This window comes from Anas acuta, chromosome Z (assembly GCF_963932015.1).
Source record: "Anas acuta chromosome Z, bAnaAcu1.1, whole genome shotgun sequence".
In the NCBI taxonomy this organism is placed as follows: Eukaryota; Metazoa; Chordata; class Aves; order Anseriformes; family Anatidae; genus Anas; species Anas acuta.
Window position 1 is genome coordinate 45,309,650 of NC_089017.1, and position 72,089 is coordinate 45,381,738.

The following is a 72,089-nucleotide window of genomic DNA, read 5'->3' on the forward strand; positions in this document are numbered from 1 at the left end:
CTATAAATATATAAATAAATAAGTAGATAAATAAATAAAATCCAAGAAGAAGAAAAGAACTATTAACATATCTGTGGCCTTCAAAAGATCCGAATGCTTAAATCAAAGGAAAACCTACAGAAATTTTTCCCTGGAAACATTTCTGGGGGATGAAAAAAGGAAGGGAAAGAATGATTAAGAGTTGAAATACTCCCTGCAGGTGAGATCTTGGGGAATCTTCAATTTTTTAATTAGAATTTTTCATTTTGTTTAGCCAACCAAATCTAAAAAAAACAATTTTACTTACAAGACCTCCATGGCCAGAGTAAAACTTTCTGCCCAAATAATTCCAGTATTTTCATGTTTCTTTTGACCAAAACTTACTCTCTGAGCATTTACAAATAATTTAAGAAAAACATTCAACAGGATTTAACTATATTCCCTCCCAAACTACAATAGAACTTTTTTACAATTAATTGGTAGTGGCTCCAAGATCCAGAAAATGGAATAGATCTGAGTAATTTCCAAGGTATTGTTTCGGAGGCAACATTTCCTGAGGAAAACAATCTCCAAGATGCAACAGAATCTTAGGCATAAATTATGGCATTGTTGACATTAAAAGAAGCTACATGTACTTTTTTTCATTACCATTGCTGAGCTTTCCTTTTCAAATTCATGGCTGATTTCAGATTTTAGGGGATGGTTAGCATTTATTTGCCAGATGGTAAAGAACTTTTCTCCCTAATGTTGGCTGGTGGAGGTCACTTATTTCTTATAGAACTAGACCCTATGGTGCCCCTGACATCTCCATCATGTGGAGATGTGATTTGTGATCTGAATACTGACTGGATGTCTGAAGCACATTGAGGAACATGTCTCCAAAGGCTTTGGTTCTGTAGCTGTGGAGATCCTTGGGAAGCACATTTTTGCATTCCAGATCTCCCCATTTTATATTTTTCAGCAGCCAAGGCCTGGGGATAAAGTAGTACGTTAACTTAAAACAAGCAAACAAACAAACAAACAAACAAAAAAACCTGTATTTGCAATAATGAAACCAACTCTGGGAAAAAAAAAAAAAAAAAAAAAAGATTGTTAAGTTGCTTGGCAATTAACTGAAGATCTGTTCTGATAGCTGCCACATCTTCCCCCATTTGTCTTTTATTTATGGAGAGACAGAGAGAGAGACTTATGTATACCTACAATTTTTGTTTTAACCATCAGACATGTTAAGTCCCCTACACTTGCAAAAGAACAAATTGGGATGATGAGATGAAGGGCTAGAAAATACAGATGGCAGTTGAATCTCCTATTAGCAAATGTCAGGTAGTGCTATGAACTTACTTGTTTTGGCTGTATATTTCCTGGCAGAGAACACACAGAGCTGGCTTTTGCATAGCAAATCTTTAAGAGAGGTCAAAGTGACCTTCAAACAAGCAGGATACAAGTATTTCTTTAAAGTAGATCCATGATGGGTTTTCTTGTCAGAATAATAGCAACAGCACATTAACTCTATTCAAGCTGATAGCCTGCAGTCTGCCTCATTACTATGACTCAAACATTGTTTGAAGATGTAAACCAAAGAAAATGAATGGTTATGTTTCACCAGGTGTCAAAGGCCCCAAAAGTAACTGCAGTTTGCCACTTTATGCTGGCAAAAGTTGTTCTAATAAACTAGAATGAGTTAGGATCATGTCTGTACATTAGAAAAAAAATGAAATATAAAGTCCATGTGATGCCTTCTACTTTCCTCGTACACTCCAACATGTTCAAAGTCATCAAGCCTCTAAGCTGAACCTGTACTGGAATAAGTGGAAGAGCAGTAATTCTACATTTGTCTTAATATTTGTTTGCTCGGATATGAAAGCATTAAGAGTACCTCTCAGGTCAGAAATAACAAGGGAGAACACTTATTGTCCCACCTAGTGCAGTCTCAATCAATCCAATGTGACACTTTAGGGACAAGTCATTCTTGCTGTGCCAAAACACTGTATGACAGCACTAGTCTGGTTTAACAGAAGACAAATGCAACAAAACCCAGGTCTCCTGCCAATCTGCAGAAACTGTCTTTCCCTGGGAGCCAGTGGAGCCAGGAAAGGTTGTGTCATAGTGTAGAACTGTTCTACATGGCTCTAGAAGTTTAAAAAAAAAAAAAAAAAAAAAAAAAAAAAGCAAAGCTTTCAAATTAGAAAGTTAATTTTACCCTCTTTATATGTATAAATTTTTGCATAATTGTCCTACTTTCTGATGGGGTAGAGTTCATTTACTTCCTAGTAGCTGGTATGGTGCTGTGTTTTGGATTCTGGAAGAAAATAATACTAATAACACACCAATGTTTTAGTTGTTGCAAAGCAGTGCTTACACTGAGTCAAGGACTTTCTAGTTTCTCAAGCTGCTGTGCCTGCAAGGAGGCTGGGGGTGCACAGGAAGCTGCGAGGGGACAGAAAACTGGCCAAAGGGATATCCCACACCCTGTGGTGTCATGCTGAACAATAAAACTGGGAGGATTGGTGGGGGGTGGGGGGCTGCCACTGCTTGGAGATGGAACGGGCGTCGATCAGCCTGTGATGAACAACTGTATCGTGCATCACTTGTTTTCTATATTCTATTATTCATTTATTTAGTCATTCATTTAATTGTTCATTTATTCATTCCTTTTCTGTCCTGTTAATCTGTCTTTATTTCAACCCACAGGTTTTACCTTTTTTTTTTTTTTTATTCTCTCCCTCATCCCACTGAGGGGAAGTGAATGGATGACTGTGTGTGCTTAGCTGTCAGCTGGGTTAAATCACAACAATATTATTATGAGTAGTTTGTAAAATATGAAATCAAAGCAGTAAAACCATAAGCAACCAGACTTTGGTTGATGAAAGGACATTTTCTGCTGTGTTTTGCCCAAGTTTTTATAGCTCGTCCAGCTTCATTTAGAGGGGCATGATAAGACAGTACAGTATCTATCAGCTACCACAGGTTATGTCAGTGGTGAATAGATTAGTGGGATTAATTGTAAAGGAAGCATCAGCAAATTGGTCTTTAGGCTATGTTTGTATTAGTAAATAAAGAGAATCAAAGAAGAGGCTCAAGCACTGCCCTGCAGTGTGTTTAACCCCTAGCACACCCATGGGCATCACTCTGGCATATGCCGTGCTGTGCTCTGCATCATGATGCCTGGCAGCGACACAAGTGAGGACCAAAATCAAGAAATGATTTGGATGTGACTACTGTGATTAGGGCCAGGGAAAGTCTTGAGAAGTTATCTGAGGATTGAGAAGTGAACAGGCTTGTATAGAATGACCACAGATGATGGGACCCAACAGCTCCAGTGAAATTTCATGTTATACACCCTATGTTGCAGCAAAATGGTTGCTGTGCTCTTCACACCAGGCTCCCAAATGGGGATCTCTGAATACTTCTATCCTTCTCCTACTACCACTGAAAGCCTTCCCTCCTGCCTTCTTTCTGACAGTTGTTCTGTCTGGAGTCTGCACATGCAAAGGGGAGGTGTGTCACTAAACTTCAGTGGCAGTAAGAGCGGGAAATATATACTTTTCCTCTGTTTCTCCTAGACTGTCCCTTTTTTCTCCCTTCCAAACCCATTTGACCCTTTTTCATGGTCTCTCCCAGCTTTCTCATCTTTTTCTTGCACCATAAATTCTCTGTCAAGTCACCAAATTCAGACTGCTTGCCTGTGCTTTAGTACCGGTCCTGCGTTTAGCTTTTTTTCTTTATCCCATGACACATTTTATTCATTCTGATATCTTCTGAATGCCTGTTGGTACATTTTCCTTCAATAGTCCTGTCTGATGGACGTGTTTCCACAAGCATTTATATAGTGATAATTTAGTGGGCCCGGACAATATTTTCATCTGCTTACTAAGCAAGTAACTGACACTTCAAGGCAAGTCTATAATGATTGCCATGTATGGCAGCCTAGGGAACTGGTACAACTGAAAATCAAGAGATAGATTTCAGTACAACAGACAGGCTATAATAATTCCCCCACACACAACAAAATGAGTAGAGCAGGGTTGCCTCCTGGAGTTCATCCTGCAAAATCTCATTGAAAACCGTAACCATTTCCTTACCAGATCCTCCAGTAACAAGGCTGCCTCCCAGCCCACCTGTGAATCTCCACGGAGTTCAACCCTGCAGTAATCTGAGACCCAAGGGAAATCAGACACAACAAGGTCTGGGGTTTGGATTTGTTCTTTCACTTAGATGCTTTCTGACTATCTTGTCAGATTACAGAGAAAGAATGAATGGAAAGCATCCAGCTATTTGGTACACAGGGGTGAAAAAAACTAGTATTTCAAGTGTGGGAAACTTGATAGTAGAAGGCCAAAGGGGTGAACATGAGAAAAGAAACAGCAGGAAGCCAAGGAGGTATTTGTTTTCCAAAGAGAGGAGAGAAAAAATGATACTACACAAGAATATGTGGTCATACGGGTACAGATATCTCTCTGTAGACTGTGTTAGAGTTGCAGGAAATAAATACCTAACAGCTTCTTAGTCACCAAGGAATAAGAACTAGAATATAGACTGGTAAATATTTGTATTTGTTGTTGTTGTCTGTTTTGTTTGTTTGTTTGTTTGTTTTTAAGAAAATAATGGAAGAACTACTTGAAAGCCCATTTTCTTATTCAATCTCCAAAGAGTTTTAGAGGATTTTGTCAGCAGCTCTCTTGTGATATAAGATCCAAACAGCCATGGTGAGTCTGGCTAAAGATCCCTCTAGCTATGCATCATATTTCTGACCCTGTCAGAAGCTGATTCCATAAGAAATAACATAGGAACAGCTCAGCACACAGCAAAACTTCTCATGCTGAGGCCTCCCATTTTCTAGCAGAGGTAGTTTAGAGGTACAGTTGCATCTATATCCTTGTGATTAATGACATTTTGTACTTCTCCATTAAACTCTTTTTGAATTTATTTATACTTCTGATTTACCAGGATTTGGTTCCTCAAAGAATACTAGTTCTGACTCTGCAGCCAATATGCAGAGCAATGACCTTGACTAAAGCTTTTTTTTTTTTTCTTTTTTTTTTCCCACAACATGTTTGTGTGAGCACAAAACTTTATGACACATTTTTATTTCAACCCTAAAAAAATCTATAAGAACAGTTTTTCCTAAAGTAATGAAGTTTTCCACAGTAGTCCCTGTGATTTTAACATGCCGAAGACCACAGTCTGCATCTCTTACCTCTTGAGCACAAATAGAAATCTTGCTTTAAGAGAAGGGACTGGACTGGCAAACCTGGAATATGGCTGTCCCATTGACTCTCAATCTGGTCTGGAAAGTATGTTTGTTACTTTTGGTATTGATGCCAACATAAGAATCTCTTCAAGAGGAGAGCATTTTTCCCTTCAGAAAATGAACTTAATCAGATACAGAATGTGTCTGCATAGATTCATTTCTGCTTACCTCCATGTGTGGCATTAAGTTCAATGGGAAGAAACAGGCTTCTGAAACAGAAGCATTCACACATTCAATTACTCAGAAATAACTATTGTATTTCCAATTCACATCCTACATCAACACTCACTTGTAGACAACACAGCCTGTAGTAAACAGAAAAGGAAATGTCTGCCAACATATTTGCCGTGAGAGAGTATTTCCAAGAAGAACAATATTTCAATTAAAGTAGATGTATTAGTAACCTCATCACAGAATACTGAACAGCTGAGGTTAAAAGGGACCTCTGGAGAACATCTGGTGCAGCCACCCCGCTTAAGCAGGGATACCTACAGCAGTTTGTCCTGGACCATGTCCAGGTTTCTTTTGAAGATCTCCAAGGAGGGAGACTCCACCACCCCTCTGGGAAACCTGTGTCTGTGCTCAGTCACTCACACACCATAGAATTGCTTCCTGGTGCTTAGAGAGAATCTCTTGTGTTCCAGTTTGTGCCCATTGACTCTTGTCCTGGCACTGGGCACCACTGAAAAAAGCTTGGCTCTATCCTCTTTGCACCCTCTCTGCAGGTATTTATATGCACTGATAATATCTCCTCTGAGCCTCCTCTTCTCCAGGCTGACAAGTCCCAGCTCCCTCAGCCTTTTCACAAAGGACACATGCTCCAGTTCCCTCAATCATCTTCATGGCTGTTTGTTGGACTATGCATTATGTCCATGTCTGTCTTGTAGTGGGGATCCCAGAAGTGGGCTCAGGTATGGCCTCACCAATACTGAGTAGAGGAGGAGGATCACCTCTTTGCAATTTGCTACCTAAAGCTTCAGTGGAGTCAGTAAATACAAAAAGCACAAAGTACAAAGTTCAGCTATTAGCTAGACTGAAACCTTCTCCAGTGTACCTCCCTCCATCTGCTTTACATGCTTTCCCTGCTTTTTTTTTTTTAATAATGAATGAAAAGAATAGCATTTTTCCTATTTCTATTAAAAAGGAAAAAGAATATTAAATGAAATATCAACTAAACAAAAAGTCGCAGTTCGTCTGTAGCCTAAAATACACGAGTGGTGTTCTGCATTCATACGTTCTCTACACACATCTAAGCTGAGTGAGATCCTCTCTCAACACTGTTAAAAAGCACTTCTTTACAATTACCAGCAGCCTGCAAAATATTCTCAATAAATCATGTAATGCCCTATGAATCACTTCAAGAGTTATTCTCTCTCATACTTGTTATGTGAAGACTACACATAGATTTTAAATATCATAATCTAATTAGAATTTAGGAAGATATTTTTCTCTTGCCCCTTTTTTCGGGAGAAGTTTTTATATAAAACTGTGGTTTTATAAAGAGTCTGCCATGTACATGAGAACATAGTTCTGATGGCTGCTTAGACAAAATAGAACTTGAGACACATTACTATTACACACACACACACACACAAAAGACTTCACACTTACTCCCACCCTTATTTATAAAGAATTATACAAGAGTAATTCATAAAACACCAAAATTCAGGTTTTCTGTTAATGCTTATAAATAAATAAATAAATAAATAAATAAATAAATATTATAATAATATATATATTATAATAATATAATATATAATATATATTAATATATATTAATAATATAATATATATAATATATATTAATATATATTAATAATATAATATATATAATATTATATATATATATATATTATATAACATATAACATATATATATATATATATAACATATAACAGATATATATATATATATATGTTAAAATAGAGTTTGGTTCAAAAACCAATTTGACAAAGGTCTAAGTGCATCTACTCTGGAAAGCCTCAGGTTGTATCTTGTTCACTTGGCAGGTTTGAAGCGTGGGAGCCAAACACCAGCAGGAAATTGGTAAATATTACAAAAACTACCCCAAAATAAAGTTTTTAAATCAAACATTTACTAGACTAGAGTCTTGTATGTCTCCTGTAAATGTACAGTGTATGTACTGTGGTGGCTACTGCATGAACAACACTGCCCTCCTCTGTAGGAAATCAACATCTCCATAGCTGCTAACCTGTCTCTTAAGGCCTTCTGAGCAACAGTTCCTTTCAATATTTGAAGAACTCTTCAAACATATTACAAAAATAAATAAATTAATAATAATAATGGAGAAAAACAACCTGAGGTGTCAAGCACGTATCTCTGAGTGTCAGATCAACCTTCCTGAGTGATGTTAAATGGCAAAGGAGGAGGGCAAAAGGTGGAGGGCCAAAAAAGCAAGCAGCATTGACCAAGTTGTTCTTCAGAGTAAAGGCAGAATGAAGCTTTGTCAAAGGTTAGAGGAGCTAACATGTCCCCAATGGGACCCAGTGTGAGGGTGACAGGCCTTCCACAGCAGTGAGGCTTCCTTAAAATGAATGTAAGCCTATAAAACCAGGTGAATAGAATTAAAAGAAGAAGAGGAGGTGAGGTAAGGGAGCATCAGTTAACCAGAGTAGGCTGAGGGGAGATTAATAGAAAGACAGATTAGGATGGCTGAAATGATACAAATCAGGAAATGAGAGTTAAAAGTACAGCTGAACAAATCTGTTAGATGCTTAGAAATTATTTTTTTCTTGTGCTCTGGTGCTTGTTAAAGCTGCCTGCAGATAAATGTTTGACATGGTAGTCAAAACAGCCACGAATTATAGAAGTGTCCTTGTTAAGAACAATAACAGCAACAGATAAAACCCAGATAAACAACAAAATCAGCAGTTCATTTTCTTTGGAGACTGCATAACTGGTGCAAGGCATCTGGGAGTAACAAAGAAAGTATGTCCACATTATGTTTACATATATCACATCTTACCTTGTCTCCATTTTAAAGTTTTCATCAGCTGTGCCTGAAAAGTAGCACCTACACCCACCCATGATAAGCTGTTGTAAAACCTTCTCCACTTGGCATCAGATGGAGCAGAGAAGACATGTGTATGTCATGAGACAGAGCCTAGAGAAGAGGAGGCTCAGGGGTGACCTTATTGCTCTGTATAAGTACATTAAAGGAGGCTGTAGCGAGGTGGGGGTTGGCCTGTTCTCCCATGTGTCTGGTGACAGGACGAGGGGGAATGGGCTAAAGTTACGCCAGGGGAGTTTTAGGTTAGATGTTAGGAAGAATTTCTTTACTGAAAGGGTTGTGAGGCATTGGAACGGGCTGCCCAGGGAGGTGGTGGAGTCACCATCCCTGGAAGTCTTCAAAAGACGTTTAGATGTAGAGCTTAGGGATATGGTTTAGTGGGGACTGTTAGTTTTAGGTCAGAGGTTGGACTCGATGATCTTGAGGTCTCTTCCAACCTAGAAAATTCTGTGATTCTGTGTGATTCTGTGATGTCAGCTTTCCCTTCCAGCAGGTGGGAAGAAGCCCCCAGGTATACATGGCTGCATTGGCTACAGTCACTGGCATCTTTTGTGTTTTGCTCTGCTGTCTTGGCACTGATATCCCTGGAGTGGATAATTACAGGATTGCTTTCACAGTAGCTCATCTCTCTCGGAGGAGTACACAGAAGAGAATACACAGTGATGGATTGCACATCCAAAATTTAAAATGCCAGCTGCCTTCAGTCCAACACCTCTCATGTGTGACTCAATACTTGAGGAAAAACAGACCTCTGAAGACTGAGAGATATTTTGCCTTGATCCAAAACCAAAGCCAAATAGATTTTGTGAACGTGTGTGAAATGTGTGAAACCTTGTCAACCTCAGTGTTCTTATCCAACAAATTCACGTAGAAGCACAGAATTAGGGATGTCATATAAATAATGCTAAATACATGCAAAGAATGAAGGAAGTGAACATAAGCATTTGCTCCATGGGAACTTGCCATCACCAACACACTGGTATAGTCAAACTGAAAGGGATTGATGTCGCTTGTACAAGTGATCTAGCTTGCTCTGCAGACAGCTTCCCAGCCCATTAGAGGAATGTCAAACCTTTGGGTTATTTTAATTGTAACCTCTCACAGATAGTATGTCTTCACTGAATGAAGTAAGATAAAGAAGGAAAATCTTCAGTGCTTTAGGGTACTAAGACTCAACGGGATGACTGTGAAAAAATACATGCACAGATATACCTTCTCTTTGTTGTGATACTTTTGCAAACAACAATCACTTTTATGTAGCTGCCTAGGCAGAGTGTGCAAAACCATGTGGTGTCTCTGATTGCTTACTAAAGTTCCCAGAGGACTTTTGTGTTTTCTGCCTCTAAGCTGCTTTCCTGCAATGATTACTGCACTGAGGATGTGTTCAATATATAATTACATTATTTACTAGTGACTTTCCTCACACTATACGAGCCTAAGTAAATTAAAAAGTATGCACTGAAACTATGTTATTATAACTGTTTTATTCATACCAAGATATTAGGAATTTGCTAGAATTTGCAATACAGTAGCAAATTTCTGATTAGGTGCTTTGAATTGATTCAAAAAAAATCAGCAAAGATAGGCCTTTCTTTTGAAAAGTAAATTTATAGGCAATCAGGCAACTCTGCAGTTAGAAGGATTCTGTGTTGTCAGAGGCAAGAAGTTCTGCTCAACTTCAGCCTGAGAACGTGTCAACACTGACCAGAGAGATCTGCTCTCACAAAACAGTGTTTACTCAGCCCTTCTCTTTAATACCATATGAGTTCTGTTAGCACTAACTAGAAGGGTGACTTTGATCACAGCCTGAAATGCTAGCAAAGGAAGTAGTTTGTTTACAAACTCATGTTTTCATCCAACAAAAACAGGAGAGAGAGGCTTCTGCACCAAGAAAATAGAGAGCAAATTGTAGGTAATATAAACAGGCAGCAGTGAAGGGTACCTAAAATTAGCAAAGCAAATGAAAATCATGCATTCACACACATGACTCTATGTAAGTATTCTATTGACTTTGCTAGTACTGCTTCACATACATAGCTATTCCTTATTCTGTTTCCATGCATCAGTCTAAACTTTGAATACATATCTTCAATTGCTTTTCACCCAGCATTAGACAATCATCTAAAAATAATGAACAAAAGCAAAATCCTTCATGCAATGTCTTCCAGTGTTAGTTTGGATAGTTACAGTGGCAAGAGAAGATACTCTGATACTACATATAGGTCCTGTCATCAAGAGTAGCTAGACTTTGCACCACCCATGACTCCATGCTTCCACCCACCTCTCCTTTACACACACACAGTCTCCAAAACACAGCTCCAATTTCATGTTTTCCCTCACCCTTATCATTATGTCATCATAAGTGAGGTTTATGAACTTCATTCCTTTCTCAGCTTTGTTCTACATACTTCGTCACTGTTTAGGTCTTCCTCATCTTCCTAAGGCTAAAGTGCAGTTCCCATCATGGATAGATTCCTATACAGCTAATGAGAAACTCCTAAATCCACCCAAAGTCACATGTGACATCTACAGGTCATGTTTCTTTTGTTTCTTGTTTGTACATAAGAATCCAGAAAACATGAAGTTTTTCAAAGTTATTTGCTTGCTTATTTGTCTGTCATTCATAGTAAGAGAACCCGTCCTCACAGATTCACAGGATTTGTGGTATCTAAACTTTTCAGAGCAGAACAGCACTACCACAACACCCTCTCTTCAGTAACAATTTTAATTTCTTAGACTTAGCAATTTATCACCAGATTTTGTATGTCTGGTACTAGTGTGTTGAAGGGAGATGGAATGTCCAAGAAACTAAACTCTGCAAAGTAGTTTGCAGGAGATACAAAGACTGCATCTACGTGGCAGAGAGAGACCCATCGAAAGATCATGGAATCATAGAATCTCCTGAGTTGGAAGAGGCCCTCAAGGATCATTGAGTCCAACTCCTGGCTCCACACCAACCAAAAACCAGCCTGTGTGTCTGAGAGTGTTGTCCGAATGCTTACTGATCTCTGACATGCTCAATGCCGTGGCTACTGCCTTGGGGAGACTCTTTCAATGCAACCATCCTCTCAGTGAAGAAAACTTGCCCAGTATCAAATCTGTACCTCTCCTGATGCAGATTCAGCCAATTGTTCACCCATCGTATTATGTCCTTGGCTAGCTGTCTGATGGGCATTTTGTCCAGAATGATCCTGTGAGAGACAGTACCAAAAACTTCGCTGAAAGCCAAGAGTATGACTATTGGCTTCCCCTGGTCAACCAAGCAAGTAACCTTGTAATAAAAGGAAATTTAATACTAATAATAATCCCCTTAAACAGGACTTTCCCTTTATGGACCCATATTGGCAGTGACCCATGACTACATTGTCTTTCAGTAACTCTCAGTATAACCTTCTCCATAAAAAGAGGAACTGAAGTGAGACTGACAGGCCTTTAATTACCAGTGTCTTCTTTCTTACCCTTCTTGAAAACTGGAAAAACATTTACTGCCTTCCAGTCGATTGGGACCTCTCCAGATTCCCAAGACCATGGAAAAATAACTGAGAGAGGTCTTGTGATTATGTCACCCAGCTCCTAGAGTACCCAGGGATGAATCCCTTCTGTAGAATTTGTGGGATAACTGCTTGACCTATATAAGCAGATTTTCTAAACGTGCTACTCTGCAGTATATCTATTTTTACTGCTTCTTGGATGGCATAACTACCCTTCAAAATCCCATGACTAATCATAATACATTTCTTTACACAAAATACAACTTCCTGCACTTTCCCTAGAACATGTGTTAAAAATCACCTCTTGTTTGCAACGGTTGTTCCTGCAATTGTAAGAATTAAATCATGAAACAACTTTAAATGCATGGTCTGTTGTAAAAGCAGACCAAACAGCTCTCTGCTTAATACTTGAGAATAAAAATAAATTATTAGAGTGCATCTCATTACAGTTGAGTGATGTGCTTTACAGACTGTCTCACATTGGTATATTTAATTAAGCCTATATCTTACATGTATTCATTTTCTCACCAGCAGACTTATTAAATCCAATTTTAGTATAAAAATAAGGCAATATCTATTTGTTTTTATTACTGAGCTGAAAATAAATAAATTCCTTCCAGTGTCCTCTTAGATGAGAAAAGTGTTTTCTTCCATTAGGAAATGGTCCTAAAAAGTCACAGTAGAATTGACTCAGCTGCACAAGATGTAGAGCATGCAAATATAGATAGAAATAAGCTTTTTCCAGTGAAAACTTAAACCTCAGAAAATCTGTGATGGAATACAACAGAAAGTTGAAGGAGAAATTTGACTCCGTGGCTCAATGCACAGTTCACAACAAGCTTCTACACTAGTTAATTTTAAGCTTGATCTTTAACAAATACATGCTATTTTCTTTGATCTGCCAAAAATAGATTAAAATAAATTTCAGTCTAAATTCATCATTACTAGCACTAGGTTTAAAATTAAAATTAAATAATTCACTTGCACTCCCATCATAGTGTATATTTTATGGAAAGTATGTTTTTGTGATTAAAAACTATGACATCAAACTGAATTCTATTTCTTTTTGCACTGAAAAGAGCCAGCTTAACCTTAGAAAACTAACTCACCTGCTCTCCCCTTAATGATATGAGGTACTTCTCTATTTTACAGACAAGTTCATGGATACATTCACTCATACTTGTAGAATGCGAAGACACTTGGAAATCACTTTTTCAACAAGAAATATTTAAAATTGCCTGTAACCTTTTTAAATCTACATGTACTTTGATTCCAGTGTATGAAAAATGGCTGCATTAGTTCAGAAGCAGCAGCTGAGTGTTTTTGGGTCTGTCATTTGTCTACAGCACTGTGTATTCACAATTTAATTACCAGGTCATAGTCTGGCTACTTTACAAAGTCAACTGGCTAGAATATCTAAAGCTTTGACAGAATTCTACACAATGAGATGATAAATCAAAACAACTGGCACTTTTTCCTTTTAGGAACTGCAGCTCTATACACCATTACTTTTACGTGAATAGTTTTTTTCCTTAATTGTATAACTATGGATGGAACAGAGCCATAAAGTCAAAGCCAAATGGCTCCAAGATTCATGATGTCAAAATGTGAGGTTTTGATAGATTACAGGCAGACTTAATTGTGGCTGTTAAGATCCACATCAGAAAATTAACTAAGTTTGAAGCTATGCTATTCTGGTTTTCAAATCTTTTAACAACTTTTGATGGGTTACAGAATGTTCTCATTTTTCTATTTGTTCCAATGTCTGTTAAGGGGAAGAAGAAAAGAAAGTTGCTTTTGTTGCTGTTGTTGTTGTTTTTAATCACTTGGTCAAATATTAAATGTAATTGTAAACTAGACCCATAGATTTCCAGCTTTGACAGTTCAGAGATATATTGTTATTTTCCATATATAAAGTTTAAATTAAGTTATTTTGGGAAAAAAAAGACTATTTTTACAAATATGCTGAATGATTTTTACTAAAATACCAGTTTTCACAGGTTTCTATTTGTACAATTTCTTCAGAAACCTACTACTTGAAAATCACTCACTGAAAGAACATATGCTGTATGCAAGGATTAACATAAAAGGCAACTTGTCAACTTCATTAAACATACATACTCAATCAGAATTATGCTAAAGCTCTCTAGTGCAAGACTTGCATGGATGCATTCATGTTCTTCTAAAGCTGGTCAAATTCAGCAATAGCAGACACACCCAAGGTATTTTTAGAGGGATTCAGGATTTACACTGTATTCCCATCTGCTACCTCAATTACACTGTACTACCTCCTGCATTCAGTGCATTGAATAAATCATCTAAAAGACATCTAAAAGATGATTAAGCTGTTCTACCTTCTTTGTTTTAGCCATTCTGCATCCCTCACTGAACATTCTTACTTCTCTGGTACATCCTGATTTCTATCACATCCTTTCAGACTTCATTCCTTTCTTTGCCCTCTTTTGCCATTGCTCTCTAACTTGCCCAAGCTGAGCAGGTGTCTAAAAATGAAGATTGAATTTGGAAGGCATTTCTGAAAACCTGTTGTCAAAGAAGAATCACAGAATCACACAGAATCACAGAATATCTCGGTTGGAAGAGACCTCAAGATCATCGAGTCCAACCTCTAACCTAACGCTAACAGTCCCCACTAAACCATATCCCTAAGCTCTACATCTAAACGTCTTTTGAAGACTTCCAGGGATGGTGACTCCACCACCTCCCTGGGCAGCCTATTCCAGTGCCTAACAACCCTTTCAGTAAAGAAGTTCTTCCTAACATCTAACCTAAAACTCCTCTGGCGCAACTTAAGCCCATTCCCCCTCGTCCTGTCACCAGGCACGTGGGAGAACAGGCCAACCCCCACCTCACTACAGCCTCCTTTAAGGTATCTGTAGAGAGCGATAAGGTCGCCCCTGAGCCTCCTTTTCTCCAGGCTGAACAAGCCCAGTTCCTTCAGCCGCTCCTCATAGGACTTGTTCTCCAGACCCCTCACCAGCTTCGTCGCCCTTCTCTGGACCCGCTCAAGCACCTCCATGTCCTTCTTGTAGCGAGGGGCCCAAAACTGAACACAGTACTTGAAACAGAAGAACATCCTGGAAAGTGTATAGAATCATAGAATCATAGAATCATAGAATATCCTGAGTTGGAAGGGACCCTTAAGGATCATCAAGTCCAACTCTTGACACCGCACAGGTCTACCCAAAAGTTCAGACTATGTGACTAAGTGCACAGTCCAATCTCTTCTTAAATTCAGACAGGCTCGGTGCAGTGACCACTTCCCTGGGGAGCCTGTTCCAGTGTGCAACCACCCTCTCTGTGAAAAACCCCCTCCTGATGTCAAGCCTAAATTTCCCCTGCCTCAGCTTAACCCCGTTCCCGCGGGTTCTGTCGCTGGTGTTAATGGAGAAAAGGTCTCCTGCCTCTCGACACCCCCTTACGAGGAAGTTGTAGACTGCGATGAGGTCTCCCCTCAGCCTCCTCTTCTCCAGGCTGAACAGGCCCAGTGCCCTCAGCCGTTCCTCGTACGTCTTCCCCTCCAGGCCTTTCACCATCTTCGTAGCCCTCCTCTGGACACTCTGCAACAGTTTCATGTCCTTTTTATACTGTGGTGCCCAGAACTGCACACAGTACTCATAGGTTCAAAAGTGGTTAGTTTCTCATTTCAGATAAACTGACCGTCCACCTAAATAAATTGTATCTGCTGTTTCTGCAGGCCCTACATATCCTACTCTTCTCCAGAGATAATTAGAGTAAATTTGAAGAAGGTAGCTGGATGAAATTTACCCAGAGTAGTTTCAACAGATGGGTGGGGAGTTCTACAACCAAGGTATTTCTAACAGAATGGTGCAGTTCTGAATGATGAATGTGATGAAAAGACTGATGTTGAGCCCAGAGCAGTAAGTGTTCAACTCAGTCTAGCTGCAGCCCAAACAGTGTGTGAGAGCAGCCCCAGGTAATTTCAGCTGACTGTGAGTAAAGAGAGCTTATTCTGCTAGGAATATTATGTAATATAGATTATTTTCTGCTTAAAATGAGTAAGTAGTAATTATTTGCTCTTACTCATCACTGCATAACTTCAGTGAAATCAAATCATTTGCAACTGGACTGAATTTGACCCCAGCACCTATTTGGAGCATACACCTCATTTTGACTTTTGCAGTCTCCTGAGTCATGTATATTCATGACCTACTTAGCAGGTCAACTTAACGAGGTATGAGTGGAAAGGGAGCACAAGCCGCCACACTTTTGCAACCTGTACATTGACACAATTAACAACTGTTTTAAAAAAGCAGTGCCAAAAGCTTCACCACAGAATAACAACCGGCTTGAAAGTATCCAGAGACTAAGTATCTTTCCCTGTTTTTCCTTCTGTGGTCATCTGTACTAACTAGAATAAATTTAGTGCAGGTAAACCTATCTCTGCTGCTTTCCCATGTGCTCTTTGTTTCACACTTTTGTAACCAGGTAGGCACTGGTTCCTCTTTTTGAGGGTGACACTTTCCACTAGTGAGAAAAGTGCACAGCTTCTTTTCACAAAGCATTCCACTTATTCCACTTGGACTTCTGCTGGATAACTGCTATGCAGGCTGCAGGCATTTCGAAATAGATGGGGTGTCCTGCTTCTGCAAAGAGTGGATATTCTAATTATGGGAACATAATCTCTAGGTATATCAGGAAAAAGAGATAAATAAGAGACGTAAAAATATTTCACTCTCTCCTAAACACTCAGCTTGTCTCAGTCTGCTTAGACGATCAGACCCAGACTGGAAGGCAAATTAAAGGCTTGCACCAGAACTCTGAGAAGCTTCATTTCCAAGCTTTGGCTTCCCAGATTTTCAGTCACACAGTCTCATCAGACTTTCATAATTAATATAATTAATTCATTCTGCCATTCTGCTCCAGGCAACCTCTCAGCCCACATTATTTTATTTTTATTTATTTATTTTTTGGTGAGGTTTACTTGTTGTGGAATTGGACCAAACAGGAAGAGCACATTTATTTTCCTAAACCCATTGATAATAACAAACACCCCAAACAGCTGCTACAAATGGAAAAGCTCAAGAATGGCCAGTAGGAGTAATGTGATACAGTGTCTAAGTGACCACACAGTGGTATTTTAACAGGATGGCTGTGGACATAGCAGTTTTGGTTTTGTTTTGTTGTTGTTTTTTCCCTAAAGAATACTAATCAGAATTAAAAAAAAAGAAAAAAGAAAAAAAAGAATAAATATATAAATATTAAACTTCACTCTTATGTACTAAAATTTCATTTGCAGGAAGAAACAAAAAATCTTTCACTAACTATTAGTACTGACATCACAATAAAGAATTTCAGCCCTCTACTTGCCATCAGGAGCTAGATCTCATTTTTTAAACAAAAAGCTATTTTAAACAAAACTATTTTTCAGCCCCAGGAAAAAGTGAAAAAAAAAAAAAAAAGTGAAAAAAAAAAAAAAGTTAAAAATATCATGTTCTTCCTGTAGAGAAGATCCTTGTGCTGATTTTTTCCTGAAGACTGATCCATCTCTTACTAGCATGTACAGATCCTCTCAATTTCAGCCTGAATTTATCACAGGTCTGCTCATTAGTATTCTCCATAGCATCAATTAAAATGCCGTCACCATGCAACCTACAAGTGACTTAAATGAATCACTACCTTAACTTTACTAAGCAGTATATTTAAACACTTAGCATTGACGGGGTTACACAAAAGCAGCTAGTGTTGCTGCTTGGTAGGGTGTCAGGCAAATAGCAGAGCTAATGCATAGTCCCTCAGATTTTTTAAGATTCAGCCTTAATTCTGCCCCAGGTAGATCTCCTTCAGTTTAATTCAAGCTGTAAAGATTTGGCTTTTTTTTTTTTTTTTTTTTTTTTTTTTTTTTTTTTTTTGTGGTATAACAGATAAGTATGTATTTTGACATGCATAGAAGCACTAAAGGTTTTTAATCAGGATGTCTTTGTCAGGGTCATGGAAAAGCTACTATGCAGTGCTGAGAAGCAGTGCTGCAATTAGCCTCAAGTGACTGAACTGACCACATGCTGATAGTGAAGGAGATTACAATATCATTATAAAGATGTGCAGTGAAAACCAGTGCCACCAATGTCATAGCAGAGCATGCAGTCATTGTTACTCTTCAGCATACCTAAAAGATGCAGACCATCTCTCACAGCCTGACCTTCTGCAACCTGCTTGGTACAGTGCCATAACTTTGACTGCAGTGAGGCAGGAGCTATAATAGCAGCAGGTCATACCACGTTATGTTCTTTCTACAGTGTGATTATCAACGTATATTTCCTGATGAGACAATTACAACTTCTTTGAGGCAAGTTATCTCCAAAACATCATGATAATGCTGGAAAAGTCCATGGTCATGGAAAAATTGTTTTCAACACTGCTTGCTACAAAATCTATAGTAAACAAAAACATTGGAACAGCAGTTCCAACATATGTGGAGATCATGTACAGCAACTCTGATTTCCTTATATAGCTCTCTTCCCTTTCTTCTGGGTGTATCCCCGCACCATTTGCAACAATCATTGACATCCTTCATCTTCAAATGGGGGAACTTCCTGTTTTGTTTTGTTTTTTTTTTTAATTTATTTTTTATTTCCTTATGACACCCATTCACAAAGCAGCAGCAACTACTTCTGCTCTGTATTTACAGTGATAACAAGCAGCTGAGAATTGGCGTTACATGTCTCAATGTGTTCTGACATGTGCTTCTCATAGATTTACCACAGTATGTCAATATCCTACCTGTTGAGCTTTCTCTCCCATCCCATCCCATCCCATCCCATCCCATCCCATCCCATCCCATCCCATCCCATCCCATCCTATTCGAGCAGACTGTGAAAAGCTGAATGTTATCTTTAACTCGCTCCAAAATTCCTTCATGTCAGCTGCAGCTCAGACTTGGAAAAGTGTTTTCACTCAAATAGGAAGTAATTTTTTATTTGTTTATTTTTAGCTTTCTAGTACATACTGCAGATATTTTTCCTTTCCCTGACCTCTTAGGGAAGAAGCTGCACTCTTGCTCTTTGTGTGAGGATGTTATTTTCTTAAATATGCAAGAGAGAGAAAAAAAAACAAAACAAAACAAAACAAAACAAAACAGAAATTCAGCACACATAAACCCACTGATAATTTCATGTCCTCTCTACTTTTTATCATGTAGGATACCATAACTCTACAATTACCTTAAAGGAGGCTATAGCGAGGTGGGGATGGGTCTCTTCTCCCAAATACTAGTTGATAAAACAACAGCAAATGGCTTTAAGTTGCAGAAGGGGAGGTTTACGTTGGATATTAGGAAAAATTTATTCACTGAAAGGATTGTTACATATTGGAACAGACTGCCTAGTTGAGTCACTGCTCCAACCCTGTAGATCTTCAAAAAATATGTAAATGTAGTGCTTAGTGACATGGTTTAATGGTGGACTTGGCAATGACAGGTTAAAGGTTGGACCTGATGATCTTAGAGGTCTTTTTCAATCTAAATGATTCTATGATATTGTTGCGGTGAATAAGAGGGCAGCATTTAACATATTATACACTGCAAGCTGAAAAGACATTAAGAGCAAAGATACCTGCACTGAATAATGAGTTCACAGAATCATCTAGTTTGGAACACACCTTCAAGATCATCAAATCCAACCATCAGCCTGACCTACTCCCATCACTAGACCCTGTCCCTTAATGCTATAACAACGTGACTCTTAAATGCCTCCAGGGATGGGAAATCCACCACTTATCTAGCAGCCCCTTCCAGTGCTTGGCCACCCTCTCTGTAAAGAAATTCTTCCACATATACAATCTAAACTTCCCCTGGAGCAACTTGAGTCCTTTTCCTTGGGTCTTACCAATTGTCACCTGGGAAAAGAGACTGATACTCATCTTGCAACAAACTTCTTTCAGGTAGTTGTAGAGAGCAATGAGGTCCTCCCTCAGCCTCCTTTTTGCCAAACTAAACAGCTGCAGCTCCCTCAGTCTTCTGTCTTGTGTTCTAGTCCCTTCACCAGCTTCATTGCTCTTCTCTGCTCATGCTTAATTAACTCAATATCCTTGTGGTGAGGGGCCCAAGACTGGACAAAAGGTTTGAGGTGTGATCTTAGCACTGCTGAATACAAGGGGGTAATTTTTTTCCTAGCCCTGCTGGCCACGCTATTTCTGATGCAGGCCAGGATTCCTTTGGCCTTCTTGGCCACCTCAGCACCCTGTTGGTTGACGTTCATCTGGCTGTCAACAAGCACCTCCAGACCCTTTTCTGCTTGGCAAATTTCCAGCATCCCTTCTCCAGGCCTATAGCACTGTGTGGGGTTGCTATGACCCAGGTGCAGGACCCAGCAGTTAACCACATTGAGTGTCATGCGACTGGCCTCAGCCCGTTGAACTATCCCATCCAGATCCCCCTGCAAAACCTCCCTACCCTCAAGCAGATCAAGTCTTGTCTAACTTGGTACTGTCCATGAACTTACTTAGGATGTGCTCAATCCCCTCATCCAGATAACTGATACAAATGTTAAACAAAACTGGCCTCAATACTGAGCCCCAGGGAATGCCATGGGTGACCAGCTGCCAACTGAATAGAACTCCATTGACTACAGCTTAGAGCCATGCAATCTGTCCAGTTCCTCACCCAGAGAACCATACACCTGTCCAAGCCATGAGCAGCCACTTTCCCAGGGGAATACTATAGGAAACAATGCCCAGCATTTTACTAAAACCCAGCTACAACCACAGCTTTTTCCCTTGCCCACTGAACACATCATCTTGTCATACAAGGAGGTCAGGTTAGTCAGGCAGGATGTGCCTTTCGTAAACCCATACTGGCTTCATCTGATTATTCGATTGTCCTGCATGTGCTGTGTGATGATCATTCAGGATACACCTGCCCATAATCTTCTTTGGCATTGAGGTCAGACTGACAGGCCTAGAAACTCCCTGAATCCTCCTTCCTGCCTTTGTTGACTGGAGTCCCATTCACTGAACTCCAGACAAATGGGACCTCTCCAGTTAGTCAGGACTGGTGGTAGTTTATTGAAGGTGGTTTGGCGAGCTCTTCTGCCAGCTCCTTTCAGTACCCTTGGATGAATCCCATCCAGCCCCATAGACGTGTGAATGTTCAAATAATGTAGTGGGTCACTTACAGCTTCCCATTAAATTATAAGAACTTCATTTCACTCTTGATGGCAAACAGAAGTCCCAGTATCACCCTTTTAACTTTTGATACTAAGTCCCCCCAGTAAAAAACTTCATGACCTCAACAGTCAGATATGGGCTTGTTTTTTTTCCCCATTAAGGTGTTCATCAGCTACATTAAAAACAAGTAAACCTTTATAATAGGTACAATTATCTAGGAAAAACATTTATTCAACTAATTTACAGAGTAAGCCAATTAAGGCAAAATATATTACTTGGAAATAGACAGGCTTTCACTGGGTACAAATATGAACCGGCTTAACAGTATTGTATATAAATATGTCCTCTGAAAGCATCAGGAAAGGTAAAAGCAAAAGAATACAAGCTGCAAAACCGTTTAAGGCAAACAAAAAGTAATTGTTTATTCTTTGTTCTTAAAAAAAGTATTATTACCAAAATATTCTCTTCACAATTACTTCCATATTTCTGCATAAAGATTTACGATTGTGTGAGCATAGATAGAAGTGAAGCCATGAAAAAAATCAGAGAAGACCAAAAACTTATATGAGAAACAGTGAGCCCATGACATCAAGAAGGCATTTAAGACCTATAAATGTTTAGAAAATGCAGGATAGCAAAGCAAGTGATATACATCTCACTATTTTCCACATCCAATTGCTGACAACCATAACTTGATAGAAGAAATTATACTAATTCCATATAAAATGTGTGGTTTGGAAATACTGTAGTAAATGATGTCGAAATGCAATGCTGAGATAATTTCATGTGTATGTGCTACCTGATCTAAAAGCCACTGAAGCAACTTGAAATCTGTTGTGTGTTTTATCTGGAGATGATTTCATCTCTGCTACAGAGAAGCTATACGTAGAAAAAGATGCAGCTTGGAAAATGAGATTTCAAGAATTATTTAGCCCAGACTCGAACTAACAGGGCATGGGTTTGTGCTGTTCTTCAGCAGTTCACTGTTACATGTTAAAAAAAACTACTCAGCATCAGTCCTGAGAACTTACATACACCAAACCTCTGATGTGTGAAATACCACTTAAGCACAGGCCCCAAGATAACATCTAATTCAGAAGTTGTCTCTCTAGATTGAAATGCACATTTAACATACATATTATGCTGTCAACATGTTTATATTATTAATATAAGTAGCTAAACAATGATCCCCATCTTTAAAAAAGTATATTGAGTAACTGAAATATTAAACATTTCAGAAATGCCTATTAAGGTGTCAAGTAATAGCACATTCCAATTTATAAACTGTGATGTTATTTGTCTTACTTATAAATATATCTGTTTGTTCTGATTTCCTCTTTTGTGAATTATATTGGAAATCACATGGTTATTAAAAATTGGAATTGCTCATTTCCACTATTGGAAACCACCTCCACATCTTAAAAAGTAAAATACAGTTTACAGGTAGATTAGAAATCTGTGCTGTATCCCCACTGAGAATTAGAATACATAGTTTTCACTATTCCAGAAACAAAGCCAGTATTCCTTAGTGTCACGGATCAGCCTTCTTTCAAACGGTCCTGGGTGGTAGATGTTGTTTGTACATTCCTGCCAGAGCCTTGGCTGCACTGTAGATCATCTGTCGACGGGACATGCCAGTGAATACCACGTGCCAATCAGTCCTGTTGACATTCAGTATGTTCTTCTCAAGCACTTCACCCACTGTCACCAACAGGCCTGACCATCTCAGATTGTAGTCCTGAGGAGTGAGACTCTTAGCCTGTGTAATGTTTTGAGAAGTGATTACTGAATGAGCATGAAATGAGTAGTTTTGTTTGTCTTCACCAAGACTAGCATTAAACTTTCTTACAATGGGACTACATGGCAAATAAAATAGTATCAGAATCCAAATCTCAGACTGCCCTGCAATTTTGCAAGCCAATTACACTTTTTAAATTTGTGTCTATCATGATCCAAGTGACATCTGAACAATTTAAATGTGAAACATATTTGAGGGCATAAAGACATTCTGCTATTAGTATGAACTAGTTTTCTCTTTTGAAGTAGCCAACAGATGGAATCAGTAACAATACATATTCATACAGTAAATTCTTACTCTCCACAGATTTATTTTTTTTTTAATGGCTAAAATGTCCTTTTGGAGCAGACAAGTAACAAGAAAACAGCTTGGCAGAAAAGGAAGACTGCTATTTGCATGAGATCACAGTGTGCATACACTGTAATTCCCCAAGGCTGGATGCAGATGGTAAATAGCGGCGTTAAGTACCACTGCATTTATCTGTTTCCATTCTCACCCCAGACAACCACCTCTGGCCACTCTCACATACAACGAAGAAGACTTTCAGCCTAAGAAAGGCTGTTCTTAGTATTACTTATTTCTTCATAACATTGCACAATGGGCCAAATTCTTCATACAGTTTTTGTTTTGACAAATAACTGAGTTAGTCTTTTTCCACTGCATGTGCAGCAGACCAAAGTTCAGCAGTGTGTTTCTGCCTTCCTACAACCGCTGTCTTGTAAAGTGACAGTATGCATCACAGAATTACAGAATGCTAGGGATTGGAAAGGACCTTGAAGAATAATCTAGTCCAATCCCATATACAAATTTGTTAGAATATATAATCTGCTCCAATATGGAAATAAGTTGTTGCTCTCCAGAGGTACAGAAGAGGCAGAATTCCTTTGTAAGGAAAAAGCAAATTCAACACTTCTCATTAATCCAAACATATTGGCAGTAAGAAAATAATTTAGCGGACAGTAGGGACTGAATATCTGTTATGGTATCTCCATTATGATCCACAATTGCACATAACTTCACAGACAAATTTAGAATTTTTGGTGCTAAATATCAGTAAACACCAAATAAAATATAAAAAAAATAAAAGTCTAGTATTTTCCCATGTTCTTGCAGTTTCTGGTTTGACAAAAAAAAAGACAACGACATCTGGCCTCTTAACAGAAGCTTCTCATAACAAGATCTCAAATTCACCTTTTACTTTCTCAAATCAAGCAATATTTAAGAGTTATAAACAGCCATGAGTCTCTAATTATGTGCTCAGAAAAGTTTATGCCATTGGTAAAGACAGTAAGAATTATATACTAATTCTAAAAAGTTTCATTCTATGCAGATGCTTTTATCACGTTTTCTATTACAAAAACAACAAAACACACAGCTAGCAATTTAATTGCTTTTCATGTATTCTTTTACACCTTTTGTACTGTGAGTAACAAATAAGATCTATCATCCAATGCACATTTCTTCTGTTTTCTGTCTGAAATACCACTATACGATTACTGTTTCTTTTTTTTCTCCTCCACTCTGTAATCTAGATTTAAATTACAGATATTTATCTGGATTCATAATAAGTTTCTCTCACACCCCTGAGAGAAACTCAAAGAGACATAATGGGAATAAAGGTAACAATTGGTGCACACACCCAATCAAGAGCCCAACAATTTGCTATTACCAATAGCTTTTAAATGACAAAATAGTGTTCTGTAAAGCAAAAATGAAGGACGGCTACCATGATTATTATTTTTTTTTGGGTCTATGGAGCATTGATATGAACTATGTAACAATTTATGCAGTAATTTCACATTGCTGTGCTTATTTTCAGATGGGTTGCTTAGATCCCTCAGTGAAGTTGTATCTGCTTAATTAGTATTTTTTCCTGTAGCTTCACGTCTTTCACCACTCTTTTAAGAGCATTCTGGAAAACTACAGAAACGGAGCAGTATTTCTCATTTTGCTACTCATCAGCTTTTCAAAGTTGTTAAGAGCTCTGAAAACTAAGAACTATCCCACAAATCTCCACTCTAATGGAACTGGTATTACACGCACAAAAAATAAACAATCACTATTTGTTTTCTCAAAACAATCCTCTGCAGATCAAACTCTCAGTTTTGGTTTGGAATTCTTTACAGAAACATTAAAAATAATTTGCGAACCAGAATTAACTAATGTATGACTCATATCTGCAGTCAGGCAACATGCAGCGACTGGATTTTGGAATAATTCCCAGTGTGGCCCAAGTAATGTAAGCAATCTCATGAAAAAATTGTCGGTTTAAGAACTGCCCAGTACTGGTTATTTTCAGTGGGATGACCCATGGAATTTCCAAGACTTAAATCTTTCTATTTCAGAAATTTTAAACCTTTGTGAGAATAGCACAGTCAAAAGAGGAAATCTGTCTTGTTTTTAGGTAAGAGACTGTCTGTTGTGGAATCAGGTCCATGCACAAATATGGAAAGGTATCTGTGATTTATTTGAAGTAAGTTTTAGGAACACTAACCAATACAGGATGCTATCCTATCAGTATGCTGTTAATTAGCAACATAAAATATCTAGGTTTTATGAGCTTTATTAAAATTGGAGTGTTCTTGGTTTTTATACTTGTGCCTGAATAAGATGTTAGATACTTCACTGATTTAGTAACATGTGCATGTGTGTGCACATACACTCCACTATTACATAGTTTTGTTGACCTCAGATGAATCTCAGGGAAACACTCGTTTTCTTGGGTAAGAGTGCTTACTGTGTGTACTTGGTGCACTTGCTTAGTGCATTCTTGAGCTGCGAGGCTTTCCTGTGTGCCTGGGAGAAATGCGAGTATTCTTATTTCATCTAAAGACTGGTAAGGTTTATTTTTAGACACTGAACCAGACTGACAGATGTAGTACAGTGATTAAAATTATATTCCATTTTGAGGAAATATTTTTTCTCAGTTAATTTTTTTGGTTAATATTTCCTCTTCGTTAATTTCTTCTTGATTAATAGAAAAGTAAAACAAATGTTTCATGGGCCGTATACTGCAGAATGAGACTCGTGAGCAAGGATTACTTTGCCACAAATGCCTAAAGATTTTTAAGTAGTACTTACCTATGACTTAGAAGCATTTTTTATCCTCATTTATAAAGAAAGATTTAAGTGAAGCAACAATACGAACTCACATCATAAATGATATTAAAACTTAAATCTTATGTCTTGACTGTTAATCCAACACCTGTAAGAAACCTGATAACTCACCTGCTGAACATACTGTAAAGGCACTGGTGTTGCTTGGGTAAAAGCTTCCAGATGAATTCCATGAACTGGGTCCTCAATAATTAAACATCCAATGTCAAACCACCTGCAACAATATGCAAATTAATTCACTTTTTAGTACTATGTATCACTTGATTGAAAACTTGTTTGTAGTTGAATTACAACTCAGACATTTTACAAATTTTGCTACATATGTAGTTATATGCAATGAAGTTTCATTTAAGAGTGTTGCATATTTTAAATAAAATTTGTATACATCATCTTTGGTGTGTATGTATATAGTGTGTACTATAGTGCATGAGTATGCATCTAATAAGCATAAAATAAATAAAATTATACAAAATATAAGGAACAGATCAAAGAAACACAGAAAGCTGGAGGAGAGGGGGCCTGTACAGATATATTCTTTTAGACATACTTATTATGTTACTTTTTTCATGCAATCTTTTCTATAATGCATCTCATTAAAATAACTTTCCCTAACAATCAAAAACCTTAATTCTCATTCATGTTCTATATTCAGAAGATTTTTTTTTTTGGCATATAAAATCTTACTACAATCACTTAAATGCTTTAGTCAGAAAACTAAACCTTTCTGAAGAAAACCTGCACCTTTCAGAAAAAATGGTGCCTGCTGCAGAAGGCTTGGTAAAACTACTGAAGAAGTACCAAGAATGTTTCTCTACCTAGTTTACAAAAATATTAAGCAATTTCTCCCTATCAAACTTTTAACATTGATACAATCCAAACAAAACTAAGGGCAACTCATCATTGCCTCACTGTATTCAATTTCCAGAACACTTTTACAGTTGAGCTGCCACAGGAGAGACACACTTCATAGAAAACAAACAAAAGCAAGGACAAAATCATAAAAGATTTAGAAAGCTAAATATTGAAGCTGTTGTCTTCTACATATTATATGTCTACATATAAATTAAGTTTTATACTTTAAAGTGTGGGAAACAAGAATGTTGTTATGAATAGAATAGAACAGAATAGAATAGAGAAGACTCAAATTTAACAAATGACTGTCTGGGGGGGGTGACAATAGCTTACTGTCAGAGCAAGACTGCAGTAGAGTGAGAGGGGAAGAAGTACTTTCACTTGCATTCTCTTTTGCAGGAGGCAACAGAGTACTGGAATGCCCTGTGATAGAGCACTACTCTCACTTGCAACTATGAAAGACTTCACGGATAAAGCGCTCTCAATTTATATAAAAAAAGTCGTTAAATGGAAAGATAACAAAATACTTTGCAACTTATTCTGCAAACAGTATTCAGAATGCACAATTGGAAGGGGAGTGATGTCCTTCAGCTCTCTGAAAGACCATTGAGAATTGTGTGGTTATTTGGAAACACTGCTCTCCTTTCAGATATTTGTAAGCATGATAAGGATATCAGCAGAACACAAATTTTATCCTTGATACTGAAGTGCAACACCACAATGCTCACTTCAGAATTATTATTTATCAATTATTAACACCATGATCTATTATTTCATTGCAGAAAAAATAGAGCCAAAAATAGTTCAGATTTTTTTTTTCGTAACAACATGCAGGGAAACTTTCAAAGTCACCTGTTGGATGAAGCAAGCATCAAGTAATTCTTTGTTTCTACTGTAAATAATATTGAAGATTATGATATTCTTGGGGCATGTATGGTGTGGACAGAAAAGTTAGCATTCTGTTCTATGATCTTCCTGGGCCAGCTCTTTCATTACAAATATTTTATCCTAAATTCTCAGGTTTAGGAATGAGTAAACTCAAATAAAGAGAACAGCAATTATTCTGAAACAGAGACCTTATTGTCACAGTTACTCCTTTGTGTAAACATAATAAAACATCTAAATTGAACTAGGTGGAGATAAATACTTAAAAATTAAAATGCTTCCTAATTTTCTTTACTTAGAAAGTTCACCATTCATGTTCCACTAGGGATATTAAACGTACCTCCAAAAATGGAGCAAATGTATCAAAAAATGAATCAAAGTCTATTACACGAACAACAGTGCAAAGATGAGAAAAAATTATTTCAGATTGTATCAAGGAAACATGATATAGTCTCATTGTTTTGGAAAATAATTATAAAACTACTTCAAGAACTGTCTGTCAAAAAGCGTGTTATGACATCAAGTTGTAACTATTGTGCCTTCAGATATGTTACATCTGTGTGGAACAGATTAGAAGCAGCACACTCCTGGTGAAATGAAAATGCGTAATATAGTACCTCAGGAAACTGCACTACTCCAAATCCAGAACATCTCTAAATATACTTTCTGAACTGAATACAGTTTCAGAGAGAGAAAAGAACACACACACACGTGAGAAAGGAAGTCATTAGCCAAATTTCAACTTTTACAGCTCCTTAATTTTGTCAGTTTTGTACAACTTCATCGTGCTTTTGTAACGTGAGTCTTGATAAAGCTGACAAGGATCTTGTCTATTCAACTCTAAAGACGTCTGGCCAATAAGCTGAACAACCTCTCCAAAATCAAGTCTGCCAAAGCAATACTGAAGATAGACTCCCTCCTGTCTTCTGCTGAGAAAGTGATAATGCTAACTTTTCATAGTAGGTCCCTTTGAGTCAATAAAGAATATTTCCTCCCTCCCCCCTGCCACCAAGAATAGGTATCAGGTTCTCACTTGTCAGGAAGCAATTCCTCAATGAAGTTTTCCACTGACACAGCAGGTTGTTTTTCATGTATTACTCCTGTCCGACGCAAGCTGTCTATCCTTTCTTGGGCTCCCTAGAAAGTAATGTAAACTGTTACACAACAGTCTGAGTCACAACATAGTACAATACTTGCAGATGAATACAAAAAGAACTCCTCAATGTACTTTTCAAGTTAAACAATATGAGAGATTTGGAAAAATTACTCTTATTTCAAAATTTAAAAAAAAAAACAGTTTAAAGTGGAATCCTCAATAGTTACAAAAAAAAAAGCTCACAGGGGAATCCTCAATAGTTACAAAAACTGTAAGACTAATTCAGTATTTTTAGTTTACTATTTTTCCATGAAAAAGACCTACACTAGCATACAAAGAATTCCTAATCTGTAACTGCACCAAGTTTTACTGTCAGCTAAAGCATAAGCATATATTTCTTTTACCATTTCTGCAGCTTAATATTTCTCTGTTTTAGATCCTTTATGAGTGTTCTAAGACCAAAGGAGAATCTCTTTGTTGTGGTACCCCATCAAGTAAGATCTAGAAATCATGTCCCCAAATCTGTTATAACTTTTAGGTTGTAATAAAAATATTAGAATTACACAGCAGTAGCCAAAGGGAAAGAAGAGGCAGGTAAAGAACATATACATTATCCCCCTTTACCTCAGTATGAAATCGTATCTGCTAATACACAGGTATGAGGGTAGTCTTAACTCAGCTGTGAACACTGCCCCAACAATTAGGAGAAACTATTTAATTTATAATAAACGAATGATTTGCTTACATTTAAGAAACAACATACGGGAAGTAGTTTTTTACAGCATTTTTGAACATGCAGTTTAAAATCTGGTGAAACACCCTTTGCTAACCATTTATTTGGGCCAGCACAGCTGTTAGTGAGGCTGCACAGTTCATTCTTACCTTTTAAGGGTTACATAGATCTGCTTGGGAAGATCCCTGTGACAAGTGTTCAAACTACCAAAGTGATCAAACTATCTTTGACCTACAGAATTAGTGCAGAGACAACCTCAGCCTCAGAGTCTCCTTTCATTTCTAACATTCCCAAAATACTGCGCTAGTAATAGCTGAAGAACAAATGCCTGATATACTTAGAAACTGTAACAAAAAAATTTCACAAAGTATGCTAGACGTGATGGAAACAAAAGACATAAGGAAATTGATGAAACCATTCTTCATCTGAGATGAATGCATTTCCAGGAAGAAATAAAAGCATGTTTCAACAAGCCACTTGGAAACATTTAACGATCCAGATCATAAAAAAAGCAAAGGTTCACCTGTACTACCAATTGACCTTCCCTTTATGGAAGATAAGTTTGCTTTGGGTGAACATTTCCACAATCTGTCTTTGCATTGGAGGCACATTAGTACTGTTACATATCAACTTACTTTTAAACCTGCAGCATAGCCTACAGGTTGGGGTGCGATGTTAGACTGTGCAGCCTCTCCAGTAACAACAGCCATTCCGAAGACTTCTTGAAAAGCATCTCGAATTGCTGCAACTTTCACTTCTTTATTAGAAGTAACCACAATGTCCAGTTCTCCACCAGTTTCTGTAAAATACATAGTGTTGGTATTTATTTCTCCACGTTCACATTATATATAAGCTAGTTCAAATATGTTCTATATCTTAAGAATATGCTCCGGTTGGTCTTTTCTTTCCCATGCACTGCACAAAAGTTCCTTCATGAAGCAGAAGTAACCGAAACTAGAAAGTAAGAGTCAGATGAACAGCAAAGAGATTTATGGATGAAAAAAAGACAACAGGAACTGAGAAATGTTCAGTACCCTGAAAAAAAGCAGATTCCTCATTTACTATGAGAGTCTGGGGATTTAGGAGAGTAACTCAGACATCCATTTCTAAGGATGTTTTGATATTCAGGGAAGCAGTAAAGAATACTGGTGTGACATGGAAATTTGTCCTTATGAAAGAGACCAAGAACACAGATGCAGTTAGCAGAATCAGTGAACAAATGTCAAATTACATAAGCTTTAAAACAAAGGATTGCATCACTTTCTAGTGGTCCTTGGACTGTAAATTTCAGTATCTTGTTGTTAGTCTTCCTCCCTACAATTTTATATTGATTATAGACTAAACATCTATGGATCAAAAAGTTGTCAATATTTCCAAAGAACTTCCATATGAAAAAGATGAGTTTCATAAAGAAGGGTGAGTTTTCACTAACGTTATTTTTATTTTTATTTTTTTACAATAAAAACACTTCATGAACTAATAGAAATCTAAGACTACTCCGAAAGACTCATGAACTCAAATGTACCTTGCATTTGTCTATCACCACTGAATCATTTTACTGTCAAACTTAATGTATGCAAAAATATATCTGAAAACTCGTCTCTGCTGTGACAAGGTTTCTTAAGAACAGCTTTAATTTTTTTCAAACATGGAATATTTCAGAGTAAGTTACATAAATAAATTGCATCAGAAAGTTTAAAAAACTGAGGCAACTTCATAGACGTGTCCACAAATGGGCACTAAAAATAATGGGTTGGGACATGACTTTTATGATCCTTAGTCCAATGGCTGTGAATGACTGTGAAGTCCAACATGAATGGACTACAGAAAGTCACCAGATCCACTGTCGTTTATTAAATAGCATGTCCTTTTGTTTCTGCTGAAGACAGAAAATTGGGCTAGATTAACCACTGGTCTGATCCAAATGCTTTAGGGACTGAAGGATCTACCTTATGAAGAAAGGCTGAAAGAGCTGTGACTCATCTTGGAGAAGAGGAGGCTCATAGGGGATCTCATCAGTGCATAGAAATAAATGAAGGAACAAAGATGACAGAGGCAGTCTCTTTTCAGGGGTGCCCAGTGACAGGTGATGATGCAACAGGCACAAACTGAAGCACAGAAAGTTCCTTCTGAACATCAGGAAAAATGCTTTCACTACACGGGTGACTAAGCAACCAAGCAGGCTGCCCAGAGAGGTGGTAGCACCTCCTCCCTCCTTGGAGATCTTCAAAATCCATTTGGACATGGTCCTGGGTACATGGTTTTAGATAGTCCTGCTTGAGCAGGGGGTTGGACAAGATGACCTCCAGAGGTCTCTTCCAACCTCCACCGCTTCGTGATTCTGTGACACATCAGGACATTTTTAGGACCAGAGCAGCAAACTAGTAAAGCCTTTTAACCTGTCATCACCCAGGCCCACTGTTTGTAGAAAAACAAACTGCACCTGTAAGGAAAAAAAAAAAAGGACTAAGTCCAGTGATTTTGCTTGCGCCCACATGAACCTCATGAGATTCAACAAGTCTTAACTGCAAGGTGTTGTACCTGGGTTGCGGCAGTCCCAAACAGGAGTGCAGACAGGGAGAAGAACTCATTGAGACCAGCCCTGGAGAGATGGACTTTGGGGTTCTGGTGGACGTAAGGTTCACCATGAACCAGCAGTGTGTGCTTGCAGCCCAGAAGGCCAACTGCATCCTGGGCGTCATCAACAGAGGAGTGACCAGCAGATTGAGGGATATGATTCTGCTCTGCCCTCATGAGGCCCCACCTGGAGTGCTGCATCCAGGTCTAGGGCCCCTAGCATGAGATGTGGGGCTGTTAGAGTGAGTCCAGAGGAGGGCCACAAAAATGATCAGAGGGCTGGAGCACCTCTCCTATGGGTGACTTCTTTGCAGCTTTTCAAAATTTAAAGGAGGCTTATAAAAAAGAGGGAGAGCAACTTTTTGCTTGTGCAGATAATGTTAGGACAAGGAGGAATGATTTTAAACTAAAAGAGGGGAGATATAGATTAGAGGTTAGAAGGAAATTCTTCACGCAGAGGGTGGTGAGGCACTGGAACATCTTGCTCAGAGAGGTTGTGGATGCCCCATCCCTGGAGCTGTTCAAGACCAGGTTGGACAAGGTCCTGTGCAACCTGATCTAGTGGGTGGCATCCTTGCCTGTGGCAGGGGGGTTGGAACTAGGTGATCTTTTAAGGTCCCTTCCAACCCGAGCTGTTCTGTGATTCTAAACAGAAAATCTCACTTAATTACACCTGCTGATAAAGCCTGCAGTATTTATCCTTATCTAAAATAAAATCCTCCAAACAAAGCTTTAAGTTTAAATTTTAAAGGAAAGAACAGTTTATTCTTGGCTCATATTACTCAGCAGACCTCGATTACGGGAAATATTTTCTTTTTATGAAGAATTCCCAAAGGTATGCCAGAACAGTAGTAAGCCTTTTTTTTTTTTAAATCTTGTTATATATTAATTAGTTTACTGAATGGAATTGGATGTACACATCATTGAACTCTGGTGCATTTATTTTCAACATAGCAAAACAACAGGCCAATAAAAATAGGGAAATTACTGAAAATATCTTTTTTCATTGATTCCTTCTTGATAAAAATCAAGTTAAGTACATGTTCTTAAAACTGACTGCAGGCTTTTGCTGAAGCTAGCCTTGTTTTGCATGGCCTAGGGATAGAAAAACTGCTAATGAGCTTTTTAGTCAACTGAAAACTAAGCCAAAACATATCTAATAATAAGTTACTGCATATTAACTTAAGAACTAATTTTGACTCGTGTTTGTATTCTGCACATGATGAATTTAGATTATGTGCTTTTATATTAAGGATCATCATGTAACAAAAGCATTTATTTCTTTTCACCACAGAAACAAACAAAGGTAAAACATGCATTAAAAGAAAATCTGTGACTGAATCTGTCACACATTATGGTAATATGGAAATAGTAAAATCTAAAGTGTAAAAATTTGAATGTATTGGTGTATATTTAAGACAGAACTGTCACATCCAGTTAAGGTCCAGTCCCTGTACATTGTACACCTTGAGCGTTCCTGAAATGCTGGTTCCAAAGACAATTTGAGATTGATTGTCCTCTTTTGTTCTAAAACTTTTGCTTTTTTTTTTTTTTTTCATGCTTATAAGGTGACCCAACATTTAATGTGCAGACAGATATTTCATTTCATGTGTTTGACTCAGACTGAAGTCTTTACCCTGAGCCACTGAAAACTGCTGGGATATATTTACTTAAATTTAAGATGATTAACTACTTTCAATGATCAGGTCGTCTTCCCCTTTTATTTGACATATTGTCCACTGCATTAGTGCAAGACTGCAGCAATATTGTTAGCCTGATCACAGAATAAATCCAGTTGAAAAACAGCTCCGAAAAACAAAATGCAAAAAAATATTAATAGTTATTTCTCAGCCACATCAGCTTCCTGATCAGCTTGACCTACATTCAGACAAAGGGCAGTATTGGCACAACAAAAGAGGGAGGACTGCTTAGAGAACTGCTGGAAGGAAAGGGGGGGGTAAGGATAAAAAAAACAAACCACCACCCTAGATAAATTATGTCTTCTGTTCCATATTTAATAAGTAGAAATCTCAGGTCACTATGTGTGACATAACATGTACTTCAGTAAAACAAAAACCGCTGAATACAACAAAGTTTCTCCCTCCTAATAACTTTCAAACTAATTGAAATGCTATGCTTTTCCTTGAAGGCTCAATGCCCAGCAATGCTTCAGACCTCATTAGACTGCTTAAAAATTTTCATTTTCCTACTGCTTTAAGTTTGCCGAATTTCCTAAAAATAGTATAATACTAGCAGAGTAGAGAAGTAGAACAGATCAAAGTCAGAAGAAAGCCTCAAAAGCCATGTAAATACCTCTGTCCTTTGCCTCTCTGAGTCTGTCCACCTTTCAACTTGTTTTAGTTTGAATGTGGTACCTTATACAATACTAGTATTTAACCATGCGATCTAATAAATTGATACTTACAATGTACTTTAAACTCCGTAACACTTAAACGGAGATACAGTGGGAAAAAAAAGTATGGAAACTCAGACATTATACATGAGTGCTCTTTATTATTTTTATCATTTTTTTTTCTCCTCATCTTCCACAATTTGTATTAAAATTGTATTACTATGCCATTACATGAACTATAGTGGAATACAAATGCCAAATGAACCTCAAGACATAAATGAAGCCAGCCTCACAGCGAGTGATTCATTGGAAAATACACTTGAAAAATCAGTACAGTACTGTGGCTTTGAATTAACATACCACATATTTAAATTCTTTACTCTTTTTGTGGTGAGGCATAGGCACAGGTTGCCCAGGGAAGCTGTGGATGCCCCATCCCTGGAAGTGTTCAAGGCCAGGCTGGATGGGACTTTGAGCAACCTGGTCTGGTGGGAGGTGTCCCTGCCCATGGCACAGGGGTTGAAACTAGGTCATCTTTAAGGTCCCCTCCAACCCAAACCATTCTATGATATACAAACTTCAAGCATATAAGTAGTATGCTATTAGGTTAACCTATTATTTGCAAGTATTATGTAATGGTTTGTCACAAATACTTACTGATATATGGAACCATCCCAGGATCCAGTGTTGTGATCATAGACTCCACTGAATGTTTGGTTTTATCAAGGACAGACTTCACCATGGGATTCTCAGCTACCCCCTAAAATTAAGCAAATAAGACTTCCATATTTATCTTCTATCAGGATGCCAAAGTGTTAGTTAAAAAACAAACAAACAAAAAGGTCCCTTAAAATATTAAACTATTTTGTGTTTTCCCTATCACATTTACACTATTTAACATTGCATCTCACTCCTCAGCATATATGCTATGGGAGATGACTATCACTGCATGACTCTTTAGTTAAAGCATTTACTTCAAGTATTGTCTTTCCCATCCTCCTCTGCATTAATGCATTACTCAGATTAGCTTAAGAAGAAACATCTCTATCAGTGATAGTGTGCATTTAGTAAGGTTGTAGATTTCCCATGCTAACTATAAGCACCATCAGAGCATGCAGCTAGATTTGGTCTGTGCTAACTTAGGCTGAAGAACTCTCTTTTCTAACCTTCATAAAGACAATAGGATCTATTTTTGTATTGTCCATTACTAAGAAATATTTCTAGGGCAATTGAGCTGAAAGTCCTCAATTTATAAATAGATTCTAAACAATACTGGAAAAATGTTCTGTACTCTCCAGCCAAATCATAGGTGGAGCTGCTGACAGACTTCAAAGTTGATTAAATATAAACACAAACACTGTCCTGTGTCTTGCAAATAGTCTTAATGAATGTCTGTATCTCTTCACAAGTTTACTTAAATCCAGGAAAGATTACAGGGTGAAAGAAGAAAGACAACAATGCTTAATTAGGGAGGGATAAGTAACTGGAAACTGTAACATTTATAACTTAAGAACTGTAACACCTGTAACATTTCTTTGGTAGGCAGGCTGCTTTAAGTCTAACATTAAAAATGCAAATGCTTACATTTGCTTCTCTTTAGAACAAGCATTATTCAGGGAAGCACTGTGCATGCACTTTTTTTGGCAAGCACTTGCTTAATATGTAACATGTTTCAGTGAACTGCAGAATCAGACAAGCTTTAATTATCTTAGAATAACTTCTGCTCAGCAAAGCTTTGTTTCCACAAATACAAATGCTTTCTATTTCTTTGTTGCAAACTTAACAAAGGCAAAAAGCCACAATCCTACATCTCCTGAGATATCGTATAGATACTAATAAGGATTGTTTTACCCACACCTCACATTGAAATAGCTCACTGCTGAGTTTAGGTACTCTTCCCATCACCGTGGAGAGCACTAAGCCTGCCTATAGAATTTGATAAAGGAAACAGAACAATTTCTAATGCTAATATAATGAAACTTTTTCATGGCAGAGCCCATTGTAGCCTCTTATTTCCCATGCATACAACCCCAGACACTTTTCTGAATGGTAGCATCACTCAGTAATACGTAAGTTATTGTGATTTCTCATATATCCACAGGATGCTGTCATGAGCAGGCCAGTAATATTCCTTCTTCAGTTCTAGTAATATTCCTTCTTCAGTTCTCTCATAATTTGAGGTTTGTCTGCTTCAAGTGAAGAAGAAGAGACCTGAGGGAATAAGATCCGCAGAAATGCTGCCAGTAGGAAGTTCCACTTCTGGAGTCAAGCAGTACTTCTCCAGTCACTTCCAGCTTGGCTTCCTAACTAATAACTAATACACATCTCCTGCAGGTAATCAAGTTCATGAAGAGCAAGAAACTGCTGCTTCTGCCTTTGCACACTGCCTTGTGGTCACTGGCCTGTCACAAAGCAGCGAGAAATAATCTACATTTTTTCTATCAGTGCAAAACACTGAGGTTCACAACACTGTGAACCATAATGTAGTTAGATTTGGAATTTCTACCAAGTCATTGCTAAGTCAACATAAATCCAAACAGATGGGGAATCTTCAACTTTGGAAGACTGCAAATACACAGCTGTTGAAAATGTAGGTATTGATGTCCTCTTTGTTCAACCAGTCAAATACTCAGGCCATGAGGTGCAATGACTGCTTTAGTGTCCAACTTTGCTTCTGACAGATGCAACCAATCTTGGAATATATCTATAACGCTCCTCAGCCACCTTTGACAGATCCAGGGAACTGGATCTCAATTCTAGACCATAAACTTGTCAATCTTAGATTGTCACAATCTTGAGTATTACCTAACTTGAAGGGAATCTAGAAGGTATAAACATCTATCTTAAGAACACCTGAGAAAAAAGTAGTTCAGACTACATCTAGAATAGAAACAAGGGTAACTACTGCAACTACTATTTCAGTTCTTCAACAGGAATCCAAGATGCATTTCTACAGTAATTACCAGTTTGTCTCCTAGATTCCAGCTCATCTTCAGAAGACAAAGTCTGATGTATGCTGACAAACATCAAGAACTTGATGGCTTCATTGTAATTAATGATTCCTTATTCTCTGACCTAAAAAGTCCTCAAAAAGAGGCCACTGAGCACATGGACCACACAGAACACTTAATATGTCAATAAAGGTTTAGTTTTTATTATTGATGTCAGATAGTGATTTTCTCCGAAAATGGAAACAGGACACCTTTTGAACCTTCCTGCTATAAAGGCAACAGTAATGGGGATGAGATTGGCTTTTCTGATAATTTGCAACTACAAGCTCTCATACTTTCAAAAGGGCTACAAAACCATGCCACAAGAACATTCTCTGGAACATTACCATCTACTGCAAATACAAAAAGAAAGATAATGACTGAGAGAAGGACATTATTTAAGGGAAGGAAAACCATGTATTTTCATAGCCATGAGAAGACGTATCTCCCTGAAAAGGGCAGCACCACACGCTGCTCTCACTGTAGTGATGGAGGTTTAATCTGGCGCTTCAAAGCTGTTTCACTATCAAGATGTGTATTCCTTGCTGGTAGAGTTTGCCATGTCACAACTTTTTCTCCCAGCTTTTCACATTCCAAAGAGCTTGAAAGTCCCTCCAAGACTCTACATTCCCATCACGATGTTAGTCCCCTCAATCTTTCCTTCAGGTTTGGCATAAACCAGCAAAGATGGTGCTGCTCTTGAGGATGGGGTTTAGCATTTAACAGCCCTTGGATTTTGCAACAATCTACACAAAGCTACTTATATGTAGCATTTTCCAAAGCTTCAGAAAGGTTACAGACTAATAAATTCTAATTGTGGATGCTGCTTGCTATTTCCTCGGTATTGTGAGACTGCTCCAAGAGCAGAACTCTTCAGGGTACATTTCACACTTTTTAGTAGAACAGAAAAGTCGTACAAGATATCTTAGGCATTTCTCAGGTAAACTTTTCTTAGGTGGAAGAGATTTTATTGTTCTCCCCTTGAAGAGACTTGTCTGTTACAGAACAGGCAGGACTTGCATCCCAAAGAAATCAAACTCACTTCATAAGGAAATGTTAAAAAAAATAAATTTTGTTGAGGTAAAACATTATCATTTTGTTCGGCATCCAATTGCTATGAAGTACAAAGCAGCTTTCAAGTCTTAAGGATTTTTTAAAATGTCACCTGATTTAAGAATGGGTGACATAACCTGTTAGGCAAGTCTTCCTGTCACAAAAACTAAAATTAATCTAAAACACCTGCATTTGTGTAGTCCTTCCTCTTCTATGCAGAGGAAGAGAAAAAGCATTAGCTTCAACAAACATCACAACTAAAAATGGCCACCTTTCACATGACACCTGAGGAAAGATGGGATTCACACTAACATGCATTTAAAAAATAAGGTTTGTCCTACTGCAGCCAGTAAGAAGTCATAACTTCTTGTGAAAGGTAACAAGAGAAAAAACCTTACTTTTATAAACCCCCACAGTCCTCCAGCAGGTGCTCCACCCTGAGTAGTAGACACTCTGGGGTCTTCATGTTCCTCAGGAAAAGTGATTGCAGAACCACTTCCAGTTCCAGAAGCCAAAGGGGATGAGAAAGATGCTTGTTGAGTAATAGGATCTGCCAAAACACCTTGTAAAAGGGAGAAATAAAACACAAGCGTTCATTTATTCTACTGCACTTAATTTGTTATACTGTAGCAACATGCATTGTTTAACAGGAAAATGAGCAGGAAGAATTTAAGAATACTGGGCTGTTTTGCTTCGTTTCTTGATGGCCCCAGAACAATTCTGCTTGTTAAAGGTTAGCAGATATAACTACTGTAAATGAGTTCAACAATGTCTACTAATAGAACTGAGACTGCCTGTACATTATGTGTAAAATTAAACAATGTTTTTTTTATTAGAGCTTAGTTCAATAGTGGTGCTTTTAATTGTATTCAAATTTTAATAATATGCCCTCAGTTGAGGAAAAAGAGGAATGGGTGTTGCTCTCTGCATATAAAGATAGGAACGTTCTCATACATAATAAAAAGAGAGGTAGGAAAATTTCTAACCCTGGGTGCTGGAAATTAGTAGCAATAGAAAAAGGAGCAAACAAATGAAAAGCTTTACATATTTTTAAGGAAAAAAAAAAAAAGAAACTCAAACAATAGAAAATTTTAGCCTGAACCTTTACCCCATTATTCAGGTCTATTTTAACAGATTTTCCAACACAGGCTTTAATCAAGAGTTATTTTTATCTTACATTGCCCAACAGATAGGTCTTTTTAAACATTTTCCTAATACAGAACACTTAAAAGAGATATCACCAATAACAGAAAAAGCCTGGCCCAATTGCAAGTAAACAGCCAAGTTTCCATTCCACTAGCAGAAAATGACATCAGTAGAGCAAGCAACTACAGAAACTGCTTGCATGGAAGGTATGTATTTTTAGCTGTCCTAATGCAATTTAGCGACTTGAAATAAGAAAATAGAAGCCGGTGTCAGGGGATGAGCAGTTCATTAAAGATTAAAAAATAAAACTAAAATATGAGATTACAGCCTGCAATGTCATACCATACTGTGGAAATACCATGTCTCTACTTGACTCTGTCCTAAACAAAAGATACGTCTCCACATTCAGTCTGATTCTTCTGCACAAGTTAACAAAACCCACATCTCTCAAGTAGTTTTTTGCAAGCCTGGACGCTAATAGACCTCCATAAAAGGGGACTCTGTTCTAGACCATGACTGTATTTTAAAGGCTACTCTCCATTCTTCTGAGCGTGGCTATATCAATTAATTGTACCTGGAATAATAAGAACTTAAACTTGCAGGACTCTAGCGGAGCTGGGAATAAAAAAGACCACCACCCAGGAGGTCAACACGCTCCACGTCTCACAAACATGAAAGCATATAAAAAAAATAAAAAAAGATACCTGTGACCGGAGGTGCAGAAAATGATGGCATCAGTGGGCTCTGTGGTGCTCGACCAGCATGACCTCTAGTAATGTCATAGGTTGAAGACATGGAAAATCCTGAAATAGGTGGACCAGTGGGAGGTGCAGAAAGACCAGGGCCAGCTGTAGAGCTTAATGGAGGAGGTGTAGAGAACTGGGGCAGGGAGGTACTAAAAGCTGAAGGGGCAATAGGAGGTGGGGCAGGAGTTAAAGGTGGTGCAATAGTAGAAACTGCTGCGGAAGGTACAAATGGAAGAGAAGCCGAAGTCATCATAGGAGGAGGAAGTGGAGACACCGCGGCTGGCACGGGTGGTGAGTATGCTGGAGATGACATGCTTGGTGTAGCAAGGGGACTGGACAAAGCTAGGAGAGAGAAAAAAATGTGTTTTAGTAATATCACTCCTTAACCTCAGAAATTCAGTTACAGAGTTGGTCAGATAACTTCAAAAGCAAGTTTTGAACAAGTCTGCTTTTTTTCCCTTGAAAGGGAATGTTAGTTTTGCTTAAGTTTGCACACAACATTGATTCCACTCATTTTTTTGTGACAGTATCATGTAATCCACGTCCCTTTTTCTTGCATTACCCTATTTGCCTTAGCCTAAAACAGAAAAAGATGAGTCAACATTTGTCTACTGAATGGACAGCTGCTGAAGGCTGCTGCAGAAATTTCTAGACAGCTAAGTCAATGCTTAATCAACAGGAGTTACGGTGATGCAGGAAGTGTCCATCTTCAAGAAAAATCAAATGTATACTCAGGTTAGATATAGGGCTAGGGTAGTTACTTCAGAGGTGTCAATCTGTAAGGTATACTGACCAGGCAGACCTGTATTCCTTGGTGTCTAGTCCCATAAACCCTATGCTTTCTCTGTCTCAGTCTGGCCCTACATGATCCTTGGATAAGCCAATTTTGCTCACTAAATCAACGATAGCCAGAAAAGTAAGTTAGAAAAACAAAAATGATCTTTTTTTTTTTTTGATAGCAATAAACTGTTGGATCAGCTCAAGCAATTCATGCACCTCAGCCTAAACATGATCAACAGTCAAATGATGCGTGGAATTACACTAACGCACTGATCTCATACACCCCTTTCAGTAAAAATAATAAAAAATTGAGCAAGCATCATCCAATACATGCACATTTCTTTATTTATAAATTACTTTCTTGTAGCACTGTACCAGCATATTATGTGCATTATAAAACAAATTTTAAAAGGATGAGATAAAGATGAATGGCATTTTTTTGGAACACTCTTTAGTAGTAATACGAACACCTTTCTGCTCTCCCTAACACTTTTTATTATTAATATACTATTAATAACTATTAGAATCACAGAACGGTTTGGGTTGGAAGGAACTTTAAAGACTATCTTGCTTCAACCCGCCTGCCATAAGCAGGGAAACCTTCTGTTAAGTAAGGCTGCTCAAAGCCCCATCCAGCCTGGACTTGAACACTTCCTGGGATGGTGCATCCACTTCTCTGGGCAACCTGTGCCAGTGGCTCACCACCCTCAGTAAAGGATTTCTTCCTCATGTCTAATCGAAATCTAGCCTATTTTAGTATAAAGCCTTTAATGCTTTACTTTTTACTACGCTCCCTGGTAAAGAGACCTTCCCCACCTTTCAGTGGGCCCCCTTTAGGCACTGGAAGGCAGCTCAGAGCTAGGTTGAGACTCCACCTTTCTAATACTGTCTTTTTAAGTGAGATGCTCCAGCTCTCTGCCAATCTTTGATCCTCCTCTCAAGTCCAAGTATTAATATAGAATTATATACTCTTTTTAATACTTTTTTTTTTTCTTTAGTGTGAGCAGTGTGATTGAGTAAGCCTCATTATTTTCTGAAGTCTTGGTCTAACACTTTCATATAGTGATTAAAAGGTTTGGTTCTATGCTCAGTTTAATCTGACACTTGGATTTACTATCTGTCATAGCTGAAAAAACACCTCACAAAGATCCAGATCCAAGTGGAGGAATCGCATCATTCACTGTGCTTTCTAAATCATGATTCTTCTTTTCCATTCCATCCATTAATTCTTTAATGCATTTTTCTTGAAATCCAGATAATAAATTCATGTAAGTTAATCAGAAAGCAAACTAATGTTACACTTTCATATTTTTTAATAAATCAGTTCAAAATCCACAGAAACTCTTTCTGTTGAAGATTTTTAAACAAGCCAGGAACTTCTACATCTAAATTTATGTGTACAGACAGGAGTTTTCAAAGGTATACGCTTGTATTACTTTTCAGAAAAAGCATCACATAATAATGGAAACATTCCCAAACAGCTATTTTCAAAACGCTGTCTCCATATCATGAGTTTCTAATGAAAAGCATACTTTCTCATTGCCTGTTAAAACACCTCCTTTGCCTCTATGGGATACATTACTTTTTTCTATTAGTTTTAGGAAGTATCTGCTAGGTAGCACAATGCTGATACTGTCATTACAGAAAAGGTTAGACAATTTAGAAAAGTTTTCTCTTCATAGCAGAAAAACATGCAACTCATCTTTAAGCTCAGTAACTCTAAGCACTTTGCCACAAAATAACCAGCAAACCCCTCTATCATGCAAAAAATGTCACTGGTCAACCCTCATCTCACTGCAAATTATTGTCAATATTCTGCTATTTAAAGGCTGTTTTTATAAAACAAACCATATCAATAACACCCTGTAGCACTCTGCATTTCCAGCTCCAATTCCTTTGCTGCAATAGCTTGACACGAACAATGCACTGAATAAATTTCACATTTGGTGATACCTCTGTAACCTTACACTGGCATCTGTTTTTTAATTCCAGCCAAAGCATCCAGCCATTCTATCAGTGGTTACTCTTACACAGTTGTCCCATAAAGCTGTGTTTTTACTAAAAAGGTAATTTACTGTTGAGCATGTATCTTCTACAGCACATCTCTCCTTTAGTGGCTCACAATGAAATAGCTTTTGTACGTCATTATTAAAACAGAATCCAGCAAATACCACAAGCTGAGACATGCTAGGAACACCCATACTTTCAGCCAAGTGTATAGCAAACCTCCCACACTGCATAGTTTGTTTCCTCAAATCTTCAGCAATGTTTTCTATACATCTTTCAAAAGTATTTGCTGACAATGTGCTGTCACTGCATTGTTTTCCAAGTATTATTTCAGCCATTTTTACCATCACAGGAAGAACATGTTTCCCCAATGGTACATAGTTTTTTGTCTTTCACTGTTAAAAAAAGAAGCCTCTGAAGAGGCTTCTAAAAATTTAGTATTAACTGTAGTGAAATTTGGTAAGGTACTGTACTGACTACTATACGACTTGGAATATTGCCAAAAAAAATTGTAAAGTTTAGTCTTCATGTTCTGGATGCTTAGCTTTTAAATGTCTTGCTAATTATATTGACTTCATGCTATCACTAGCTAGTATCAAAAAGTACAGTATAAACTTTGGGTAAGGTTCATCCCTGACAGTGGCAGATATAAACCAGCATTTCAAATAGTCTTGAACATTTTGAAACTTTTTTGGCCAATTTCTTCTCTGATCTGATTAGATCGTCATTGTTTTTACCTCACAATGTGGCTACCAAAGAGTTCTTACAATGTGCAGAAGCATCACCTCTGTCATTTCCTTGCTGCCTGCTTGTGTTCACATTGTTAGCATTATCTTCAATCTGTGCTGGAATCTTTCTAAAACACTCTCCCATTTTGTGAGGGTTAGTTTAGTTAAACTAGGTAATGTAATCCACAATTCCACTAAACCAGACACACAGTGTTGAAACACTGAAAGCAAGATAACAAGTGAGGCTGCTACTGTCAACCCCTCTGTGTTATGGAACACCCACTCTTCTGTAAGGACACCTCATATACCATACACAACTTGACTGTCTGACATACTGGATTATTCACTCGGGTTGGTGGGTGTCAAGGCATATATTAAATGCTCAAAGAGCTTAATTGCTTTATTTTTTTAGATAAAAAATAAACGTCAGTAGAAGTTTGAACGTTTTCTTCTCACACCCCAGTGAATTGTCTGGTGCACCTCACGGGGTAAGCATACAGCACTTTGGAGACCACTGCACAAAATACCAGATGTGTCAGAAAAACAAAATATTTGGTATTTAGCATATGGTGTTCAGATCCTTTAAAAAATAGATTAAGTGCACATATAGCTTTGACTTCCACCCACAGTACTAAAAAAGTGACTACTTTTCAGGTTTACTACTATAACTTCCTTCTATGCCGATCTTCTAACCGTGCATTGTAGCATAAGGTGCTATTTCTTAATAGTTGGCCACATCCTTAAAAAACACAAGTGTATCCATTTAACTTTATAAAGAAAAAGTTTCAAGAATAAAAAAAAGTTTAAAATATTCTGTGTCAAATGCGCATCAGATAAGCACACTTCCATGATTAAGAAACAATTTAAATCCTTCAAATTAGTCTGGAGAAGAGCACCGTAATTATGCTAATTGCAACATTTTTGAATGAATGGCTGTGCTTCAGAACACATGAACAAATGTGACCAAGTTGCAAAATAAGTTTTGGTACCTAATGAGACAGGTGTAGCAGAGGCAGCAGTAGCCCCCACTGTGCTTGGTGGGGGTGTGCCAGGTGGAGTTGTCTCTATTCCACTCTCTTCCATCATTTTCCTTCAGCTACGAAAACCTATAAGAAAAAAATAAAAAGCATAATTTCAGCAACAAAACAAAAATTTTAAATTAAAATGAGAGGGCCACAACACAGTGATTTACATTACCCAACAGAATGGGGAAATCTCAACTCTAGGAAAAAAAACGTCTGCTCTCAAGTACATAATTATCTAGTATGCTTCATTTCTCCTACACCTTACCCTTATTTTTAGCACTGTAATAATATGTCAGACACCAAGCATCTTTCTAAAAATCTTACTGTGCATGCCCATTTACTGTGTCTAATACATACTGATGGTATTTAGATGAGTAATACTACAGACATAGTTACCCATCTCAACCCCCTCATGCCATTGTAAGAAAAACCTATCTACCAAGCAGTACTTTGCTGCATTATTGAGTGGTAGTAATTCAAAGGCCTGTAATTTTCAGAGCTACAGCAGGAAAAGATGCAAAACATGACCAGGGCAAGACCAAAGACCAAAGCCTCCCCCTGCTGGCAGCAGAGAAACAGCACTGAACAAGAAGTTGTAACCATCTCAGGCCTAGAAATTTCAGCAGACGCTGCTGAGCATCGCACCTGGACCAAAGCACCTGGTTGAACGCTATGAACAACAAAATCAGCATGGCAGGGAACCAGCCCAGAAGCTCCTGACTTTGTGACCTAATTTCTAACCAGCAGTTTGCCTACCTTAAGGAAGTACTTTGGGCCAGCTGAATTAAGCCCCAAGAAAGCTAAATGAAACCAGACAGGATTTAGTTCAAATACGGCTAAAATTCCATGGAAATCAAATGAACTCAAGACGTTATGAATAGTACACTGAGTGAGACTTCCAGTACAGCCAATTCCTGTAAAATCCATGTATCATACTAGTCTGGTAACAGTGTTAGAAACAAAGACAAATGACAAATTCAGCTCTTGTTTTGAAGACCAAGTTCATCTTGTAACACTTTTAAGTAAACCTTCAAAATATACCACTACTGAAAAAGCAAAGCTATTCATTCATTTAAAAGTTTAAAATTATTGTGTAAAGCCTTCGGACAAGAAAAGGAGAGGTAAAAAAATATATATATAAAAATCAAGACTCAAAAACACCTAGAGAATTTTGTTCTTCAGTGCAGAGACAGCAAACAGAAAGCCCTGCCTCCTCCCAGGCCTGGTAAGCTACACACCAAGGATTTGTATCACTCCCTGAAGGAACATTTCTTAAGGAAATTTTAATAAAATAAAAACCCTACATAATTATACATATGAAAAACTGAGACACTCAAACATTTTCCACCATATCCATTACGTCAGCAGCTACTGAGGAGTGCCAGATTATTCCCTTAACAATTTATAGAGGAAAAGGCGTAGATAATGTGTTGAGTAAGAATACCCACATGCATATAAAAGTAATTCCACTTGCAAAAACACATTTCTTCCTCTCTCAAAAAAAAACAAAACAAAACCAAAACATAAACCAAAAACAATATCCTCGCTATCCCACTGTTGTTTAAGTGCATAGACAACTGTAAGTTTAAAGTGGAGGAAAGAATTAACTCGTAACCAAACTGAAAGATCCAAAAAGAAGGATGCAACTTTTAGTCCTGTCAGGCTTAAAGCATAACTCAAAAAACAATGAAAGCATCAAAATCTTACGGGAGGAGAAATTCCAGACCCTTTGCCAAACCACTAAGCTTTGCATAAATGATTCAATATTAAATGCGCCCAGCCTCAGACAGCAAGCAAACGTGGTATACAATATACAGACAGCACTCTTCATGAAAACTCTTATGATGGAAAGACTTCAGTTTCTGGTGACCTCTTTAATCCATTTAAAAGCTTCGCTTTAGGCAGGATGGATGGGTCAGTAACTGCCTGGTGGGGCACAGACTGTCCTTACAGAGTTAGCACATCCATCTCGTCGTCCCTTAGAAAGGAACTGCACACAGCCTCCCGTTAAACTTCACTACGCAGAGGAATTTGCAGTGATAAGATTTCTGTCTTTTAATCAGGTTACGTGAGTTTACATTCCATCCGTAAAAGCATTTCTAAGTCATCCTTCTTCCAATTATACACTGCAAAGCCAGGAAGAATTTTCCATTGTGCAACTGAAGTAATCACTGACCCAAACCTCCTAGAAACATCTTATTTTATCGAGGCTCCGCTGATCTGCTCCCTGAATGCAGCTGATACCAAAATTAAACACCCTGGCCATGCAGAATGACCAAAAAGGTTCCACAGGGCCACTTCTCAAAAACTCCACACAAAGCATTTTTCAAAGCCTGACAGACATTGGAGATGCAGGAAGGGGGAGGGAGGTGGGGCCAAAAAAAGATGCTGACGAAAAAAAGAAACCTGAACTGGCATCTGGAAAACTAGGGATAAGCAGTAATGTAAATAGAGTCTGTAGTTGCTTTTCTCTACTGCCTTTAAAATAAGAACTGCTACAGCACCGCCCAGCTTGCAGCAAAAATTGCAAGTCAGTTCCTGAAATAGAAATAAAATAAAAAGGAGGGGGCCCAAAATATGAAAAAAAATAAAAATAAAAATCGGTGTTTTCACGTTTTCTTCCCTCACTGGGGAGACTGCAGGACAGCCAACCATCTGCCAACCCAGCCTGGTCAAAGACAGCGGCTCACGAGGGGAACCCTGCCAGCAGTGGGGTTTGTTCCCATTTCCCCAGGGCCCACAGCCCTGGGTATGCATCACCAGGACACGTCCCCAGTAAGCTGGATGCCTTCCTGCTGGTACCCTGTCACAAGTATGCTGCTCTGCCTCCCTTCTGCCTGCCTCAAGCTTTATCCCCTGACCCTAACACATCCTATACTCCATGTATTGTCTACTATAATCCATCGGGATTTTTGCCAATAGCAGGAGAAGAGACAACTTCTCCCCACCTCTGGGTGGAAAGGCAGAGATTTATTTATTCCTTCACAAATCACACAGCCAGGGCAGCCTGTAATATTTTCCTCCCCCTCCCAATTCATTACTTTCACTCTTTTATTTTTCCATCTACCCAAAAAGCCTTTCAGCTTACATGTCTTCACGTTTTCTATGAGCTCCTACTCCCTGATTCCCCCCTGCCCCAAGACATCCTTTTGCAGCTCTGAGAGGGAAACAGACCGTGCTCTGGCTATGAAGAACACAAGATTGAGAAATGTCACACAACAGTCAAATTCATTGTCAAGTCCTGACCTGGCAGCCTGCACAAATAACTGCTTTCTAAACACTGAATTCTCAACATAAGCTAGTCATAGTTTGCAAGTGCTGCATGGAGAAACATAATTTAAACAAACAAACAAAAAAGGTTAAAGAGAAAAATAAGACAAGAAATAAGACAAGACAGGACAGAAGGGAGTTTGCAAAAAGAAAGGAAAGGAAAAACACAATAGATGTAATTGGAAGATAATAGCTCATCATGTCAAGAGAGTCCAGCATGACATATAATTAGAACTAATTCTGCAGCATGTATGGGTTAGCATTTGAATCTAAATGGCCTGTCTGAACACAGATATATATGAGAAATTGGGAAGCAAGCAGTATATGAGAAATGTGTAAGAACAGAAGAAAAAAAATACAGGAAAAAAAAAAAAAGAAACAGGAAAAAAAATACAAGGAATCTGCAAACTTCAAAAATAATGTCCTCAAAGTTTCAAATGAGGATTTCCAACTTCCCTAAGAGAAGCTGCAGGGCAGAAGTTCCTCAGTAAATCATACAAATCCCTAACTACTGCTTGAATTGGCCTGTTTAAAAAATAAAGGTTTAAGTTATTAGTTATACGACAAGACAAAACCAATTTACAACGAGTAGCCCCTGAAAATTAAGATTAATTTCTTAGGGATATAAGTCTATAGAAAGCTACAGTGAGATTTTCTGCTTTTTACCTAGACAGTTTTTATTCCATCTAAGTTTCTACAAAATATTATTCATCACAGCCAGCCATGCTGCAAATCTGCAAGCCATTCTGTTTAGCCAAAAATACATGCTTATGTGCAACTTACTACGTTCTTTACTTCTCCCCTCTCTTCTGTCGCTGCTTTATCATCAGCAAATATTTTTCAAGCAAATATTGCCACGTAATGCAACACAAATAGATGGAAAAATTAATTCAAACGTTAATTTAAATACACAGACTTTTATAGTCCTTCCTGCAAACTGGAACACAGTGTATTACTAAGCTGAAGAGACAAAAGAAAAGCTTGAGACAAGCAAACTGCAGTATGTACAAGTAGGTGAAAATTACAGCAGTACTGCCATCTACCGATTTTTTACCAGAAGTTGATATCACAAGTTTGATAATCTCACCACATTTAATTGGAAGAAAACCCTTACTTATGCGTATATGAAAGCAAAAGAAGTGATGCAGAAAAGGAAAATACAGAAAAACAAAACAAAACAACAACTTCCCTACATTCCCAATGACCAGCCTTCCTTAACATAACTCATTTAAGGACAGACATTACTTTTGTTAGGCTTCCATCTTTTTTGTTTGGTTGGTTGGTTTAAAAGAAATCTTTATCAGTATTAATAGGATGCATTAGGGAAGACACTTAATCCCGGCATTACAGAGGGAAAGTGTGCCATATCTGCAAGGTCTGTCCTTAGCTGACTGGTAACTGCATTTTACTGATTCTCACCAGATGAATCTCAGCCATTAACCTAATTCCCAAATGCAAGGCCTGTGTATGCTGACGGAAAAACAGGCTAAAGCTCTGACTGAAAATTTTAACGGAGCTGATGTTAAAAGCAGGAACTAAATCATTCGATTTAGAGACTAAAAGGCTGAGCTGGGAAATTAATCATCTTTTGACTTTAGTTTAATAGGAAGTGATTACATTTGCTTTAATATTTCAGCAATAATCTTAATGACATAACCATACTTCAAAAGCATTCTTCAGGTTATTACTCTAATATAAGAAATTGACAGTTAATGATAAGATTGCCCACAAATGGAGATTAGCAAATTTCACATGGATAAAAACACATTATCCAGAAATCAGTCATACTTTAGAGTTTATACTAAGGTCTTATTTTCAGTCATTCTTAATTAACCCCTTCTTGTATTTCAGTAGATACTCCTGCTAATAAAAAACACACAATATACTCAAGAGCTCTAGGGGACAAAACTGTTCTCCAACCGGAGACTAAAATGAAAAAAAAAAAAAGTACAGCTGGAATATCGTTGCTGGAAAAGTTTAATAACACTATTAAACTTTTCATCTTTAAATCACAATATGTATAACTATTTTACTAAAAGTGTAAGTAAAGTAAAGAAACACGCTGTGTGTGGTTACTCACACTAGTAATGGCTAAACAGAGTTGGCAGCTTTCCAGAATAAGCAGTAGCCATTTATTTATTTATCTGAGCAAATGAACTGTTTGGAGCCATACACCCAAAGCAAACACCACTTCAAATAAAATGGTACATCCTAGGTTGCATTAACTGAGTCACAGGCACATACTTCCATTGAAGAGGCCAGAAGCCCAAGGGGCAAAAAAGCCCAAGAACTTAAAGATTCAAATAAAATATTAGCACAGACTGACTGCCCAAGGGGCAAGCAATAAAGAAAGTGACAAAGATGAATGACATCCTATTAAAGATGAAGTTGATGCTGGTCAAGAAGACAACATACTTGCAACACGAGAAGTTAAAAGTTTTGTCTGAAACATTCCTCACGCTGCTTTATTCTATTTTAGAGGGGGAGAGAGAGACAGAGGTAAAACTTCCTTCAGAACCTGCAGACGGGACCTAGAGGACACACAAAGCCTCGCTGAAGCCACAAGAAGGGCAGGCAGGGATCACCATTTCAATCACCTGGTGGTAAATGACTTGTCCTGAAGTCCACAGCTCTGAGGAGAGGCAACCGAGGGACGGAAAATAAATAAATAAATAAAATAAAAGCCTTCACTGACCGCCAGCCAGAGCCCGGCCTGCCTCAGCCCCACCACTTCACCATGGCGGCACCAAGCGCCCCCCCGCCCCGGGCCGCCCCCAGCCCCAGCCCCGGCCCCAGCCCCGGCCCCGTCCCTACCGCACCGGTGAGCGCGGGGCAGCGACGGCAGCGGCGCGACCGCGACCCCGCCGCCCGGCCCGGCCCTGCCCGGCCCTGCCCAGCCCCGCGGCCACTCCCTCCCGGCCTCCCGCTGCCAACGCGGCCCCCCCGGCCCCGCGCTGCCCGCGCCCCCCCCTCAGGCCCGGCCCCCGCCGCCGCCCGGCCCCCGCCGCCGCCGCGCGGCCTCAGGGGGAGCCCCGCGCCCCGCGCCCCGCCGGCAGGGACGAGGCACGGACCCGGCCCGCAGCCGCCGCCGCCTACAAGTCCCGGCAGCCCCCGCGGCGCGGCGCATGCGCGCTGCTACGCTCCCTCCCTCCCTCCCACCCGCACTAGCCCCGCCCAGCGCCACGCGCTGCCACGTCTCCCGCGGCCGCCGCCCGGGCGGAGCCCCGCCCCTGCCTGCCGCACAAGATGGCGGCGGGAGGGGGGGTTGAGGGGTGGGGTGCTGCGCGCTGCCCCGCCCCTGCTGCCACGTTCAACGGCGGCTCCGGGCGGCAGATGGGAGCCGTTGGCCGTAACGAGGCGGGTTGCCGGCTTCATGTGTGTAAATAAGCGCCCTGCCTGCTCGCCACCCGCTGGGCATCCTGGAGTTCAGGCTGACGGGCTGCTGGCTTTGAGCTGGGCTTTGTAGCCACACGCAGCCGCGAATGGGCGTGTGATACAAATACCTGGACGAGGAGATGGTAAAACACACACCTGAAATGCTTCTCTGCCCCCGTATTTTGTCAGTCTCGCAGCATGGGCTTCCGTGCTCGGCCACAGAAGGTAAACTGACACTGGTCTGATAGGGCTCAGGTCAAAATGCCAGCATGAGCCGTCAGCTGCCAGGCTAGTGAACAGCAGCCCAGTAAAAAACCTGATCTTCTGTATAAAATAACCTAGTACAGTAAGGGTTTGTAAAAAAAAAGAAGTGGCTTTAATGATACAGGAGAACTGTAAAGTGCCAGTGCAATGGAAAATTGACTGAGGAATTCAGAGCAATTGAACCAAATGAAGCCTAAGAGAAACTTCTGAACTTTTCAAAAAACATCATTATTTGCTCCACGTTATTTCAGAGATGAGAAGATAACCAGCCATGTGTGTCAGTGCGACTAATTTTATCTGTTCCTTGGCTGTATCGTTCCCCCTTTTGCCTGAATCAGATTGTCAAGTGGAAATGTGGATGGAAAAACGTAGTTTTTCTTACAAATACTATATTCAACATCCTCATAAGATTCAAGAGTCAGCTCCCTTCTTCTCGGTTCAGAGTATGCCTTTCCACTCTGCACTAGCCTCTGAGAACTTGCCTTCCTGCTTTTTTTATTTTTTCCCCTTTTCCCTGTGGTCTTGGTGATTTTAGTACTGTATCGTGTGTGCAAGATGCTTTTTGTGTTCTCTCTTCCGTGCCTCGGAAAGCCAAGTATTCTTCATCACTTGAGTTGAATTCCCCCTTTTCTTTGGCTGGAACATTCCAGTATTTTAGCTGCTGCTAAATAAAAGGCCATTTAGTTGTTCCCTCATTTAGCGAAATGGAAGACATGCCGATCATTTTTCAGCATGGTACGTGATTATTTGAAAGTTAAGTGTAAACCCATCAAAAACTGCTCAGCATTCATCGTGACATTGCTGAAGTCACCAAGTGCATTGATTTGTGTAAATGAAGATTTTGCACTCCCCATTCTTAGGAAACCATTCAGAATTGTTTTGTTACATTGATCTCAGTCTGGCCTCTACCAACTCTGTGGCAACCAGCTGAATTAATAGCATGTTCTTGAAACAATTTCTGTAATACAAACGTAACTCTTAATTTTGCTTAATCCATTTTTTTTCTCAAAACTGCTTTGCAAACTTAAAATGTATCTTCATAAGTCTTGTCATTCCCATTATTAAATGATTAAGTGAACACAAATGAAATGGTTATGATTACCTTTATAATGTACGTAACAAATAAACAAAAAAACCTGCCCTGGGGTAACTGTCAATTAAAGGAATAAAATGGAAAAAAGTTCAGGAAACTTTTTTTTCTCCTCTTTCCAATAACATTTTTTTCTTTAATTTACTCCCATGTAAGCGTACTCTTTGGCGTTCTGATGACAGTGGAGTTTTGTAGTTGTGCAGATATCTTGTGGAAATACAAAAAAAAAAATAGCTGCGGCTGTATCTAAAGTGCATCAAGAGACAAAACCTCTTTGTGTGGACCATGACTCAAGGTGTACAGATAAAGAAGTGGTCTAGCCAGCAGTGTCTCCTGTACAGCGTGGCCTGCTGGACCTCAGTGCCAGAGCTTCCCTCGCCTCCCGGTGAGCAGAGGGGCTGTGAGCAGGGCGATCACAGGGACACAGGCTGTGACCTCTCTTGCAATGGAGAGCCAGAACAGATGGTGCAGGCTGAATTACTCTTTTGTATTTCTGAAGCAAACGGAGGAAGGTATTTTGAAGAGTATTTACCTGATGATTGTGTCATCTGTCTTTATTTTATGTGATAGACTGCAACTGAGCACTAGAGCCATAAGGGGTTTGATGTTAATTCCCTCACTACAGCAGTTGAGTGCCTCCCATCTTAATTGGAATAGCGATACTCCACAGGGTCATGGTGTTTGCTTCTCCTTGCTCCTCAGCTTATGGGAAGCTTGAAACATCATCAGTTAAGTATTCAGAGGGTATTTTTAAATCCATTACTTAGCTTATTTTTAAGCTCAGTGAAAGCTTGATAAACATGGCTTTTCTTTTATAGTAAGTTTGTTTACCTTCCTGCTGGGTCGATGGAACTACAGTTTTTCTCCTTTTTCTGCCACTGTTTATGTGAATGGTTCTTCTGATGCTACTCAGGGGAAGATGTTACTACAATGCTTCTTTAGCAGCCTCAGCCTATGTTTTCATTTCTAGAAGAAACTTTGAAAATTGTCCCACTGAACTAGTTACTGCATGGTTCCCCAAGGTTCAGTTAATGTTCTTCTGGAAGATGTTCAGCCAGGAAGAGTTGGGTGGATTCAGAACTTCATTTAGGACACATAATATATTATACTTAGACCATTTATGTTAATGGGAATTTGTTTTGCATTTTGGCAAGTCCAAGTGCTTCTATTATATAATCATAAATGTATTTCATTTTTTATTTAAAAAAAAAAAAAAAAAGTTTAATCTGGATTAAAACTGAGGTTTTATGCAGGGTTAGCGTCTGGTCATTTGACCTGCAAAAATACTTATGTGAAGCAAATACAGAATGATCTCTTCCTAAATTTGCAGAGCACCTGAAGTACTGTCTGTGAAGTGTTTGCTGCTCCTCTCACCTCCATGGGTGTAAATTCAAATGACAGAGATGTCACTTTAAAAGTGATTATGCTATTTCTCTATATGTCTTTGCTAATGAAAAAGAAAACTCCGTAATTTTTTCAGTCCCTGTAGACCATTTATGTCTGTAGTGTGTGCGTAGAATATACAACAAGCAAAAAACAGCCAATAACTGAGAACACAGCAGTGTGATCTAAATCCATCTGCAGTCAATAAGCCCGTTTACATGAGCGAGCAGGTGTGTGGCTGCGTCATGTGCTAGGTGCAGTTGAGAATTTTACAGAAAAAGGGTTGCTTTTCACCTACATGAAAATGAAATCCCTGAACCAGTTTACTGCTGAGTTACATGAATGCTAAAGCTGACAGAGGCAGGAAGACGGAAGGCAGAGCCACCTCAGTTTGGATATAAATCTGTTTAAGCTGTTACAGAACTCAGACAAAATAGTGATAGATATTTCACTTATGGTATCTTTCCAGTGCTTTATTGCAGGAATCTTTAGTTTCCTCAGCTTTTGTGTTTTTATTTTGATGAGTCAATTGAAAAAAAAATTCAAAGAAGTGTTTTTTTAAGGTCATAACATGAAGTTATATAGAATAGTTTAAGGCAACGAGATTTGTTGAAATATCAAATACCCTTGCTGGAGTTGCAAAAATGTCACAAGGGAGATTGACACAATGGTGTGAAGTTCATTCATGGGAAATCAAATGATAGGTTGTCTTTTATTTGATATGTTCTTTATGTCCTTCCTACAGAAGTCATGGCTAAATGAGCACACAAAACACTTTGTAGTCCTATAGAATTGAGTCAGGGCGAAGATGAAAGAAAACAGCAGAATCAAATCAATTCAAGTACAAAGAGTAAAAATACAATCCTCACAGTGATGGAATTAGCCTCTGAAGTGTCTAAATTGTGACTCTTTAATTTTCAAGGTAGTTAGCTGTTCAAAAATTGGTATGCTTGTGGTTCAGGAAGGCACAACTACTGAGATGTTCTTGATATTAAACCACAGTAACTGGCATGCTAAAAGCAGGTATCTTGAAACGTTGATTAGGTTAAAAGAAAATCTTTATGAAGGTAGGAACATTTGAAAACTTGTCTTGTGAAACTGGCTTTTGAAACAATCAAGAGAGTCAGTCAAAATGGATATGATGGAAAAACACTGATCATTCACTTGCACAAATATATAAAACAGTTAAATAACAGTGCCTTGAGGTCAGAAACTTTAAAAAATAAAAATAAAAAAAATACATCAACAATCAGCTAAGTGTAGCTAAGTATAGGGGTCAAAATCTTCTAAATTGCTTCTGTATTAATCCAAAAATAATTGTTATCTGGATCCTTAAAATCCTAGAGTTTCATTCTGCAACATGTTATTTTGAAGGTGTAACAGGTGTATTAGTATAGGTATGCCCAAGTTTTCTCTCAGTAGCTAACAGCAGCAGTGAGCACACCTGTAGGAGGTGCACCCAGGTAGAAGAACTGCTCAGCGTGACGGCAGAGCTACTGGAGGAGGTGGGCAGGCTGAGGAGCATCAAGGAGCCTGTGAAGAGATCAGCTGATGGAGTAATATTCCACCATTCCAGGGACAGATGTGTCAACATTTTCACATGTGATACAAAGGACCCCTTATTCTCTCTCCACCAGATAGAAAGTGGTGGCTTAAGAGATAAGGGGGAACAGAAGCCGGTTTCTGCTTGGGGGTGGCAGGTGAATCCCCTCTCGCCTACCTTGTCTTCCCAGCTACTCTTACACAAGAAGTGTGTTACCCTGGAACTTGAAGGACACAGAAGCAATGATGTGGACGATGACCCATCCAGGTTGGAACAGTCACCGTGGGCAAGCCACCCCCGCATCATGGCCACCTCCATTGAGAAAAAACAAGATGTTGTCATTGGTGACTCCCTTCTGAGAAACACAACCCATAGGGGTTGTGCTGCCTCGCTGTGGGCTTGGTGAAAGATTTTGCTAGAAGACTTCCTAGCCTGGTATTGCCCTCAGATTATTATCCATTCTTGTTTTTTTAATGTAGGCAGTGATGAAGTTGCAAAGAGAAGTCCAAAGGCAGTCAGAAGAGACTTTGGGGCCTTGGGACACTTACATAAAGGGTCAGGAGGATAAATACTGTTTTCTCTATCCTTCAGTAACAGGGAGTGACATTGAAAGAAACATGCAGATGCAGCTTGTCAATCCATGGCACAGACAAAGCAGAGGCATTTAATGCCTTTTTCACCTCTGACTTTAAAATCCATGATGAGCCCTGGCAACACAAGAGCACTGAGTGGAAAGACCCTGACAGCAAGAACGATAAACTCCCAGCAAGCTCTGAATTTGAGCATGATTTGCCACTCCAGCTGGATATATATATATGTGTATGGGGCCAAATGGTATTAATCCCAGGGTACTCAAAGAGCGGGCTAATCCCATCAAGAGACCTCTCAATTATTTTTCCATTGTCTTGGGAATATGGAGAACTCCCAGGCGTAATGGCTAGCAAATGTTGTCGCAGTTTTGAAAAAGGGGAAGAAAGAAGACCATGGTAATTACAAGTCTGTCAGTCTGCCTTCATGCCTCCTAAAATTATACAGTAGATTATTCTGGGAATTCCTGAAAAAAACTTGAAAGAAAACGCAGCCATTGGTCACCACTGACATGGGTGGGCCAAGGGAAAGTTGTGTTTGATGAACTCAGTTTCTTTTTATGACAAACACTGCATTACCAGCTGGCTGGGGGAAGAGTATGTACTGCTCTGCTCTACATTAGTGCGGGCTCGCCTGGAGAACTGTCTGCCACAAGGCAAGGGATGGAGACACCAACTGTCTTGTCACAAATACTGAGACGTTTTCTGCAGTTTTCCTGGCTTTATTTGCTTTGTCTAAAAGCCTTAGAGTGCTGTGAGCCCTCCTGTTCCCCCCCAGTTGCCGGTGTGTGCCCCATGTGCTGGCCCAGCCCCAGCTAGGCCAGCTCCTGGGGCACTGCGCTAGTGTCGCCGGCGGGGTGGCCTCTTTGCGGGTGGGGCAGAGTCCTGGGAAGTGGGGGCCCTCCTCTTGGCAGCTCGCCGGGGCCCCCTGCGTCTTTGGTCCCCACCCTGGCCAGCAGTGGAGGGACCAGCCCTGGCCTCCTCCAGCTCCTCTGCTGGCACTTGTTGGTTTTGAGGCTCAGGAACCGGGCTGGATGGACGGCGGCTGGGTCCCCGGCGGAGGGCAGCGGTTGAGGTCCCAGAGAGCTCCTGTGCGTTGGTTCCCCCGGAGCTCTCTGGGCCGGCTGCTGGTGTCCCCAGCGATGCGGCAGCGTGGCTGGGGACTGCTGCAGGGCTGCCCTCCTGTCCTGCGGCAGCTGGGGAGGCCCCCAGGCCCAGGATGTTTCGAGCCTCCCCGCTGCAGCGCTGCACAGCAGCGGCAAGGAGCCGCTGCACGAAGCCGGCCGTCTGCCTGCCCAGGGAGGTCCTGAGCAGCAGGGCGAGGGCCCCCTCGTCCAGGCCAAAGAAGCGCAGCCCTGAGATGACGTTGCGCTGCGCTTCTGAGGCTGCCCTGCCGTCATCCCCGAGGAGCTGCCCCAGCTCGTGGCGCAGCCAGGGCAGCAGGGGCTGGAGCACAGCAGGGTAGAGCCGGAAGAGGGACGCCCAGGCGAAGGGGTGGAGGCCGCCCACAGAGGCTGCAGGCACTGGTCCTGCAGCCTCTGGTCGGGCAGCTGGCTGGGCAGGAGCTGCGTCTGCCTGCTGGGCGCCGAGCGGTGCCTCCGCAGGTGGTGGGATGACGAGCTCCTTGAAGCTGTTGTCCGCCCGCACCGAGTGCACGATGGAGCTCACCCTGCGCTTGCACAGGGGGCACTCGGGCTTGCTCTCAGCCCACCGCTGGATGCAGGCGAAGCAGAAGCGGTGGAGGCATGGCAGCACGTAGCTGGGGTTCACCTGGCTGTCCAGACAGATGGGACAGCGGGCGTCCAGCTCCGTGGCCATGCTCTCCACCTGCTGAGGTGAGCTGGGGAGAAGTGGCGATGACGAGCCGCTCCCTCTCACCGGCGCTGCAGCAGCAGGAGTCACGCTGCAAAAGGCAGACAAGAGGCCATGGGCATGGGCCGAGCCGGGGCCGGCTGCAAGGGTTGTGCAGCTCCCTCAAGGAGGAAACCCTTCCAGCTGCCCAGGGCCCAGGGCCCGGGACAAGGTATCCCCAGCGCGCTCACCTCTGCTGCTCTGAGCGCTCGTCCTGGGTCTCCCGACGGCCCGAACGACGCAGGGCCGCCGAAGAAGCTCCGATGGCTCTGGGAAGGGCACTGAGAGCTACTGCAGCAACTCCCAGGGCACGACACCAGCACCAAGGCCAACCTCGCTCCTCACTCCAGACCTCACGTAACCGCTCAGCCGGAGTGCGGGCACTAGCCGGCGCGGTGGGACTCTGCGCCCGCATATGAGCAGCCAGGGCCACGCAGTCACAATGCGTCGCTCACGGCTCTCACAGTGCATCGCTCGGAGACATCACAATGGGCTCGCTCTGGCAGGGCTCTGGCCCCGGCACCTGCGTCTGTGCCTAGCACAATGCCGTTACCACTCTGCCCCACAAAGTGGTTGTCTTCTTCTCGGCATCGGTGTTCTCCACCAGGCACTGCAGCCTTGGCCGTGTCTCCCCAGGGCACCGTCAGCTCAACCTGGCCATGGCAGACATCTCCAAGTCCATTCAATGACAGTGTCCAGTCAATAAAACCTCACGCCTGCCTTTGAGGCAGCACCACACATAGAATCATAGAATCATAGAATATCCTGAGTTGGAAGGGACCCTTAAGGATCATCAAGTCCAACTCTTGACACCGCACAGGTCTACCCAAAAGTTCAGACCATGTGACTAAGTGCACAGTCCAATCTCTTCTTAAATTCAGTCAGGCTCGGTGCAGTGACCACTTCCCTGGGGAGCCTGTTCCAGTGTGCAACCACTCTCTCTGTGAAGAACCCCCTCCTTATGTCAAGCCTAAACTTCCCCTGCCTCAGCTTAACCCCGTTCCCGCGGGTCCTGTCGCTGGTGTTAATGGAGAAAAGGTCTCCTGCCTCTCGACAACCCCTTACGAGGAAGTTGTAGACTGCGATGAGGTCTCCCCTCAGCCTCCTCTTCTCCAGGCTGAACAGGCCCAGTGCCCTCAGCCGTTCCTCGTACGTCTTCCCCTCCAGGCCTTTCACCATCTTCGTAGCCCTCCTCTGGACACTCTCCAACAGTTTCATGTCCTTTTTATACTGTGGTGCCCAGAACTGCACACAGTACTCGAGGTGAGGCCGCACCAGCGCAGAGTAGAGCGGGACAATCACCTCCCTCGACCTACTAGCGATGCCGTGCTTGATGCACCCCAGGACACGGTTGGCCCTCCTGGCTGCCAGGGCACACTGCCGGCTCATATTCATCTTGCTGTCTACCACGACCCCCAGATCCCTCTCTTCTAGGCTGCTCTCCAGTGTCTCATCGCCCAGTCTGTACGTGCAGCCAGGGTTTCCCCATCCCAGGTGCAGGACCCGGCACTTGCTCTTATTGAACTTCATGCGGTTGGCGATCGCCCAGCTCTCCAACCTATCCAGATCCCTCTGCAAGGCCTTTCCACCCTCAACAGAGTCCACAACTCCTCCAAGTTTGGTGTCATCAGCAAACTTGCTCAAAATACCTTCTATTCCTACATCCAGATCGTTTATAAAAATATTGAAAAGTACCGGCCCTAAAATGGAGCCTTGAGGGACCCCACTGGTGACTGCCCGCCAGCCTGACGCAGCCCCATTCACCATAACCCTTTGGGCCCTGCCCGTTAGCCAATTGCTCACCCATCGTATGATGTTTTTATTTAGCTGTATGGTGGACATTTTGTCCAGTAGGATCCTATGGGAAACCGTGTCAAAAGCCTTGCTGAAGTCCAAAAAAATCACATCAGCTGGTTTCCCTTGGTCCACCATATGGGTGATCTTATCATAAAAGGAAATCAGGTTAGTTAGGCAGGACCTACCCTTCACAAACCCATGCTGGCTGGAGTCCCACAGTCCCACAAGCTCTCCCCACCCTCCAGCTCTGCTGGCCAGTTCTCTGAGTTGCCCTGCTTCTTCCCATGCCAAGCCAAATGCAGCCCTTGACTTGTTCTCAGTGTTTTTCTCCCTTCTTTCACCCGTCTCTGGGGTCATCTGCTCTGCTCAGCACTTGTCCTCCTTGGGGTCCTGGGTGGGAGAGACATCAACAAGCCAGAGGGGTTCAGGAGAGGCCGCTGATGCGGTGGGGCTGGAGCACTTGCCCTGTGAGGAGGGTGCGTGGAGCTGGGGCTGGCTCAGCGTGGACCAGAGGAGGCTTAGGGACACCTGACAGCACTGCCTGGTGCCTGGGAGAAGGGATGACAGGGATGAGGACAGGCTCTTCCCAGCAGTGCCTGGCAGCAGGAGCAGAGAAAAACAGCATCAGCTGGGACTGGGGAGGTTCAGGCTGGAGATCAGGAAATACCAAAATTTCTGTGAGGCTCCCAAAACACCTGAATGGTTTGTCCAGCAAGTTGTTGGCATCCCAGAGCTTGGAGGTTTTTGAAAGCTGCGTGGGCCCAACCCAGGACACAAGTGTCACAAGCCCATGTAGGGACGGACTCCTGGGGAAGTCCAGGAAGATACAGCATTGCCAGTGTGAAATCCAGCAAAGATTTCCAAATATGCAAGAAATTCCAGAAGTAACTGTTTCAGGGGGTCCATTGGCTGCAGAGCTTCACCCAGCTCAGCTTTTCCCCAGGTTCCTGCTGTGTGTCTGCAGGGTCCGATGTGGCTCTGCCACTGGGACCTGGGTCTCACTGGAGGACCCTGCAGCAACTCTTGGTGCTCCAAAGCAGCAGTGACTCCAAGGTGGAGTCCAGCAGGACCCCAGATGCTTCCCAGCAAAGCCCTTCTCACCAGCTGGACAGCTCCCAGTGAGTGCTGCTTCCTGGGGCCGTTCTTGCTCAGCTGCAGGACATTGCCCTTCACCTCGTTGAAGATCTTCCCCGCTGTAGCTGGCAGGAAGAGCGGAGGCAGATCTGGGCCTGGACAAGTCCAGGCTGGTGATAGGGAAAACCAGAGAAGTCTTTTCAGGGTTATGAAGAACAGTCAGGAAGCCCTGTTGGGCTTAGGAGTGGGTTTTCTAGCAAGTTGGAGTCATCCCTGACCATGGAGGTTTTCAAGAGCTGAGCAGACCCAGCCCAGAGCACAAAGGAGGCCACAAGCCTGTGAAGGGACACACGGGGAAGTCCAGGGAGGGAAAGCGTCGCCCGTGTGAAATGGAGACAGGGTTCCCAAATGAGCTCATTGCAGCCCAAGCAAGGCACAGAGGCTCTACCGATGCAGAAGGCCCAGCTCCATGGGGCGCTCTCTCCTCAGGGCGCAGAGCCCCTGGGAGAGCACACGTCCCCTCTCTGTGGAGCTCAGAGCAGGGCTTTTGAGCCCTGTGGGAGCAGAGGGCCAGGTGCCATGGTGCTTGATTTAGGGAAAGGGCACCGTAAAAGGCCCTGGTACCAGCAGCGGTGGGACATGAGTGAGTGGAAAGAGGTCCAGCAGGAGCAAGCAACCCAGCTCAGAGGTGCTCAGCTCAGCACCAGAAATCTGACTCGTCTATAGCACCAGGCCCCACGGTGCTCAAGAATGGGAAAAGGTCCCCTGCAAGAGTAGAGGGCTCAGCTCCTTCTGCTCTGGAGCAACAGGCACCCAGAGAGCTCAGCTCCAGGCCCCACGAGGGACAAATGGTGGCAAAGAGGCTGCGCAAGAGCAGCCAGAGAAGCCCCCCAGCGCTCTGCTGACGACAAAGAGGCTCTGCAAGAGCAGTGGGCAAAAACTGACCCAAACTGCCAAACAGCTGACCCAAACTGCCAAAAGGGATATCCCGTACCAGACTGGGATACCAATCCAGACGATACCAAACTGGGTGGAGCTGTTCTGTTAACTCCAGCGAGGGTGCTGAGGCCCTGAGGAGAGACCTAGACAGGTTGGAGAGCTGGGCAATCACCAACAATCTGAAGTTTAACAAGAACAAGTGCCTGATTCTGCACCTGGGAAGGGGCAGCCCTGCCTATACGTACAGCCTGGGGGTGAGATGCTGGAGATCAGCCCTGCAGGAAGGGATCGCGGGTTCTGGTCAGCAGCAAGCCGAACACGAGCCAGCAGTGTGCCTTGGCAGCCAGGAGAGCCATCCGTATCCTGGGGTGTATCGGGCACCCAGCCAGTCGAGGCATAGTGGGTTTACGTGGCAAGGTTTTTATAGCAGAGAGCTGCAGTGGTGCCCTCTGTGAGAAGAGCCCAGCAGCCGCCCTGTGTTAGATGAGGGCCGGTTTCAGCCAGATCCAAAGGGACCCATGCTGCCCAGAGCCGAGCCAGTAAGCGATGTCTTTTGCACCTCTGTGAGAGCAGATTGAAGAAAAATGGGGAAAAAAAAAAAAATAAATAAAAAAGAAAAAAGAACAAAGAAAAATTAAAAAAAAAAAAAGAAGAAAAAAAAAAAAAAAAAAAAAAACACCACCACCACCAACAAACAACTGCTGTGCAACAGCAGCTGGGAGAGAGAGGATTGTGAAAGCGTGAGAGAAGCAGCCCTGCAGCTCCCAAGAGAAGGGCCGCAGGAGGGCAGGAGGTGCTGCAGGCAGGCAGCAGCAGCAGTTCCCCTGCGGGCTGTGCAGGGAGAGGCCCCTGGTGGAGCAGGCTGTCCCCCTGCAGCCCATGGGTCCCCCATGGAGCAGATCTCCACGCTGCAGCCCCCCCATGGGTGGAGGAGCCCCCGCTGGAGCAGGTGGATGTGGCCTGGAGGAGGCTGCGGCCCATGGAGAGCCCCCGCAGGAGCAGGCCCCGGGCCGGAGCTGCAGCCCGTGGAGAGGAGCCCACGTGGAGCAGGGGCAGAGAGGGACCGAGAAGGAGTGGTGGAGATGAAGTGCTACAGACTGACCACAACCCCCAGTCCAGTCCCCCTGTTCCCCTGCGCTGCACGGGGGGAGGAGCTGGAAGAGCTCAGATGGGGGGAAGGTAGGTGGTTTTGGTTTCTTTCCTTTGGTTCTCACTTGTCTAGCCTGGGAGTAGTAGTAGTTAGGCCGGAAATCTTACTGTCTCCCTATGCTGAGTCTGCTTTGCCCATCACGATCCTTGTTGAGCGATCTCCCTGTCCTTGTCTCAACCCTTGAGCCCTTTGCATCGTATTTTCTCTCCCTTTCTCTTTGAGGAGGGGGAGTGAGCGAGTGGCCGTGATGGAGCTCGGCTGCCCACCCACCGAAAAGCACTGCAGCTGCAAAGGACTGGAAAAGTTTTCAGAAGCAACAAGGTGTTTAACAAGGAAATGTATAGTTTCCTTTTTCAGGCTTCCTAAATAATTGGGCTTATTTCCTATTCCCAACTCGGAGGAGGAGAATTGTTGATTTCACCTTCTTTTTTCTTCCTTGGAAATCAAAGGTGAACAGCTCTAAAAGGAAGGGGAACGTATCAGAAGCAAGCTTTTTTTGGCTTGTAATCCTTTCTTAAGGAAAAGATTTATCACACACCTTCCACAGCTGTAGGGGGGCAGAGAATAATTTTGGAACTACTCCAATTCAAGTCAGCTTGGGGAGAGTGGTACTTCTCTACTTGTTTCTGAGACATTCGCATTAGCAACAGAGAGTGTTGTGTTGCCGCTGCCAGGGGCCTACGGTGATGACTTCAGAAACAGAATTGAATGATGTCACTGTGACACCTTGGTAACAGCTGCCTCTGAGCAAGTGTAGCGAGGAGGGACAGAGAAGTGTGCTGGATGAAACCACGTGAGGACTTGTGGATCCCACGTTGAGGTGCACCGAGAGGGCCCACCCTTCTGTAAGTGTTTGGATGCTTCATTTTAGTCTTCTGTAGTTTGTGTAAAGTCCTTTCACAAGCATGAAGTTTGGTACTTGGGCTCAGTGATGTAGCTGCACAGAGTGAGAGGTGCAACATGTGGCTGAGGGCCTCTGCACGTTCTCTCTTTCCCACACACGATCAAGAAAGAAGGGTAGACAAATAAGAGTGTGCTGTGGTCCTGCCATAGACCTCAAGTACTACAGCATAAACAAGAGACTTAAAAGTAGCCCATCACATGAAACTTCAGGACAGCAATGCACTTCATCAGCTGCTCTGGCCTGTTGAGTGGAGTCTCTCAGGATGGAGTGTATGAAGATGCACTCCATCTGCTTTCAGATTAGCACTTGCAGTGAGCAAGCTGCCTGGCCTTAACATTTTTCATTTCATTTTTCACCCGACTTTTGCTGGTTCTTCTTGGTCTAGAAAAAAAAAAAAAAAAAAAAAAAAAAAAGTGACCTCAGATCAAAATAGAAGGATTTCCTTTTCATTAATTCCATGTTCTTAACTTGACAGATTTGGTTATTGACGTAGAAGGGACATATCTGGCCTGACTGCAACACCCATGCTCGCAGTGTGGGACAGTTCTCCTAAAGGTGATTCAGGGTAGTTTCTGGAAACGAAGACATCAGATGGCAAAGGTAATCTCCAAATTTTTTTTTATTTTTTTTTTGTGCTAATGCAGGAAAGGCAAGTAAGAGTAAAAGTAAGAGTCCAGATAGTGTAAGAAGCAGCAGCTGTGAAGGAAACTTGCTTCTGGCTGATATGGCTCCATATCTAGTTGTGGAGGTCATAGTGCAGGTGGAAGCATGTTCTCGTCCAAATACTTAGCTCTCTGTTTTCACAACAGGTCGAGCAGCAGAATGTCTTTGAAACAACTGTGCCTATGACCAAGTTCATGCATCGTGGTAGACAAGGTAAAAGCTCTGGACAAGCAAAGGGGAGGGATGGATGGGCATGCAATACGATCACTTCAATCTTCTCTCTCTAAGAAACCTTACTGAGAAAACAAAACAGAACAGAACAAAACAGAACAGAACAAATGAAACAAACAGCTAGCTTGCTGGAGACATTGTCTGGGAAACAGTGAAAACACTTGCAGACAAAAACATATCCAAGGACTAACACTTTGAGCTTGATTCTAAACCAACATCCTCAACTCAAACTCTTGTTTCTGTTCATTACAGACTGGTAGAATAACATGTCACATTGGATGACTTTGCAGCATAGATGTCAGGAATGCAGCTTGGGATCACCTGCTTCTACTTAGAGTTCAGTCTGAAGGGATGAGCAAGTAATTGTTCCTGGGCTGATGGAAATCTCTTCTAAAGTCTGTTTTCTAACACTCTTCTAGATGCTTCTCTGTCCATCGCTCTGACCTGCCAACTCTGGTGCAAGTGTGCAGTTGTGGCAAGAGGGATTTCCTCGTCCTGATTTGACCTGGTGGACACCAACTTTCCTAGTCAATTGCCGATGTTGCTGAGGAGGCAGCAGTATCAAAGCCCTTGTTGATGAAGATAGAACAAGTTTGGGGAGGCTTTGGCATTTCTGCACAATGCTGCTTCCTGATTGTGACCCAAGACGCAGACTCTGAACTAGGCAAAGTAAGCTAGAGTAAGCTAGACTGCATGTCCTGGTAATTTTCTTGTCTTTCTTTATTTTTCATTCGTCGCTTGTAAGAAAATCTAAATCTTTCAACCATTTGTTTGAAAACACAGTTTTATGGAAATGATTGTGGGTGTGCTCCTTAACCTTGTTTGGAACCTGTTTAACCTCGCTTCAGTTAGAGGAGACCTGTGCTCCAATTTATGCTTACCATGATCAAGTGGCATCCTTTTTCCTTTTGGTATTCTTGACTTTGGCGCTTGCAAGTGAGGTTGAAAAGAGGTCTCAGTATGATTCTTCTTTTCCTTTGCAGTATCCCAAACTCCAGATTACATCTGATCTTCATCTCTGATCTGAAAAGCTTCGCAGGCCAAAAGAGAATTGAGATGAGGAGTGAAATACAGAATGCTGGTGAATCTTTCCAGTTCCCACCCGTAAGTTTTGTGAGAGAAGCAGGTGCGTTGCTGTAGTGGTAGGAAGTCAGTAAGATCACGATCATGCCCTTGAAGGCGAGTAATGGTATAAAGATGAAGAATGCAAGGCCCTGGTTAAAGACAGTCTTTAGGCTGCTTCTGGATCAGCAGTTTGTTTGGTTCTTGCACAGCCTCATCTCCACTTGCTTAGAAGCTGTGAAGATGGGAAGAACACTTGGTGTTTTTCATCCACTCTCAACCTCATCTCCATTTCCTCCGAAGCTGTGAATATTGGAAGTACACTTGGTTCTTCCAATGATGTGAAGAGCCAAGTGTCTCGGGTCTTCCATCAACTCAGAGATATCAAGAGAATAAGGTACTTGCTTGATAGGACAGTACTTAATGTAGGTATTTATGAAGTGAAGAAGAACACTGAAACCAGCCGAAGCCGTATCAGACATGGTAAGGCCATGCTTCTGTTAGGAAGTAATTCAGAGTGCTTCCATGGTGTACTTTGGACAGATGAACTCTGGTCCTCTGGACTAAGCACCCCCAAGGGACAATTCTCTGAAAAATCTCTCGGAATGATCTGTCCTTATCTCTTACACTGTAGTCTCCATTAGGAAAGGATCAATATTCATTGCCCATGTGGAAAGGAGCTCCTCATGTAGTTGTTTCTAACCCAAATCTCCTTCTTGTGTTCTGTTGACAGAAACCACTTGGCGAGCCAAGCCAAATCACCGAAAATGGAAGTAGTGGAACTACTTCCAAACCGTGCTGCTGCTTCTAAACCAAACTGCAGCGTAGGTGGGGACAGAGCAAGGGGACACAACCCAGCCAGGGCGAAATTGAAAGTCACCTGTCTGAGCCGCGGAAGGAAGTCAGCGCTTCCCAGTTTGAGACTGTTCCCTGACTGGTCCCACAGCAGCTGGAACGCTTCCGATTGCTGCTGATGGATTCCCATGGATCAGCCAGTGACACAAGCTGCCAGAGCGACTGAAGCGATCTGGAGTTACGCTTCTCCCCCTTCTGCGTTCAGATCCGTGAAAGGAAGGAGAAGAGGGGAGAAGAAGAGGGGAGAAGAGAAGAGAGGGGGAAAGAAAAGGACAAGAAGGGAGGGAAGGGGAGGGAAGGGGAGGGAAGGGGAGGGAAAGGGAAGGGGAGGGGAGGGAATGGGAGGGGAGGGCAGGGCAGGGCAGGGGCATGTAGGGCATTGTAGGGGAGAGTAGGCTAGTGTAGGATAGTGTTGGGATAGTGTAGGATAGTGAGGGGAGTGTAGGGGAGTGTAGGGGAGGGGAGTGTAGGGGAGGATAGTGTAGGGAGGGGAGTGCAGGGGAGGGGAGTGCAGGGGAGATGAGCATAGAGGAGGGGAGTGCAGGGGAGTGTAGTGTAGGGGGGTTTGGGGGAGTGTAGTGTAGGGGAATGTAGGGGAGGGGAGTTTAGGGGAGTGTAGGGGAGGGGAGTCTAGGGAAGGGGAGTGTAGGGGAGTGTAGGGCAGGGGAGTGTAGCAGAGGATAGTGTAGGGAGGGGAGTGTAGAGGAGGGAAGTGTAGAGGAGCATAGGGCAGTGGAGTGGAGTGGAGTGTAGGGGATATTAGAGGAGTGGAGGGGAGGGGAGTTTAGGGGAATGGAGGGGAGGGGAGTTTAGGGGAGTTTAGGGGAGTTTAGCGGAGTTTAGGGGAGTTTAGGGGAGGGGAGGGGAGTTTAGGGGATTGGAGGGGAGGGGAGTTTAGGGGAGGGGAGGGAAGTTTAGGGGAGTTTAGGGGAGTTTAGGGGAGGGGAGTTTAGGGGAGGGGAGGGGAGGAGAGTTTAGGGGAGTTTAGGGGAGGGGAGTTTAGGGGAGTTTAGGGGAGGGGAGTTTAGGGGAGTTTAGGGGAGGGGAGTTAAGGGGAGGGGAGGGGAGGTGAGTTTAGGGGAGGGGAGGGGAGTTTAGGGGAGGGGAGTTTAGGGGAGGGGAGGGGAGTTTAGGGGAGTTTAGGGGAGGGGAGTTTAGGGGAGGGGAGTTTAGGGGAGTTTAGGGGAGTTTAGGGGATGGGCGGGGAGTTTAGGGTAGTTTAGGGGAGGGGAGTTTAGGGGAGGGGAGTTTAGGGGAGGGGAGTTTAGGGGAGGGGAGGGGAGTTAAGGGGAGGGGAGGGGTATTGGTGGGAAGTAAGGAATGGGCCAGGGAGGGATTGGGAGGGGAGGGGAGTGCTACCCTAAATAAAATGGCCAAATAAGTGACATTTTGGATCTGGAGCCAAATATGTATGTTGCCATTCATTCCACAACGCGATTCATCACTGCAATCTGCGTTTTGCACAGTGCCATTAAGGGTTTGGCATGCACAGAGGTGACTGAGTATTTTCAGAACTAACTTTCCTTCCTAACTGATTGGAGACTTTTGCTGGTGTTATAAATGGCTCAGTCTTGCAAATAGGGCAAGAATCAAAGTTTACAATGTATGAAGGGAACGCATTTCCCGTCAAGCTCTCTATTGACACGAAATGCTAAAACCTTCCTCACACTGGAATGCAAAAGATCAGGTGATTGGTTAACGTAGGGTTGGCAGCTGAGCAGGGGAAACATCTTCAAAACTTCCAAATATTTCCCCTATGCAGAAGTCCAACTCCTTCTTCTCTGCTCTCTGGTTGTGAAAGTTTCTGTCACCTGCTCAGGAAGCAGAAGCAGTCAAATGGGATTTTGAGGGATCCAGCTACAGCATCAGTGCCAGATAGAGGAAGCAATCAGTTCCCAGGTAGTCCAGGGTTTGAAGAGAGTTTAAGCAGCTTTCCAAGGAACATGTCCAAGTGCAAAGCAACCAATTGATCTGACTCTCCAGTGAAAGAAAAGGAAGTGCAGAGCAGCAAATGCTTGAGAGAGGGAAACCTTTTTGAAGCACAGCCATTTTGGGCCGAGACCTGTTAATGTGCTAGGCAGTCCCAGGAAGCGTCAAAGTGTGAGCCGTGCTCTCCATCCAGCACTGGCGTCCTGCACTTTCTGGAGGTTCTTTATTCTGTAATCAGAATTCCAACAATCTCCTCAACAGCATACAGATCCAAAACCCACAGACCCAGATCAAACAGCCTCCCATCTGGTTGTATCATTGTCAGGCATGCATTCTTTTCTAGTAACTGGTCCTTTCTTCCTTAGTTCAGATCAAACACAAATAACAAAATTCAGATGACTCCTAAACTCTCCAGACAGCTCTGGTGTTGCTGTAGGATGGAATACAATTGTTTTCCTTACAACCCCCCAGTTATTTCCATGTCTGTTCTGGACCTTGGGATCTCTTCTGGGAGCGACATTACGCAGAGAACTACAATAAGGCTGAGATCACCGCTGCCTCAATGTAATGCAAAGGTGAAGGCCTTTAGGAGAGCCAGTTTGGAAATGAATGCAGCCCCATCTTGTCAGCATCAGAGCAGAGCCAGCTCCAGATGGCTCCAAAAAGGAGCTGCTGCTGGCCAGAGCCGAGGCAGGGAGTGCTGCTGGGTGGGCTTCGGGGGAGCAGATTTAAGGAAGGGGGGAAAATAGTGCTGTGCAACAGCAGCTGGGAGAGAGAGGATTGTGAAAGCGTGAGAGAAGCAGCCCTGCAGCTCCCAAGAGAAGGGCCGCAGGAGGGCAGGAGGTGCTGCAGGCAGGCAGGCAGGCAGCAGCAGTTCCCCTGCGGGCTGTGCAGGGAGAGGCCCCTGGTGGAGCAGGCTGTCCCCCTGCAGCCCATGGGTCCCCCATGGAGCAGATCTCCACGCTGCAGCCCCCCCATGGGTGGAGGAGCCCCCGCTGGAGCAGGTGGATGTGGCCTGGAGGAGGCTGCGGCCCATGGAGAGCCCCCGCAGGAGCAGGCCCCGGGCCGGAGCTGCAGCCCGTGGAGAGGAGCCCACGTGGAGCAGGGGGTCTGGAGGGAGCTGCCCCCACCCGTGGGGGACCCGTGCTGGGTGATCCAGATTCAGCTGGAGACTGGTCTCCAATGGTGTTCCCCAGGGGTCAGTGTTGGGCCCGTCCTCTTTGATATCTTTATTGATGATTTGGATGAGGGAATTGTGTGCTCCCTCAGAAAGTTTGCAGATGACACCAAGCCAGGGCAAATGTGTTGCTCAGACACACTGTGTGATTTTCTTTCACATCCCTGTGTGAAACCAGGAGTTGGATTCAAAGATCTTTGCTGGTATCTTGCAATTTAGGATGCTATGATTCTGTGGATTTTAATTACATATAATGTGTTTGAAATGAGGGGTAATTTCATTCAACTACAAATTCTGATCAGATTCTGAATAGGGGTACAAATCATTTGGCGCCATATCATTTAAGTGACTGTAATGTAGGGTTTCAAAGATGTTTTTGTTGCATCAAATGAAGGTTATACATGTATTCTGCACATTTTAAAATAATTAACCAAAAAGAAAGTCAATTAGTGATTACAAAGAAAATTTTGATAAATCAGTGATGTTATATATGTTTTTGTGTGCAGAATGCATTTTCTTCTTTTAATAGAAATTAGATTTTAAGGCCCTCTTTGGAGACTGTAGAGGTAGCTAAAAGAAGTGTATAAGGAGGAGAAGCAGTCAAAGGGGTGACTCACATACTCTATTCTTCAAACTAGTAACTCACTAATCTGTTTTGGTTTTGTTTTTGTTTGGTTCATTTTTGTTTTGCCCAGTGTGAAAAGCACAATAGTGCTGTGTCTTGTTATTTCAGGAGCTAATGTTGCAGGTCTTAGCCATCCTCAGTCACAGTCAACAATGTCACAGATAAAAGGGGAAAAGAGTAGGAAGATGCAGATGAGTAGGAAGAGGCAGTAGAAGATGAAGTGCAGGTTTTCCTTTTTATTTTGAAGAAAATAATAAAGTGCTTTTCTAGACCACATCTGGTAATACCTTACTTTCCAAATTTTTTTGCAACATACTTTTTGTTATTCAAAGAATAAGTAGAAGCAGGTTTTAACCATAATGGTACACAGAAATTGTTTGCATTCTTCAGACAAATGTAGCAGAGCTTCTGCATTGCCATCCATTATTGCTGATTGGGTCACAGACTCATGACGGTAAGAATCTGATTGATGGAACACTCTTCGTCTTCATGTGCCATACAGAGCATACAGTAACCATGCTAGGTTCCATGGTGATAAAATAAACCAATGGCTAGAAGAAGCTCATATCCAGTCTTTTCTTTGTCTTGCTGCTGTTTTCAAAGTGTTATCTTTTCCAGTTCCCTATTTTAAAATGATGTTCATGTGGAACAAAATCTTACACACCATTAGCACTGCCGTGATAGGGATTTAGGGGAAGATTAAAGTGAATGGAAATCAAATTTTCCTTATGTTATCTCTGATAATTATCTCTGAAGAGAAGGGATGAGCTGGAGGGTGTAGTGAGGCGGGCCACTTGTTCAAAGGCAGGTAATTGGTTTGAAAAACTACTTTTCAACTGCTGCTGAGGTTATACGTTGGCTGATTGCAGTGTAAAGTCTCATCACAAATTTAAGGTGTTAATGAGGTAATTTAACCCATGCAAATATCATCAGATCCCGTCATTTTTGGAAAATGTGCACATATGTTTGAGGCATTTCATTTATTGTTGGCTATCCTGTTGAAGGCAGTCCACTTGGTGTTTTAAGTGGTCCTGGGAGAACTAGAGAGTCTTTACTTTCTATTGGTGGTTAGAATCCTAGAAGTAATCTGTATAACCCACACAATCACTCACAAATCTGAGGCATGATCTTCAGTGTAGGTGTCATGGTAACTAACTACTACTTCTTTGCTTAGGGCGAAACATAATTGAACCAGTCCTTAAGAATCTTCAGTGGGATGTAACGCTTTTCTGTTAGTATCTAATGCTAAATCCCTCATCCTTGAGCAAACGGTGATAGCAATGAACAATTTCCCACACCACCTACCCGTAGCCACTGCTTTTAAGTTCATATAGAGAGTCAAAGTTAAAAATCAAAAAGAACAGCATCTCATTTTACCCCATGTTTTTACATGGATTAGTTTTTACTTTGGCTTTGGTCGGTCGAATGTTATTGTCCTACAAAAAAGGAAAAACACCTTGCTTTTGGCAGTTCAGTTCCACATCTTTTTCAAGGGCAAAGCTTTATGCATTCAAGAGACAGGTTTGAAAGAGTCACCCGCT

General features: G+C 41.4%; 1 protein-coding gene across 4 annotated transcripts; it reads right to left on the reverse strand.

Moving 5' to 3' along the window:
* Window positions 1-21,087: 21,087 nt before the first annotated feature.
* PRRC1 (proline rich coiled-coil 1) lies at window positions 21,088-51,223 on the reverse strand. 4 transcript variants are annotated; one of them, XM_068666437.1, is made up of 10 exons: window positions 51,121-51,223; window positions 50,647-50,681; window positions 44,744-44,860; window positions 40,198-40,581; window positions 38,746-38,909; window positions 34,962-35,064; window positions 30,010-30,173; window positions 28,579-28,682; window positions 25,920-26,022; window positions 21,088-22,652 (listed from the first exon to the last, which is right to left on the reverse strand). In XM_068666437.1, exons 3-10 carry the CDS (start codon window positions 44,838-44,840, stop codon window positions 22,443-22,445), a joined length of 1,329 nt encoding a protein of 442 aa, XP_068522538.1. In that variant the 5' UTR covers window positions 44,841-44,860; window positions 50,647-50,681; window positions 51,121-51,223; the 3' UTR covers window positions 21,088-22,442. The 4 variants fall into 4 exon arrangements, with proteins under 4 accessions (XP_068522538.1, XP_068522539.1, XP_068522541.1 ...); XM_068666438.1 differs by lacking the exon at window positions 51,121-51,223 and adding an exon at window positions 50,465-50,519 and having other exon boundaries at window positions 50,647-50,817; XM_068666440.1 differs by lacking the exon at window positions 50,647-50,681 and having other exon boundaries at window positions 51,121-51,160.
* Window positions 51,224-72,089: the final 20,866 nt, after the last annotated feature.

Coding starts and splice junctions, on each gene's coding strand:
- PRRC1 (XM_068666437.1), bottom strand. CDS start 44,840: ATGATGGAAGAGAGTGGAATAGAGACAACTCCACCTGGCACACCCCCA. Junction 30,174..34,961: donor TGGGATGGTTCCATATATCA/GTAAGTATTTGT, acceptor TGTATTTTACAG/AAACTGGTGGAGAACTGGAC. Junction 26,023..28,578: donor GAGGAATTGCTTCCTGACAA/GTGAGAACCTGA, acceptor ATATTGTTGCAG/GTGGTTTGACATTGGATGTT.